We start from the raw sequence: 64,687 nt of genomic DNA, 5'->3' as shown, positions 1-64,687 counted from the left end.
AGAAAATGACTGCTTCAGGTTTAACAGTTGCTCAGTTCACTTTATTAGGTGGAATGTCTTTAAATATCTTAAGTAGCTGGAGAGGAGAGCTGAAATAAAGCTATAGAGACTTGGAGCAAGATAAACTGGAAGGCTGCAAAACTTGATAACTCATAGTAGGTAAATTAATCTGCTTTCCATTTTGTCTCAAAAATGTATTATCTTGAAATGACACTTGAAGGCCTAAGTCAGGCTCTGATCACACCTGAAAATTAGAGCAACGAAGGGTTTTCTGCTTCCTGGGAAATTAAATAAGCAAGGATTCAAAAGAATGGAAATGTATGAACAGGCGTGCAGGAACCTCTGGCCTTTTGTTCTTATAAATAAACCCAAATCTTTGTGGTACCAAGTCAGATAAGTCTGTCTGATTCACACTGAAAATGGAGTCTGAACTTGTAGGTGAGGAGATGGTGCTCCTTGCAGGTTTGTATTGGGAATGGTTGCTGCCTGGTGCCCAGAGGAGTTTGAATGTGTTGCATTTATTCAGGAGTGTGTATTTTTAAACTGCCCAGCCCTCCATGTTGTTTTAGCTTACACAGACAAGTTAGTAGGCAGTTTGGACATACTTGGTTGAAAAGGAAGCTAGATCTCACTTCTTTGCAAATGTAGTCAAACAAAAGGGCACTTTGCAAGCGCTCTGTTGCCATAGGAGAGGCTTCCCTAGCATTGGGTTTGTTGGGATCTGCATATGTAGCTTCTCCTACCACTTTGGAGACTACCAGGCTTTTGAGGCAGCCTTGAAGTAAACTTAATTTCTACAAAAGGATATTATAGTGCATCCTGGTTTCCTGCTTCAATGTAAGTATCTGGAGTTCTCTGGATTTTTATTCTGTTATTTGCTTCTCTGTTGAGCTGGAGGAGTGTGGACAAACGGTGCTTCTGACTCTTGGGTCTTGGTCTTCTGGCTTAATAGCAGCGATAGAGTCCTCAGACTTACACAGCAGAGATGTCTAACCAAGTCAGGAAGAAGAGACTGGAAGAGCAGCAGGTGGGGATAAAGGGAGTGGGATGGATTTTCCTTCTATAAGAGCAGAAAGTGAAGCTGTGTCTGAAAGAACCATCTGAAATAGAGTGCCATGCAGCTTTCATTGCTATCACACTTGTGCAGCTTTGGAGCGGTGAGCTGATAATTCATCCTGCAGCTACATCAGTAGCTGGAGTGCAGGGGAGGTAACGACAGTATAGCTTTGGGTGGGTGAAACCACCCCATTTGGAAACGTCAGTCTTAGATTTGCTTGTGCCAAGCATGACACTGCACCTTTAGATACCCCAGTGAAGAAAGTGTGGTGCCTGCTCAGATTGTAGGAATTGGAAGGGTTGGGAGAAAAAGCAGTAGGTCTCTGTAGTTAGGAACGTTCTAACAGTTTATGTTTAAAAAATAAGTCTGTCCTTACTTCCTGGGCCTTTATTTGCAACTCTGCAGTCTGCATAGAACTCCATGGTGGTGGAGATTCCTGCTAGGCTTTGGAAGGAGCCACCTGAGGTTCTCTTGCTGTGGAATTAGGGCTCCCTCCAGTACAGGCAGGCTGGTGAATGAAACCTGTGTTGGAAAACTCAGGTGAAATCGCAGAGTATCTGTCATCCCCTTTGAAACTATTCTGTCTACATTTGAAGAGGGACAGGCACTGTCTTCTGCATGTGGCAGTGAAAACAAGCTGCTAAAAACCTGCTCTAAGGTACAAGTTGAAATCCTTGACTCTGCTTTAGCTCGTATCATCTTTCTGCTTCGTGGTCTTGAGGCAAAGGCGCAGCGCTTAGATCTCGTAGTTGCTGGATTACTTGGGCTGCGTGTTTGAAGTAGGAGGGTATGTGTCTCCTGTGTTCTACAGAAGAAGCTTCTAGCAGTGTTTCCTGTAGTCCTGAACACTTATCAGTCAGCAGCGATGGTTTGCATATGATTCAAACTTGAGTAAGGCTTTAGAGTTGCCTTCTTGGCTCCTCTTTAAAGACAGGGCAATTCAAAGTTAAGCATCCTAACTACTGTTAAAGTGAAAGGCTCCTACAATGTGTTTGTTGGTTTTTGGGCACCGTTACTGCACTCTGAGAAAAATATTGCAAATCCAATGAAAAATGGCAGAAGAGAATTGGCTATTCAGGTTTTTCCTTGAATTAATGCTGAAAGTGGCATCCTTCCAGAGAAAGTGTTGCAAGGGGAATAGCATTGGGCATGTTCTGAACAAAGGAAGGAAATGTTGGCTCTGCAAAGCTGGTGGCAACTGGTTTTAATGTTTCAAATCGGTAATAAGTAGTTACAAAACAAATGAGGGTTTACTGTTGAAACCCTGAAGCTGAAACCTCAGTTTACTTTGGACCATGCTGAACTTGAAGAAAGCTTGCAGTGTGCAGCATGAGCACCTTTGGTACATAATGCCAATGGGTTTTGTAGCGTTTGAACTGCAGAGTTGCACTTAAATCATGTATTTGTCCTCTTTGCCATTAGTAGCTCAAAACATGTTTGCGAAAACAAGCGTGTGAAACACTGAATTTAATTAAACCTGGACTCCTAATTGCTCTATTCTGGCATTTTTTTCCTTTAACTCATTTAATAGCAGATACTTGAAGAATTTGCCCAAGCTGAGTTTTTCTCAGAACGTGTATATTTAATTTGCCTTTACTTAATGTGGATTTCTCTTGTGTAGAATTATCCTTGGGATATTTTTCTGCTTAGCAGGCTTTAGAAGCAAGGTCTTTGATATCAAACTCCTTTGCTTAGGAGATGTCACATTAAGCAGGTACAGAGGCAGTAGTGGTTAATTGAGTGTTACAGCTCAAGCTCTTTGTTTGACCAGTTTTCATTTGATCTTTAACTTGGGTTTTACCATGTAGAAAAGGAATTGATTAAAAAATTTGGCCATGTCAAGGTGTCATGTGAATTGCTCATTCAGGAGCTCGGAGATATGCGGCACCAGATAAGGGGGAGGCTGAGTATCTTCTCTGGTACTACTCTGCCAGTCGGCACTTGTAGCAGCACTTCAGGTTTTAGCTTCTAATTTACGCCTAGTCTTAAAAGCAGTGTTTTTGGTTTGGAAACAATTACTTGTAGAATTTCTCTTTTACATCTATTCTCATTAATTTTGGTTAAGTCTTGTTTGACTTGCCACATTTTTAATCTTGGTGTCCCATGTGCCTGCCTAGCTGTTTGTTCCAGGAAAATAGCGATCTCTGCCTTGAGGTGCCATTCTGAGGCATTTAAACTTTGCTTGGATGCTCCTGAGACCATATTGTCTAACTAGAAGCCTGCTTTTGTAGCTTGAATTTCTTAACTCTGGATTTTCTTTGAGTTACAGAGGTTAGACTGATGTTGCCATCTCGCTGTGACTTTCGGTCTGAAGCGAGAGAGAAATGAAGAGCGGTGAAGCTTCCTGTGCCCCACAATATACAGGATTCTATTGGGAAACTCAGCACTGACTGCACACATCTTACTCAGATCTGTAGCATTCGTTAGTGTGTGGAGTTTTTGTTTTGACTTGGGTTTTTTCCCCCCTCCCAGTTCCTCTCTATCATTACAACTTTTAACAGCACTCTGCTGAATGTTTATGTGCCTTTTTAAATAAGAAAATTAGTGGGTTGAGCAGATGACTCTTGTTAAGCTAGCATTTTGGTCACAGCATCCAATATACAGCAGTCGTGTATGGAGTTTGTTGGAAGTAATTTAATAGAAATTAAGGAAACACCCTCCTAAAATACAGAAGATTACATCCATCGGGCACTGTCGTCAGTCCTAACTTGTAGTTAGTGAATCTCATTGGAGAAGACTTCCCTCTACTCCCACTGAAATAGCGTAGAAGCAAATTTTGCAGTTTCCTAAGTGACATAAGCAGCCTCCAGCTTGCACTGGGTGTAAAATGTCCGATCTGAGAGATGAGACGTGAACCATTGACTTAATGATGTTGGGCACAGGAGCAGCACCAGTCTGGCTGGGTTACAGCAGTGTTAAACTCCAGGGTATGGGGTAAGGTAAACGTAGAGTTTGCAAACACAAGCAAGTGAATTTTACCTCCCTGTTAAATGTGCACTTTAGTTACTACTTAACTGTGGATTGAGGTACTGCTGTGTTACTGTGTAGTTTCAGCTAACATTTCAACGTATCTTTGTTATAGTATATTTTAAAACTGTGCATGTGAAGGGAAAGGGAGAAAGGTTTTCTTTCAAGTTGGTACCCCTTAGAGATCTGTAGGCTGTTTAGGGGTGAAGCGATATGGGGAAACACATGAGGTTGTTAAAAGGTGGGAACGTTGCTGAGGTTTTACTATGGAAATGGTCTTTGTAAGGTGGGAGATGTATAACCAGTTTGAATATGGCTTTGAGAGGCTGAAAGATTATAGCTTTGCCTGAATTCAGCTGTATAATGTGAAAAAATCCACCTGTATTTGTTTGGTGTCTTCCAATTTTTTCTTTCTTTGTATCTGTTGTAGTTCCTTCCGAAACAGGTAACTTTTTTGGCAGTCACTCCATGTCTCTGCATCTTGCCTTCCATAATGCTTTCCTTATTGTAATATATAATGGAATCTTAGTGTTTTTGCTCACACGTTCATGGCACTGTAAAACATGCATGTGTAAATTCACAGAATCATTTAGAATTTCTTGCAGTTAGTTGGTGACTTCTATTCTCACCCTTGATTTTTACCTATTCTGAAGGGTTAAAAACGCAACAATTGACATTTTACAACAGTATGTAGGTACTACAGTGATACAACGCCTCTGTTTCAGAACAGTTTCCATGTAATCCCAGAGTGTGCCTGCTGAAGGCATTGTGTTTAGTGACGAGCTAAAATCCAATCCCACTTGGAAGTGTAAAACCTCCAGCTGTGTAGGTACCGTCACGGCTTTGGTTGGGTGACATCTCGCAGGGGGATTGATGCAGGTTTTTGCAGTTTCACAAGCCCTAACAGTGGTGTGCCTCGTTAGGTGTCTTTCTTTGATTTGGCTTTCTTATTTTACTGATTCTTTTGTATTTGAAATGAATGTTTAGCTAATAAGCTCTGATTTGTTTTTCATACATCTTCTGTAGCATTTTTTTTTCATAGGAGCTTATTAACAGTGCTTAATTGCTTACCCATAGTTCTTTTGGTCTTTGTGTATGAGCTGAGCGAGCATTTCATGAGATAGTGCTGGATGTTATTAGACAGGCTGAGCACAGTTAACTTTTATGACAGATCATACGGATGTGTGTGCAGAACTTCACCATGAAATTGGGTAAAACAGGAATAATAATAGGCTGTGTCAGTAGTCTTCCTTTTTAAAAAACCTCTTCAGTGATTGCTTAAAAACTGGGGCCAGCTTCATGTGTTGTGATTTCTTTTCATGATGGCTTTAAAGTTCGTTTTTCTTAGTAAGATTTCAAATCTTGCCAAATGTTAATTTAAACCACCTTCTTCCATATCTGGCACTGCCTGGTGGTTTGAAACAAATCTTTTCTAACGGTCTGAAACGCTGGCTCCTTATTTTATCAGTTGGACGATAATAGGAAATTCTAGGTTGGAGGCTTATTTATTTGTTTATAAAGTTCATAACAAGCTTATATTTTAAAAAGTTCGTTCTTTTTAAGTAATTCAAGGATTTGCAGGCAGCTCTGAGGTTTAATTGCTCACAAGCAAAAAAGCTTGGCTTCCTTAATGAATGGGTTTTTTTTGAATACAGCACTTTAATATTCTAGTATTATTCCTTCTTGAGTCTGGCTTGAATGAAACATGAACAACTGAAAATAAAAGCTTGTGATCTTTATTTTTGTGTATATGTTTTTATAGTTTCTATAAACAATAGCAGGCCCCTATTGCTTAGTGCACCTAATGGCAGATTTATTTGCATATGTTGTTGAGAGCAAGGGGTAGAGAGTTTCTGAATCTTCCTGTGTGACTTGGGTGAGATGCTTCTTCAAAAAGCTCTCTCAGGAAAGAGGACACCTCTGTTCCTGTCACAGTGAATGGGTGCACCCAGCTAATGGATAATTGAGTTATACCTCATGCTGGTGTGTTGAGGAGTTGTGGGAATAGAAGAAGCTCTGGTATTTCAAGGGGAATTTGTATTTTGCCCATTTAGGGAATGGAATTGGGTTGCATTTATGTTTTGTTTTTTTTTTTTTAATATTTGTGTAGCATGTTAGACTGCAGTTTTGTGTGGGTTTAGGAAAAAGTGTATTATACAAGTCTTGGGTTTTCTGGAGGAATGGGGATTCTTGGGTAAGTTTTGGGTTTGTTTTGGGTTTTTTTTAAGTAAAACTGTAAGTGTGTAGTTTGTATAAAATGTTTTGGAATAACTGAAAGTGATTACTGCTGTTTGGTGATACATTAGAGGTTAGTCTGCACAGGTATGGAGTAGCCACCTTTCTAATGTAACCCTGTTGAGTGCAGCAAGTAGAAGAGAAGGTGAACAATGTTTAATGTGCCTGCGATTCAGCTGCATTTGGTCGCTTCTCAGATAAACTCATGTGTACAATGTCTTCCTGTACTGAAGCAAACTGATTTCACCCTCATCCCTCCCCACTCCATTGTAGATGCTTTTACTGATTCAGCCATCAGTGCTAAAGTAAATGGTGAACACAAGGAAAAGGATCTGGAACCGTGGGATGGAGGAGAGACCACAGCCACCGAGGAGCTTGAGGCACTAGAGACAGATGTTGTAAGTAATGCTTTTTTATCATCTGTGACAGTCTGTAGAAAATAAGCTATTTTTCTGGGCAACAATTCCTTAATTTGAATCTAGTAATGAACTCTTGACTAAAATTGCTGGCCTGCATTGTATGGGTGGATGTTCAGTCTTTGCTAGCAGCTGCCACAGTACCTTTTTACGATTTGAATAAGAATAGCTGGATTTCAAATGCCACTTTTGGCAAATATTGACAAATGGCAGCTGCTGTGGTGAGGGCCATGTTTGACTCATGGACTAGCTGAAAGAGGAGCTTTTATTAAGGGCTCCAAATTCAGCAATACACTGAAGTGATTTATGTTTAATCAGACTGTTCCTGTCTGACTATCATTGCATTTGGAAATTATGGCGAAATTGTGCTTAGCTAACTGTCTCTGAGCTAAGAGGAGGGAAATTGATGGAAGCCTGACCCATGACTTAATAAGCACAGATACAATCTCAGTAGATTATGAATCGTTAGATGAAGAGTATGGTCTCAAACGACATTTCTTTATATATCATAGCAGCCAGCTTTTTCTCATCCATGTGTTCTTTTTAGTAAGGTATTCAAACCACAGGATGTTAAAGAAAGAAGATGTTACTGATTAGAGGAGAATCTAGTCATGATACCATGCAGCGTATTAACTTTGTCTGGGTAGAACAGTTAACCTGTCAAATTTAGTGTACATATTGTACAGCAGAGATTTATTAGAATACTTAATCCTGTCAGTGCTTTTATAAAACATTCAAAACATTTATCCTTGCGTTTGAGTGCTGCAATAGCAATTTTGCTAAAGTGGGGAACTTGTGCAGATCAACAGGGGTCTTCTGCCTGTGGCGTGTGTCTCAGGTAGTTGCATTAGTAGTGCATCTGAAAAGGTTCAGCACTCACCACAGCAAGGGATGTTTCTAATATTCAGAAGTGTTCTTTTTCACTTTCTAGAAAAGGCATTTGGCTATTTATTTCTTGCCAGCCAGTAATTGTCTAGTGTGGGGTGGGCATGGTACTTAAAAGAAACCCAAACTAAACAGCAAACCCAAAAGAGAGAAAAACCCAGCAACAACCAACCACAACAAACAAACAAACAAACTGAAGGTAAAATCTGTGCATCTGATGAGCAAAGTTCCTGGAAATGAATTGTGGCTTTAGTAACTTTGTTATCTGGACAGTGAATTCATAGGCCCAGGTAGCAGGGCAAAAGGTTTAACTTCTGCCATCAGCCCTTAACTTTAAGGGAATGTTGTTTCCAATGTCATGTTGAAAAATGAGCATCGTTTTCTTCTAGTCTAATGGATGGGATCCCAATGACATGTTTCGTTACAATGAAGAAAATTATGGTGTAGTATCAACTTATGACAGCAGTTTATCTTCTTATACGTAAGTTCCAAAATATTTTGTTATTAGATTTGTATTTAATGTTCTCCCTGGTTTGACAAACTTTATATTCTGACAATAATTTTACACGCTTTCTAAGTTGTGAAATTGAGTAACTGAAAAAGCAATGAATGAATAGTGCTTAAGAAACCTTGCCAGCCCTCTGTGAATAGTGAGATGTAGTAATCTTTATATATTCCCTTAAATGGGCACAGTTCATCCCATTGCAACATTTTCTGAATTTGAACATGCAACAACGCTTATTTCTTAGAAAAAACCTTAAAAAAGCTTGTGAATAGGATGGAGAATGCTGAATTGTGAAGCTATAATCTGTCTTTACATAGCTATACCTGTAGTTTGCATTTCATTTAAGCTAACGGAACAGTTTGAACCCTAATTTTAATGAGATGATTGATCTGTTTGGTATTGGAATGTTGAAACGTTGCTAATACTTATGAGGTGTCTTGTGTGCTCTGGATAACTTGTTTAGTAGACTTGTCCAGATCTAAACTGAATTTTTAGTTACAATATAGTAGTGACTTGAACATGGAAGCAGTATAAAGCCTGCTCTGGCTATTTTGGCAGTAGGGACCTGTTCCCAATAGCCTGCAGCTATAATGTTAACTGCAACTGCAAAACAAATCGATTGCAGATGTTCACCAGCCATTGCAAAGCGTTTTTTTCATGTTTTCCCACTCTTTTAAACCCCAAAGCTTAACCTTGCTCTTGAATGTCCAGGAATTGCAGTGAATATTTTGATTTTTATGTAGAATCAGAGGACTTGTGTACAGGTCTCTGGTTCAGCTATTTTATTTCTACTATTTTGTTAAAATAGACCTGTAACGCGGTGATAATCAAAGCGTCTTAATCGGCTTACGTTTGAATCCTGGGGAAGCTGTTCTTTCGTATACTTCACTGCCCTAAGTACTTTTTGTACTTTTGAACTTTAGTCTTCCATCATTCTGCTTTATGGATATTAATGGAAACAGATTAACAACATGAAGGTGGCTTTAAACTGCCAGAGACAAATTCCTTTCTTTCCTAGTCAGACATCTTGCTTTGCGTATCGGTCTGCTAAACTGGGGAGCTCTTTTTTCCTGATTCTCCCAAGTGTGGGATGAGCATCAGTGTAGCTAAACACTGATTCCTGTAACTGAAGGATTGTGAAGGATTTCTTGTTTGATTGTTTTCTTTTCCTAGAGCTAGGCATTAGCAGGTATAGCTTGTCAAACAGCATAAAGGTACAAGTTTGTATTCCAGCAAACATACTGCATTAGTATGTTGATCAGCTGCTGCACATGCTTCCCTCATCACTGGGGTTCTGAACAACGTCATCTTGCCCATCCCCTTTGTTTCATCTTTAATGGCCCTTTCCCTGCTAAAAAATGTGAAGTCTACCTTCCTCTTGTTTAGTGTGCATCCCTTCATTTTTTTCCCCAATCACTTAAAATAAATGAGGATGTATTGGGTGTTCTCCTTTCTTGTCTGTATGCTTGATACAGGGTAAGCAAGGCCCGTGACTGGGTCTGTATGTATTATGTTCATGCATAACTTATTTGAGCCAAAGCTTTATGCTGAAGGGTAAGGTTTATATTTAATATTCTTGCAGTTACCTTTGATAAGGCCAGTAGGTGTCCTGGCTGGCTAAAACTGGGGCGGGGGGTGTGGGAAAAACTTGATGCAGTAGCTGAGTGCTGGCTTAGAATTTGGCAAAGCTGCTTGTTTTCCTAGTTCCACGACCAACACTGGAGTAATCTTGCATATATTATTTCATACTTGGCTTGTATCTCACCTACTTTCTTTGTTCTTTTTTATATTATTCAAAATATGTGCAGTAGTGACTATATAACACCCAGTGTAGCAGCATGGTGCGAGCCTCAGCTGTGTTTTTCATGTAGTTTATTCTAAAGTAGGGTTGGATGAAACAACTTTTGGAACTCAGAATCAAAGACAAAGCACAAAGTTGTTTAATAAAACCTGATACTTTACCAAAAATTAGGACAGGTGAAAAGCCAAACCCATGGGTGGGTGCCAAGTATGATGTCCATACCTAATTATCCCTTCCAGCATTTCATTGCTTATGTGTTGAGTTCTTGGTGGCTTTCTGAAGGGAGCTACCTCTGCTTTTTGCAATATGCTGTCAGCTAATACAGATACACAGGATGAACAGTTTTGAGGTTCTAGGACGTGGTAAATGAGTTGTGGGTTTCTGTTCCCATGCTCTACTGTATTGCATTCATATTTTCTGCAGTTACTCGTAACAGGAAGAGCTGAAATTCTATGGCTGGAATTATCAAAGGATTAAGCATGTCACACACTAATTTCAGCAGGATTGGGGACTCTTGTGTCTGTTGGGAACGTGTGAATAGCTAAAGAAATTCAAATGTGCTCTCTTACAGTAGCTTCCTATCTAAACAACAGACTAAGGCTTTTTATTACTAAACACACTCAACTGTGTTAAAAGTTGGAGCCTTTGCATAGCTTTAGGGACTGGGGATTTTGCAAGATATAGGCAAAGCTGTGCACCCTGACCTCAGCTCTCTAGGCAGGTAAATGACACTGAATTTGTGTGGAGTATCATACCAGTCTGGGAGTACTGACATACTGAAAAAGACAGCAAGTTTACTGGCTTAAAAGCAAGGTTCCTTGTTTACTCGGTCTTGGTTAGGATTAACACAGTGTAATGTTTGTAGCTCCTTTGTGCTTTTGAATGCATTTCAGAGATTCTTTTCCTTTCCATTGTCTTTTAGGGTGCCATTAGAAAGAGATAATTCAGAAGAGTTTTTAAAACGGGAAGCCAGAGCAACTCAATTAGCAGAGGAAATTGAATCAAGTGCCCAATACAAAGCTCGGGTTGCCTTGGAAAATGATGAAAGAACAGAAGAAGAAAAATATACTGCTGTTCAGAGAAATGCTAATGAACGAGAAGGACATGGTGTGAACACTAGGTACTTGCAGACATTATGAATAGTATTTTTATTTAAATCATCTATATATTTTGGTACAGTAGCAATTTACTCATTGAATCCATACTTTTTCAGCAGGGCTGATTAGGTTAGGAGCCTTGGGTAAACAATCGCGTGCTGTTTTTGGCACTCACACTAATTTGTACACCTCTGCCTGGCCCTGTATTATCTCTGTAGCGAAACAGACTTCCCCATTCTGATATGTCACTGTGGTGAATTCATACCAAATTACAGGAAAGGGCAGTGGTTTTGGTATGTCATGGAGAATTTCAGGCATTAGTACTAAATCATTCAGTGTCTGTGGGCTCATAGAAAGTGGACTGTGTGGTCAGTATCAAAAGCCAATTCATGAGGTGAAGGTTAGGTCAACATCTGTTAGCATTTCAAATTTTCCTTTAGCTTGATTTGAGAAAGATAGAAAGTATCTGCAGAGCATTTGAACAGGTACAGTACTTTTCATTGTCTTTCAGTTCTGTCTGACAGAAATTTGCTGTGTTTCAGAGAAAATAAATACATTCCACCTGGACAGAGGAATAGAGATGTCCTGTCCTGGGGAAGTGGAAGACAAAACTCACCAAGGATGGGCCAGTCTGGATCAGGCCCACCGATTTCAAGGTCTGGATCCCATACTTCAGAATTCAGTTCTAACTCTGGAGCAGATCAAAGAGTAGTTAACGGAGGCAAGTATCTGATACCTGAAATGAATGTGTCTTATAAAACTGAAGCTAATTATCCAGTTATGTTGAAAACTGCATCTGGTGTGGTCATAGGATGTGCATTTAGTAAGCTAGGTTAGCATTCATCATTTAACACAGTGGTTGAGACTTCAATTTGGGTTTAACTTACTCAAAATGGAAACACGCGTTTGACTGCACTGTGCGTGGCTTTGTGAAGTGGAAACGTCCCTTGTTTTCCTTCTCAGTCACCTTTGTCTTAGATGATGGTGCATTATGTGGGTTTAAAGGTGAAAAATTGCTTGGTGTATTGCTTCTCTGTGTGGAGGAGTAGCAATGCTGACACCTAGTGAAAGGGAGGTGGCAGCTGAGGAAGCATCATTCTTCCTTTCTGGATCAACTCCTGTGCAAGAGAGTAAAGCAGCACTCTGATGTTACAATGGTGGGGGGCAAAAAAAAACCAACCCACCATTGCTGGGAAAGGAAGAGACATGTGGGGAAAAGGAAGCCCCTTCTCTCCAAATAGCTATTTCAGTATTTTCTGCTATACCCATGGGTAATATTTACAGACAGACAGCACTAGGTGCTGTATAGCAGGAATTGGTGTTTTGTAAACCAAACACCACTTTTTTGAGATGGATTTCAGCAGTAGCCTATCCTTGAGGCATTCTAAGTTAAAAATGCTATTGTGTGAGATTGCTGCGAATAAATGAAAAATGTATAATACTCAAGTGCCTCTATCTGGAGAGGAAGTCTGGGAACCATCGAAAGGTAAGTGAGACTTCCTTTTCAAACACAGAGTCAGCTGGATGAAGGGTGTGCAACTGAGTCTTGCCCAAACAATGCTAACGTTGAAATTTGTTCATAGTAGTTGTGGTTTCTGTCATCCTGTTACTCTCCTGAATGAACATCACATACCTAAAAGATTCAGAATGGCTTGTGAATTCAATTTCTTTGTTTTGGAAACAGTGAACCCTATATCCTAGATTAAAATACTACATTAATACTTAGCTAAGTGATAGGCATAAATGTCAGGATTCAGACACTGAACACCGCTGTTTTTTGTAAAGATACAGTTCCTAGAATTGATATTGCTCATCATTTGGTTTGAAAGTAGCAGTTTGTGTAGTCGATACTATATGTGAACCACTGTTTGAGAACCTCTGGGAGCTATTTAAGGACCTTGTCAAGAGTGGTGCGTGCTATAGAACATATATATAATAGGCTAACAGATCAAACTTTACTGTCTATTCCTTAGTAGTATTTGTAGATCCTACTTAACCCTTTGGGGAGTTTGTGACGTTTAGATATTAAATTCGACCCGAAGTGGAGGAAATAACCTTGCAGAGACTATGATACTGTTGCAGAAATAAACTAATCTATCCCCAAAGGGTTAAACATGAAAAATCATTTTGTCATATTTTACTTTTTTTTTTCTGTTGACCTTTTTCCCCATAATTTTTCTTTAGTTTTTATACTTTCCTTCATATCATTTGTTCTGTCAGGTGTTCCCTGGCCATCGCCTTGCCCATCTCCTTCCTCTCGCCCACCTTCTCGCTACCAGTCAGGTCCCAACTCTCTTCCACCTCGGGCAGCCACCCCTACACGGCCGCCCTCCAGGCCCCCCTCGCGGCCCTCCAGGCCCCCGTCTCACCCCTCTGCTCATGGTTCTCCAGCTCCTGTCTCTACTATGCCTAAACGCATGTCTTCAGAAGGTACAATACCACGATTTGTTCATGTTTTTGTTTGTCTTTGTTTAACTCCTTTGTGAGTTTAATTACAAAATTGTTTTTCCTCTTCATTACTTAACCTATAATTTGTGTTTAACTTTAGTTTATCAGACTATTTCTATTAACCTTTTTATTTGAAGAACTTTACAAAAACAAAATAAAGCTGTGAAATTTCCCAAGTTGGTATGAAATAAACTCAGCTTTGTAAACGCTGCTCAGTGTCTTAACCAACAGCAACATGCAGGAGCTGATAACTTTGGAGGGCATGTTTAGGAATAGAAACCTCTATTGTTCCACAATAAAAGCAGTTTCAAATTTAACTAAATAATTTGATTACCTTTTGTAAACTAATAATAATAATAGTAATAATGATAATAGTGAGAATAGTAGTAACAACAATAATAATAATTTTGTATTCAGAGAAGTGCACTGTGGAATGAGATAGGATAGCTGCTGCAAAGGTGAATCTGTAGAAGACTAGATCTGGTTGTGTTGAGGCAGAGAAGTAAATCAGTTCCCTGGCAGTCAGTAATATGCAGAGAAAGGCTGACCCACGAGTCTTCAGTAACTGGATGCAGAAGTATCTGAATTTAAATTTATTTGTCCTCCAAGGGTACAGTAAGGAACACATGTTTATTTTATGTAAGTGCACTTAAAAACTACCTGGCACAACACTGCCAACCAAGCCTGGAAAAAATGCAAAGCGGTTACACTAAACTCACTGGAAATTTGCAATCTCTGCTGTAGCTGGCTCCACTGGAGCCATGGGAGAGCGAGCAGTCATCCCACTAATTGAATCAGTAACACTGTTCTGCAGCTTGCCTGATAAATGCTTGAGAAGGGCCATAACCAGAGAGCGGATGGTAGTAGGCATGTCTGTACAGCGCGCTACTCTCAGTTCATCACTGTTGAGCTTTTTATGTAGTAAGATACCCAGAGTCCACATGCAAATGCAGTTACTTTTTAGTGATTGATATGTCAGGCATGCAGTGAACTGCTGCAGTGTTTAATTCCTGCTGCTAGAAGAGGATAGCTGGAAAGTGTGTATTCTTTAAAATACTTGCCTGTATATAATTCCAAGTGTACTTTAGATTCATGGTTAAAATAGAGGCTGACATTTAAAGACTCATGTAACCAGAAGAGGTACTTGATATTTTGGAATCCTACCTGAAACCAGAAAGCCATTATCTGAACTTCTCTCTATTACTTACCTACGTTACAAATGAACTGTAATCAGCCAGCTTGTCTTCTGGTGATACACAATTAGTTTTCCTTTTGAGGTCTCAACATTTGAGTCTGATCTCTTAAAGAAAATGTCTTGTTAGGATGTAGAAACTGTACTTCTACTTAGGCTTGAGCATAACTGTTCTGTGGCAGCTGTATAAGCTGTTCAGAATTACTGTGTTCACTTATGACTTTAGCTTCTGGCGTTAAACATGCATGACTTGAACCTTGGGATAACAAAAACTCGTTTAGTTCAGTTTTGCTGACTTGTAAATGCGTTGTGACCTGCTGTAGGCAATTTAGCCTCAGTGCAGAATGCTCTGCTGAAATTCCCCATGAGCATTGGTCAGCCAGTGGTGACTGCTCTGGAAATCAAAGTTCGGTGTCACTGACCACATGGCAAAAGCAATGGACATTTTTTGTTTTTCTTTTCTGGACAATGTTTGGTAATCTGGAACTGTGCTTGATACTTGGGTTCAACTGTTTTGAATCCAGGATTTGTGTGCCTGTTTCAGTTCTGATAAAGCTTCTAAATAGCAAAGGACATGAACTGTCCTAGCAAGGTGATGAGTGTGTTGGTAGTCTGGCTGGACCAATGCCTTGGGCTTTTTAGTCTCATGTATCCCTGGTTCTAGTCGATGTCAGTCTAAATATCTTGACTGTATTACTGCATTATTGAGAGTTATTAGATTAAATTCAGTTTTAAAGCAGAGTTTTTGAGTACTCTTGGTGATGGGCGTTACGTTACTTATTGTGTGGGGTTGTTTTCTTTTCCTCAGGGCCTCCACGGATGTCTCCTAAGGCACAACGGCACCCTCGAGGTCACAGAGTCTCTACTGGTAGGGGTACAATTTCAAGTGGCTTAGAATTTGTATCTCATAATGCACCAGGGGAAGCATCTACTACTGCAGTGGCCCGAGGCAGCCCTTCAGGTGGGACGTGGTCATCAGTTGTCAGTGGGGGTAGGTAAAGCTTGGCTTATTGCAGATGGCTTCCCAGGGGTACTTAGAGTGTGAATGCTAAGCAGAACGCTGCATTTCTAGGCAATTCAGGCTCTGAATAAACACTGGTCTGCTAACTTAGCTTGCTCAGATGAAGGGGGAGAAGGATGTTCCCAGTTAGCTTAGTAAAATAGTTGGCAAGTCAGTCTGTCAAGTGCAGCACCTGCAGAGAGGTTAAGTCAGGTACTGTATGAAGAAAAAGGAAAGAAAAATGTGGGAATTGGTTGTTGTAAGAAGTAATGTTCAGGAAAGTTACTGAAGGAGATGAGAAAACCTCTATACATTCAGTTGCATTGCTGAATTTGGGTAATGGCTGTGTAACTGGGTTGTGGTTTACAAATGAAGCAGGTGTTTGGACAGAGAAAGGTTGGTGTCAAGATAAAATGAAATTATATTTAAGTTCAGCTGGATATACTTTTCCTTTAAAAATGATGCAAGTTTAAGTGGTCATTTTGTGTTTGTCTAAGTACTGTAGTGGCAGAACAGTCAGTGTCTCTTCTTTTTGAATCAGTTAACATTTTTAAAAAATACTTGACTTCAAATTTCAAGCTCAGTGGTGTGACACAGGCTCCTATAGTCTTGAGCTTTTGTGGTTGGAACTGTGTTCTAGTGAGTTGTCAGCAGCTGCTTTCTTGAATCAAAGGGCAAGGAGGCGACAGTTTGGAGCCTGGTACTTTTTAGCAGTTCTAGGATTCTGGAGGAGTGCAGTGGGAAAGGTTTTTTTAGAAAGAAGGTATAAATTAGACCCCCATAGACTTGTTGCCTTGTGGGAAAGATTGAAATTCTTCTGTTTTGGCATTATCTCTGATTCATCTTCCCCCTCTATATATTATTAACATGCAAGTAGGACTGTTAAACGACTTGGCTCTCTTGCTCCTCACTCACTTGAAGCTTATATACGATGTAAAGCAACTAACTAGCCACAGTGGGGTGCTCAGGAAGCAGGAGGTACAACTTACCATTCAAAGAATTTAAACTTTCCTTGCTGCTTTAACACAGGGACAAAAATAAACATCAAGAAATATTCTTTCAGTAGGATATGTTGGGTTTTTTCCAGCTGGCAAACCTCCAAAAGAGTACACTGTAAATGGATGTGTTTTTTCAGCCCTTTTAAAAATGTTATACATCTGTTTGTATGGAGACCTGACCACCTTTTCTGTTCTGCCTGAAACTGTGTTAATGTGAGCTATTGTAGTTGGGCTACAGGGGGGCTGGGGACCGTATTGCAGGTTTGTGGTGGGACTCCAGGGCAGTGATGTGTATTAGGGGACAATCTGCAGAAAAAATGGCACCACTTAGCAGAAATGCTGCGTTGTAAGGAACTAGGAGATGTACCTGAAAGGTAAACAGGTTTTCAATTACTATCTAATGTTCCACTAAGTATATTAAAGCATGTTTTAAGTAATTTAAAAATAAGCAAACTGCTGAGCAGATGAGGAGACTTATCCTATAACTATTTTTTCCTGTTTGTTTCTAGTTCCAAGATTATCCCCTAAAACACACAGGCCTAGGTCTCCAAGGCAGAGCAGCACTCCCACGGGACCAGCTCTGCCTTCTCCACAGCCTGGTACTATTCCCACTGAATCTGTTGCCATGCCTGTTCCAGCTGCCTCTCCTACTCCTGCCAGCCCTGCATCCAACAGAGCAGTTACCCCTTCCAGTGAAGGTGAGTTACCCTTGCTAGCTTGCAGATTCTCCCTTTCACTAATCCTTGACAAGGAATATGTCAATCGAAGAGCAAAGCTGCTTTGTGAATGATTGGAAAACTTCCAATGGGTTTAGTTTTACTGTGTAGTGAGGTCCTCTTTTCTCATGATGCTAGCTTTAAAGCAAGGCTGGAGAGAGGGCTTTTGATAAGTCCATATGCTTGATTTCTTCTGCCTTTTAAGAAGTATGGGCTTGTAGGTGTTTGACTTAGTTTGAAAAAAATCCTCCATTGAGTTCCTGGCTGTTTTCTAATTTAAACAGGCCACAGCTTTCAAAGGATATTTTCAGTATAGTGAAAGGAAGGGGAAAAATACCCCCACATTCAAGAGCTCAGTCAAATGTCTGTTGTCTAAGACATCTCAAATCTTTGTAGCATTCTGCATGAAGAGTTTGGACTACTGAAAGTAATTAGTTCTCAGTTTATAGTTTTTTCAGCCTAGTTACAGTTCTGTGTATGATGAGAGATGTGTTTGCTTGGGACTGTTTCATTTGGCTTAAAGACAGAAAGTAGGGTAGGGTAGGGAAGGGGTTGAGAGTACTTGTCAGCAGAAAATGTGTAACTTAAGGCTTCTCTTCTGTAAGCTAAACATGGTTAAATCTCTCAGTTTCTGTCTTGGTGAGTTTGACTTCAGTATAAGAATAACTCTGGCAATTTCTTTTGTAGCTAAAGATACTAGGCTTCAGGACCAGAGGCAAAATTCTGCAACTGGAAACAAGGAGAATATAAAGCCAAGTGAGACATCTCCTAGTTTTCCTAAACCTGAAAACAAAGGTTTGTATCAAAAGCTTTAATATGTACTTGAGTAGTGTGGGAATTCCAAGCACTAAACCTGCTATCTTGACTGCTATTAGCATTTAATGGAAGATTTGAAAGCAGCCTGACTTGGATATTCTGTAGGCAAATTTGGTCATGCAGTTACAGGTGACAGACGTACAACTTTAAATGTTGGTCTTGACTCATTTCATCAACACAAAGTGTCGAGACGCTCCTGTGGAAGATGTGATATCTGTTCACTTGGTTTTTCCTTATATTTTTTCTGATTTTCCCCACCCTTCTTTCTTTTTCCTACTTAAAAAGTTAGTTTTTGGTCAGAACTAACTTCTTCAGACTGAAAGAGTGTTTCTACTTAGGAGCTGTGCTCACAATACTTTTGAACATGGTGGTCAGCATAGGTTTTTTAACTGTGCTTCTTCCCATTATGCCTTAAATTTGGGGTTCTCTGCAGTGTTGATTGTTCACACAGTTCCCAAAACAATCATTTCATGTTGTTGAGCTTAGAATCATGGAGTCATTGAGATTAGAAAAGACCTTTAAGGTCATCAAGTCCAACCATAGAATGACCTGGGTGTTTCATGTCTCGAATCATAGAATGGCATGGGGTTGGAAGGGACCCCAAGGGTCACAGAGTTCCAACCCCCCTGGCACAGGCAGGGCCACCAACCTTCAGGCCTGGAGCTACACAAGGTTGCCCAGGGCAAACGCTGGTGTGTTGTGTTTTGAGGGCTTTATTGCTCTCTGCGTTCCGCCAAGTTGTGCAGTCCCTGCACCTCAGGGCTTGTCTCTTGGTGTGATGCTTTAGAGCTGTAGATGTATCAGTTATGTAATGCTGTGGTTCACAGAGGGATTTTGTGTGTTCATACATGTAGTTCAGGGAATTCTCCCAAATTACAGATTAAATGATGTCACCGTTTCATTGCTCGATATGCGAATGTCGCCTTGTTTTGCAGACTTGGTAATGTGTATAAAAGTTGTGCTGGAAATGCTTGGACAATGTTGGTCTTGTGTTTGGCAGGTGTATCTCCAATTGTTTCAGAACATAGAAAACAGATTGATGATTTAAAGAAATTTAAGAATGACTTTAGGGTAAGTTTCTCTGTATTTTAATGGCATCAGAGTTCTCCTGTGCGTCCGGGTTACCTTAACAAATTGAATACACTGCATGTGTTAACAGGAGAACAGGTCCTTACCCCTCCTGCTTAATTTATGAAAATATCTATAAGAATTTGTGCTGGGTATTACAAAATCAATGCTGACTCTTGCTAGCACAATTGCCTAATACATGTAAATGTGTGTATTGACTGTCCACTGAAAATAGCACTTGGGACCCTTTTGATCATTAGGTACAAATAATTATTGCAGTTCCACTCCTTATGGAGGAGTTCTTTCAGAATTAAATAAAGGGTTTTGCTGAGGAAAAATGAATTCATATTACTTATTTGCTGGTTATGGTGGTTTATTAAATCAGGTTAGCATTGCAAGTTGTACCGTTAAATCATGCAGGGGAATGAGTCCAGAGAGTTGTCTTAAGCTTTCCTGTCACTTCCTAATCAGCATATAGGTCAGTTGAGTCACTGCACAGCTTCTTTCACAGTTTAGGCTTAAAACATTGTCGATTCTCATAGATTTCTTTTCTAGTAGGGAAGGAAATGTGTGTTTTAATAGGTCATTTCCAGGGGGTTGAGGCCTACAGGACTGTGTTTTGCTCTGTGGCTGTGATAGCACTAGATTGCTTTTCCCTACTTCCATATATCAGTTTACTGACTATATTCCTTTGGTTTCTTTCAGTTACAGTCAAGTTCCTCTTCAGATGCAGTGGATCAGCTGCTAAACAAAACCCGAGAAGGTGAAAAATCAAGAGATGTAGTTAAAGAAAAGACAGAATCAACCCCTAAAGAATCTATCATAGAACCTGGCAGTAATACCAACTCTAATGGTGGCAGTAGCAAACCTAATAGTCCAAGTATTTCTCCTTCTATAAGTAATAGTTCTGAGCAGAAGCGAGGGCCTGAGGTAACTTCACAAGGTGTACAGACATCCGGGCCTGGAAGTAAACAAGAGAAAGAGGACAAAGAGGAGAAGAAGGATACATCTGAGTGAGTAATTAAGCCTTTTGGAATAAGCACATGTTACTAACATTTAGCCATTTGTAGGAAAAGCTGTTAGACGTGTAATATCTTACTGTTTATATGGCCGATAGAAGTTCTCTGTATCATGCAGAGAAGACAATAGGTGAAGTGACTGTACTGAAAGTCATGTCATGAGTCAGTGGCAGAGCTGCATAAAGAACTCTGCTCCTGCTGATGCCTGATCCATATCTAATGCTTACTTAAATATTTTCTTGGCTCATGTGAACTGTAGTATCAACAGCAGGAAAACTTTTTTATGGACAAGTATAATACGTCAGTAAGAATGGCTTTGTGCATGTTGTCAGAGTTCTTAAAAAATCTGACTCACAGATGGGAGTGAGGTGTTTGATCTCTTTACATTTGGAATTGTTATGGAATTTCTGCAGATAGGCTTGTAAAAGAATCATGCTGGACATAATTTTTTGTTCTTTATATTTAGGCAAGTTAGAAAATCAACACTTAATCCCAATGCAAAGGAGTTCAACCCTCGCTCTTTTGCTCAAGTAAGTTATTTGATTCTGCCTACTGCTGTCTTTGAATAGATCTCTATAAGCAAACCTTTAACTTGGAGGATGATCAAGCTAATTTTGTATATGCATTGCTGAACTCTCTTTGTAGCCAAAACCTTCTACTACACCAACCTCCCCTCGTCCGCAAGCTCAGCCTAGCCCCTCCATGGTGGGTCATCAGCAGCCAACTCCAGTGTACACTCAGCCTGTTTGTTTTGCACCAAATATGATGTACCCGGTTCCAGTGAGTCCAGGCGTGCAGGTAAAGTGCAGCATATGCTGCAAACTTGTTAATGCTTTTCAGATGCTTCTCAGCCAGTTGAGACATGGATGAGGGAAATTAAAACCCTGAAATGATACAGCTGGTATTATCATTGTAAATACAGGCACAGTTATGCTGTTGTTAAGTTTTAGCTATGTAAATACTGATGTTTCCCAGTGTAACCTCAACCTAGATGTACTAATCATCTCAAAACTCTTGTAAATTCCAGCCACTCTTCCTCATTGTTAATCTGCACAGATTTCTTCCTCAGTCCTCCACGCATAGACTTACTCTCTTAAGTTTTAAGCAACTGTTTCTTCGTCTTTAGCTTCCAGCTGGGTCCACTAATTTCTGGTCATTGTAGGGATTACTAGGATTTCAAATCTGTTAAAGCTGTCTGATTTATTTCATTGCTTGAAGTAGCAGTAGTATTGTTACTTGGCTGGTTGCTGCAAACCATATGGTCTTAGTTGTTTGTATGTGCAGACTTAATCACAGCCATCCAAGAAAATACCACAGGTGGGGCAGACTAAACCACGCTACTAAACCACGGAACGTAATTGAGTAAAACAGATCAAAGCTGAGGGAGGCCCCCACCCAGACATGTGCTCAGTTTTTAAAGGAATATCACAGCTTCAACTCCTTCTCTTCCAGCCTTTGTATCCTATTCCCATGACGCCCATGCCAGTGAACCAAGCCAAGACATATAGAGCAGGTAAAGGTGAGAATAATACTGCCTGTTTGGTTCTTAGTCTGCATGCAGCATGAATAAATTATGAATATTGGTGTATTTCCTAATCTGTGTTAATCTGGTTTGATTCGTATTTTAAATGCTACTTTTAATAAAGGGAAGTAGGTGGAAATAATACATTTCTAGAGAAACAAATTCAGCCACAACGTGCTAAGTTTGAGTAATGGGGAGTTGCTTGGTTTGACAGACAGGAAAGCATCTCCATTACTCAGAATGTTAGGGTGAGCTGATCGTCTCCTGTATACAGTAAATGTTATGAGTTCACTTAAAGGGAACTTTCTGTATGGGTTTACGGCAGCGCCCTGGATGCTGCTTGAATAGAGGGGTTCTGTCAACGAGTGAAATTGCTGTTTGTTCAGAAGGGGTATGCGATGCTGTTCTTCTGGAAAGAACTTACTGCTGGTTCCAGTTTGTTCTTTTGCATTCCTTTTTGCAACAGTAACCAAACAGCTGGACTAACAATACTGTGTTTTTAACAAGTGGCTCCTGTGCCTCTGGGGACGAGAACATGTGTGGCGAGACGCACGCTGCTGTGCGGTGCGGTGAAGGCCCAGAAAAATGAATTTCTTGTTTTTATCCTCATGTTTCAGCTAGTGCTCTTCACTCTGCACAGTGCATGCTTTCTTGCAGTTTTATATGGTGGTTCATGATGACAGGTTCCAGTGCTGCAGCTCCAGTCACTGGGGGAGGAAATTGTTTAAAAGAGCCGTTCTGCTGCTCAGAAATAAACAAGCAGCCTTTATGAATGCAGGGAAGACAAAACCCAGCAATGTCTTTCTCTTTTAAAACACACTAACTTTACTGTGGCCTGACCCGTGAAGTCTTTTGGTTGGTAACACTGATTGTTTTAATCAGAAATACATTGCTACCCACGCCCTGGCTGTATGAGGCCGCTCTCCTCCTCTGAATTCTTTTTTGAGGTTTCATTATTTTCCTCTTAGCCATTCCGTGCGTGGCATAGGCTGTGCTGCAGGAGTTAACCTTCGAGTTGCATCCTGTATTGACTTTTTTCTATTGTTGATTTGCAGTGTAAATGCAATCATCATTGGCATGTTCAACGTTTTCCTCCTTTCCTCTCTCTAAGGGGTCTGTCTACATTGCACACTGCAGTGGAGTTTACAGGTGCTTGAGTTAGCGTAGTTTTTAGTCGCGGTCTCACTGCAGCAAGCTGGAGCTCACCTTGAACTCTCACACCCTGTTGCTTAGTAGGCTGAATTAGTTTGTTCCGAGTGCCTTGCTGCTGTGGTTCGGTTGGTCGCCTTACCAGGGTAGCTCAGGTAGTCCCCACACTACAGTGCTCTGCTCTGTTAATCTTTCTTCCCCCTAATTATTCCTACTCCTCCTTTTCTTAGGGGTTGACTTGTCCCCTTCAGTGTTGACTGTGACCTAAAAGCTGCTTTCTGCTATCCTGAGGGGTAGCACAGAGCTTTAAAATAAGTGAACACCTCAAATCACAGCTTTGTGGAGACCTTTCTTCTGCTCTCCTCAGCTATAAGCACAAGGAATTTTAACAGACTCGGCTTTCCACTTGATGGAACAGTTGCTGAGTAGTTCCCACAGAGGGTGAATTAAGCCTCTTGAAGGGGACAGGATCAAATTTGATTAATGTAGGTATCCTGAAACGACCTTTCTTTTCCGGTACTGATTCTTCTCAGTCTTTCTCTCCCTCCATCTTCCTTCCTTCCTTGATAAAAAAAAAAAAAGCAGACCCTGGGTTTGTGGCCATATGCATGGCTCAAAGGCAGTGATGAAAATCAAATGTTTCTCAGAGGAACTCCTTCTCATGCTGTTCCTTTTTGATAGCTAGAGCTCTATTATGTGGTTAAAGGCGAGGGGTGAGGATATTGTACTTGGTCACAGTGACAATGTAACGTAAAACCTTTCAGGAAGATGGGTCGTTCTTCGTCCTGTGTTTCTAATGTGAGGCACTCTTTGCTTTGTAGTACCAAATATGCCACAGCAACGGCAAGACCAACACCATCAGAGCACCATGATGCATCCTGCCTCTGCAGCAGGCCCTCCAATTGTAGCTACGCCACCTGCTTACTCAACACAATATGTTGCATATAGTCCCCAACAGTTTCCTAATCAGCCTCTTGTGCAGCATGTGCCACACTACCAATCTCAGGTAAGGGTCTTTCTTGTGTACATGGTAAGTTCCCCCCAACCCCCCAGTTGTCTCCAGTCACTGTGAACAGTTTCTGTGTTCTGGAGCATACTTGGTGGTGTAGTACTGTGCTTCAAAGCCCTAACAAATGTTAAGGCCAGTTTAGAAGTTATTATTGATCCTGCCTTTTTAGCTCTTTGAAGAATTCCTTACAGGTCATGGCCAGGGTATTTCCTAGTTCTGTATTCTAAAAATAAACTATTTGATGTACTCCTCTTACTTCAAAGGCTTTTAAATATACATATGTAACTGGATAAATATGTAATTACTTACATAAGCTTACTACATTATTGGAGTGGCCAAAACGTGATATGCCAATGGTTCATGCCAGTTCCTAGCCCACTGCAGAGTATGTCCTCGTGGTTGTAAAACAATTGAGAGAACTCTTAATAGGAAACCTTCCGTTTGCTCTGCATTTTAGTAAGGCTGAGCTACTACTTTTTCTAAGTACATAATTACTGTTTAGATGATGCTTGTTTCTTTGTAGGTAGTCCTCGAAGTAACTCTCTGTTTTCTTCTTTCTGTTGAATGCAGCATCCTCATGTTTATAGCCCTGTAATACAGGGCAACGCTAGAATGATGGCACCACCAACACACGCACAGCCTGGTTTAGTATCTTCTTCTGCAACACAGTATGGTGCGCATGAACAGACGCATGCTATGTATGGTAGGAAACGTTTTGTGTTATATGTAACTTTTTAAGCTCTTACGTTGTGCAGGGATGTATTTAATCTCAAGCTCCAAACCTTGGGTATCATTCAAATTACACCAGTAGATGTGGTTTATATTTCATAAGATGATGAGCAGAGCATTGAAAACTGAGCCACCTGGTTCAAATGAAAACTCAAGTATGCTGATTTCAGTAGGATGCCAGTGACCAAGATGAAATTTCAACCTGGGAGCTGCAAAAGAATATCTGCTGAAGCAAGTTTGTTCAAGTTCTCTTGATGCTCTTGACACAACATCCCTTGATTGTTTCTTGATTATAATTAGGACTTGTTTTATTGGAAGGCTATGACCTCAGTTTCAAAACTTGACTTCAGTTCTGACAACTAGTGAAATGCTGTCTTTATAATACTACTAGCATTATTAACAGTATGAACACTGCTGTTTAAGCAAAATAAAACATGTGTTGCTTACCTTTCTTTTTTGGTAAGTCAAGAATTAAGTATATGCAACAGCTCATGTATTGCTCTGACTTTGACAATTAATCTCCAGCATTATCAGATGGGCATATTTCACTTACAGTGAAGTGCTGAAAAATGTGGGTTACCTTGTTACAAAGTGAAATGTGAAAGAACTTCTAAAGCATTATAAATGTATGATAAATTGATGCCCAACTCCAAGGATAAATCTCACTGCAAAACATGCTATTGCAAGAGGTAGAGTCAAGAGTTGCTAGAAGGCTTGGAAATTGTCATAAAATGTCAAAACAGCAGATGGTCTCTTGAAAACGTGGCATTTCAATACTTGTTATAGCATCTGAGGAAGACTTTTATTGGGTCACGTATATTATTGACTTAGATTCTAATAAAAGATTTTCTGTACCTTTAGACATCTTTGTATGTTTTCCGGTGCTTAGTTTTACACTGCTGTTCAATGGAAGTCCATGATGTGTCATGAAAAACTTACAAGGCTAAAAATCTGAAGTTTAGTGTGAAATTAATTCTGATTTTAAAAAGACTGTGTCTTACCCATCTGAAAACATCCTGTCAGATCTCCTCAGTGGTGTGGTAACGTAGCTAAGAAAAATAATAGAGAGAAACCTTTTTTGACACTTGGAGGAAGAACATTTCGGCTCATTTGTGCTGAAGCTGAAATGAAAGTTACTTGTAGAGATTAAGTCTTGCTCTCACAGGTCCTTGCTAATTGTATTACTTTAATCTTTTCAACTCTTGTGCTTGAGGTGTCCATGTAAACAGATCTTCTGTTTGCTTTTTCAGTAGATTAAATAGAAGTCCGATAAAGTGAATGATCAAAGGCTTTCAGACCTTTATTGGTGAAAACTCTCATCTCAAATCCTAATTAAAATAAAACCGAACATGAGATAATCTGAGATTTGATTCAGAATGGTTGCATGTGACTTCCTAGCAATTTCCCATTGTGCACCATCCTTATCTTCTGTAACCAGTGGGTTCTACAAGCCCATTCCCTTGGTTGGCTCTGATCAGATGTCTGTATAGGTTTTTTTTCACTGATTTTCTAACTTACAACTGTTAGATGTCACTTTGTGTTGGTTTTGCAGCTTGTCTGTTGTAGGCACGTGACTACCTACCAGTGCAAACAACTAAGTTGGGTCAAACTTGAGAATTCTTTGGTATTCCCCACCACGTAATTAAGTAATACTTTCCCAAGAGCACCAAATTTAACAGAAACTGCATGTCCTTCTGTGTTCTTTCAAGTAGCTACTTGGTGACTCTTCCAAATATTTCCCACCTTCCCAGTAAATGATCAAGTGCTTGAAATTCTTGTTACTGAAACCATTCAACCCAGCTGGATCACAAACTCCGTATGAGATGCTTTTTTTAAGGGTATGTTCTTGCCACGTGCAGATGTGTTTATTGCCTAGTGAACATGAAATGGCTCAAACATACCCTTAACCTACAGAGTTTGCAGTTAGCTGCACATGAAATGACTTCTCATGCAGTGCAGCACTGTTTCAGTTCAGATTTTTGCAAGTCTTCCATGTGCCAAGTACTTGAAGACGGACTGTTTTACCTCAGAACGTGTCCATCTGTAACGTATTCACTTCAGCTTCCGCTTACCGATATGTGAACACTTGGAAAAACAAATGCAAAAGTGCCTTAAGGGGATAAATATAAGCTGCTTATGGAGTACATTGCAAAAGAACAACGTGCTGGAATTGTTCACATCTGATTGAGTGACTATAACAAAGTATCCATAACTTATGTTCTGTGTTTTGGGAATCTGAAGTTTGCCCACAATATCCTTGAGGTAAATACACCAATGCACTTTGACTCCGGTCTTCTCTTAAGGCTAACTGGAAGGTAGAGAATAACAACTTCCTGAGAAACAACCACCACTGCTGCTTTTGATTTCTGGAGCACTTGCTCGAACAAGTTCTCAGATTTTCTTTTGGCTCTTTAAAATTGCTATCTGTTTAAAAAAAAAAATCAGAAAAAGTTCCTATTTAGTGTTCAATTAATCCCCTGCCCTGATACCAGGATTCAGTGGGCTATACTGCTCTTTTATTCTTCAAGGTTCTAGTGCTTTTTTGGAGATAATTCTTGCAAAATTCATTTCATTTTTTTCCCCTGCATATGTGGTAGAGTGAAGATGTCTGCAAGGACAGCCACACTGAGACGTGGGGGTTGGGGGGCACTGTGTATGAAGTATTCTTAAGGTGTGAAATGTTTTCTGGTGAGATCTGAAACTCTATCTTCGCTAATGGTTTGGGATAAGTTGAAAGTCGGTGGCAAGTAGTAACTGGCTGCCAGTGAAGAGAAATCCCTGTTGATCCATTAAGTAAACAGCCCTCACTGCCACAAGTTAGGGTTTTGTATTCCTTCCTGTCTAGCAGAGAGATAGCTGAATCCAAAACACATACAGTGACCTACACTTGTTGATAAGCATTCTTCCATTTTAAAGGAAAGTTATTTTTGTCTGATGCTGTTTAATGGGATATTTCTGCACTTCTGGGATTTCCTTGCCAGTCCTCACAGCGTCCTGCTTCTGTTTCCCAACCCGCTGTTGACGAGAGCTCAAGAGAAGCAGAGCAGCTGAGCTGCGTGGTCACCACTAGACCCATCTCAGCGTATGCCAGTGGAGTGTTTAAATCGCTGGGTTTCCCCCCTCAAAACACATTTGGGAAGGACAGAGTTCAAGCAACTATCTTTCTTCCCATCTACCAGCCAGACGATAAAAACGTCTGTTACACACATCAGCTCATAACTTCTGGAGCCGTGAGCCACTTAGATGTCCTTCTCAGAAGGCTGAAATGCAGGCACTGCTGCAGCAGAGCAATACATGCACCTTTAACTGCCACACGCACATCCCTGAATGCAGAGTTGTCACTCTTACCCTGCTGAAGGTGCCATCTGTCCTGGAGGCGCTGGCTCTGTGTGATCTCCCTCCTACCAGTACCACTGGGCTGGTGGTAGAGTGTGCTGGCCATGGTTTGCAGTGTGAGTGCTTGGGCTATGGTGCACAAAGTCTTAAACTCCTCTTGTGCTGGTAGTAGGACGTTTGGTTCTCGAAGCTGAAGGTGGATATATTCATTCCTGTGCCGATGAACTTGTGTTAGTGTTCCCATGCAGCTGAACTGCCTGTGTTTTCCGGTAACTGGAGTCCTCTGAAAAACTTGACTTTTGTGTTTAAAACTGAACTTGTGTAAAACCAGACCTTGGTTTTATACAGATGCATTTCCTGTTTTTTGTGCTCTCATTCCTGTCCCCATTCTCCCTTCCCTTTTCCCCTTCTGCATATGTTTTACTGGTCTGGTGTTGTCTCTAACTTTATCTGGTTTCTGTCTCAGCAGTAGAGTAAATTCTATTTCCCTGATAGTACAATGGTGGATATAATATAAACCTCAGAGGATTCTCCAGGGACTAAGAGGGAACCAGTCACCAAAGGTGTCTTGGAACTGTTAAGAATGACAGTGATATAGCTGAAAAAGCAAGGGGGCAATTTCTGTTTTAATGTAATTACATTTTAACCTTCTTCTTATTACGGTGGACTGTAATAGACCATTAATTGACATGAAGTTTATTTTTGTGTTAAGAACTGAAGACCTCAGTGTCACAGTTTAGAAGGAAGGCTTACCTGAGACTTCTGTTGTTTCATCTCCACTCCTTTGTAAAACTAAATATCCAGCTCTAATAGCACCTAAGTAAATAAAAATATCTGCATGGTTCTACAATCTTTTAAAAAAAAAAAAATTGATGCTGACCTTTCCAGAAGACGGGAAGTATGCACGTGGCAAGAGGCTAATTTACCTTTCTATTTCCCAAATTCAGCATGTCCCAAAATACCATACAGCAAGGAGACAGGCCCTTCTTTCTACTTTGCCAGTGAGTTGGGTTTTTTGTACTAATTTTGATTGTACAGAAAAGTACTTTCTAAAGAACAGATGTTAAAGGAATGGGACGTGTTGAGGGAACAAGTTTCCTTGCACCAAACCAGTATGTGGAAAACGCAGGAAGGTTCCTGTCCATGGACAGGGGAATGAAGCTGTTAAACAGATTTATGTGATCACAGGAAGCTGATATGTCACTCCTTTAAAATCTGTTTTGCATGCTGAATGATGTCTAACTTTACTACCCCATCTTTTCTTCTGCGACCAGAAGCAGATGCTGCATGTGGATAGGCTCTGCTCAAAACCTAGGTGAAGTGCCTCGCTCCCTTTCTTTCCTGGCCCAAGAGTGATTTTAGAACTTGGCGAGGTACTCTGCTTCTAAAGAGGAGAAGTATCTTGTGCCCTATGTCTTTAAAAAGCTCTGGCTCAGTTTCTGAACCCCTGGGAGGAAATAACTCAAGTTAGAGCTGAGGTGAAGGAAGCTTTCTGTAGGCACTTCGGTGGCACTGAAGGAGTGTGGGGTGTTATTATAGTAACCAGAGTGACTAGCCCAGGGCTCCTTGCTGGTGTGTAGCATCAGATGCTTCCTCTTTAGAACATTATCAGTTACAATATCTGGCTTTGGTGCTCCTGGGTGACCTACATCAGTGTAGGGGATAGGAGAAGGGCTGATGTTCTCCATACTCTCAGTATGCAACAGCTAACACAGAACTCAGTTGAGTGCACATACAGGGAAAAGCGGTGCTGTGGTTTAACCTGGCAGGGAGCTGAGGCAACCCCGCAGCTGTTTGCTCACTCCCCTCATGCAGTGGGAGTGGGGAGAGAATTGGGGAAAAAAGGTAAAAAGTCGTGGGTTTAGATAAAGACAGTTTAATAGGAGTGTAAAGGAAGAAAGTAATACTAATGATTATAAAAGAGTGCCCAAAACAAGCGATGCATGGTGGAATTGCTCACCACCCACAGACCACTGATGCTCAGTTAGTTCCCGAGACGCAGTCCAGCCCCTGGCCAGTTTCCCCCAGTTCTATACAGAGCTTGACATGGTATGGTATAGAATGAGCCATATGGTCTGGGTCAGCTGTCCTGGCTGTGCCCCCTCCCAGCCCCTCAGGCACCCTCAGCCCCAGATGGGAGGCTGAAAAATACTTGGCTTGCTGTAATCATTGCCCAGCAAGAACCAAACTCTCAGTGTATTATTAATGTTATTCTTGCCCTCCATCCAAATCCCAGCGTTATACCAGCTCCTGGAAAGAAAACTCACTCTACACCAGTCAAAAGCAGGACAGGGATAACTGAAAAAGACCACCTTCTGTGTTGGTGTTCACAGCACTGTGAGGAAGCCGGTTTTGGGGGGGGAAGTGTGGTGGTTGCAGGATGAACTGTACTCGTCACCCAAGACATGGGAAAGGATTGCAGTTTCAGGGTAGTTTCAAACATCCTCCTGTCCTGCACTGAGACTTGTTGCTGTTCCTGTCTGCAAGTCAGTGCAGCTTATGCTAGGCTCTCTAGGGGTTTTTTTTGAGTTACCTGTTGCAAGAGGACTGTGCAAAATCCCTCTGGTTCTCCAAAAACCTCTTCTGGAACAGACTTCCTGTGTTTCTCATACAGAAATGGTTCTGTCTGAACTAGTGTTGTAGAATGCTGACCTGTCCTGTCCTGTTTTCATGCATCTTGGTTTGGTGCACTGAAATAACTTTAATAAGCTCGTTCCTTTCGTGGATAACCTTTTAAGTGAAGTCCACTCTACCTGTGTAAAATGACTTCTTTAAATGTTTGTATTACGAAAGAAACATTTGCTATTTCTTTGCTTCCTACCATTCAGGTCTTTTAAATGTAGTTATCCTCACCATCTTACTGGGTCTGGCAATAGTTTTGAAGTTTGTTCACTGGTCAGTTCTTGAAAAATAGGCTCTTCTGTGCATCTTTGGATGATGAACAACGATGACCACCATTGGCAGCACTGAAATTCCTACCAGGGAAAATAAGAAATGACATTCTGTGGGGTTTGCATATACCCTCGTAGCTGGGAGTTCTGCTTGATTTCTGCTGCTCTGACCTCTTTTGATTTCAGCTCCTTCTGTGGGTTTGGTGGCTGACCACTACTTGTTTGCCTCTCAGAAAAATGGGTTATACCTTTGTAGAGTTGAATTCAGTAATTCATCTGGTATTTTTGCTTGCTTCATTATTTATCTTCACGCTGTATCACCACAAGGTTAGTGCAGTTAAATATCACACGTTAGGAAACCCAGTGCAAGAGATGAAGGGAAGCAGGTTAGCCCAGGGAGTGTTTCTTGGGGAGAGGCAGGTAAGGCATAAAAGGGTGAGAAACCCCCTGTATTTTTGCTGGAATGAGCTGAGGTTACTTGCAGCAGGGAGATACATGGAGCTGTTTTGTCCTTTCCTAGAGCTTTCTCAGCACTTTCTTGGATACTACTAGGTGGCCATTTGGAAAAATGTCCAAAGCCCTGACAGTGGGGGAAAATGTTGGATAACTGGTAATTTTAATTCCTTTTTTTCCCTGCCTCCTGTCTCACCTTGTTTGCTGTTTGATACGTGTAGCAAGCTGTTTCGATGAACAGGCAAAAAGTCTTGAAAATAGTTGCAGTGAAAGTGCTGTAATTACAGCCAAGCTGACGGACTTCTCCTGACTGTTTTGCAAGACTTCTTTCATAGGCTTGCTGTTCTCAGAGAGTCCATTGGTTTATCAGGAACTATTAATTGCACTAGCTAAGCACGGAAAACCTTTTACATTTCTGGAGTTGAGGTTTGAACTAGCAGAGGTCTGTGCATGTATTTCAGACTTGCTGCCACTCATCCTGAACCTTTCTTGACTTGTATGCAGTATCTGCACAGGGTTTAGATAAGTGTCCCCATAACAGCTTTTGAAAGGCACTTTTAATATTACTATTAAAACATAACTTGCAGCAGCATCTGAACTAGTGCTAACGCGTAGGGCTTGTTGGAGTCATTTGTTAAAGACAAAATGGGGGAGAGGAGAAGCTAGGCATATAAAAATTCTTCAATATAAAAAAATCTGGTACTTTAAATGCAAAGCTACAGATGAAAGATGTTAGGTGGTTATTGAAGAGCTGCTACTATGACAAAAACTTGATCCTCCCCCTGCTTCTGTATGTGTTCTTTAGGGTGCTATTCCTCCGTTTAACTGGTTTCTTAAGAGAGAAATTCCTCATAGTGAAGCTTTATCGTGTAATGTATCTGCTTCAGAGTAACTTTATTATTCTCTTGGCCATAAAGAAATGAAAGATGAATTGCACAAATGGTTTAAGGGAGTACCACGTTGTTTCGGGGGCTCTTAACAAGTAATGTGGCAGGATGTGGGAAGCCTTGAATATCTTACAACTTGGAATTAATTTTCATATAGATTTTAAAGCCTCTTGAATGGAGTTGAAGTTCATTTGTAGTCAGGCGTGCCAGCTCTGTGGCTGAGGCTGTGGGATGAGAACCAAGGAAGATTTCTGGTAGCATGCCCTTTGGCAAACAAGTCAATCCCTCTGTGCATTTATTTCTGTTTCTTTGACAGAGGTAATAATTCTGGTCTTCTTCAGAGTGTTTTATAATAATGAGGCTAAGAAATTTTCCTACTGTTGGAAAGAGTAAAAAGAATGCTTGCTGTTTCCACTGATAGTTTATATGTAGTGCTTGAAAGAAGGAGCAGGGGTTGAGAGTCAGATGGAAGCATGGTCGAGATGCTGCTGCAAAATATATTTTAGTAGTGATATGAGAAAAAAAAAATACAAAATTCCTTGCATTTGAAAGTGTAGCAGACTTTTATGGCAGGAGATACTCGTAGTTTGGCCAGTGTGCATCGAAAATACTGATGTGTTTTCAAAACCCCTCTCAGTTGGAAACATTCGTAGTGCACGAGTCTGTTTGCACACTTGTGCTTAGCTACACGTACATGCTTAGGCAGGAGTATGTTAGGATCAACTCAAAGCTCAGGGGTACAAATGCTGATGAAGTTCATCTGCATTACTAGTCTGAGCTGCAGTGCATGTCGCAGCTGGACCGAGGTTTAACAGAGCTTTGAAGGCAGCAGGATGGGATTGAGGTAACTGGTAGGCAGTTGTTTTATAAAGGAGAGACCTTCATAAGTGGCCTGTACAGGGGTGAAAAATCTCAGGGCAAAAGGCACTGTCTGTATTCTGGTGAGACGGAGTATTTTAGAACTAGTATTTGTAAGCTTTGTAGTAAACCAAACTGGAGGAGAACAAATACTTGCATAGGGCTTATTAAGAGTGTCAGGGCTTGTTAATGGAGCACGGTGGGGTTGCTGTTCTTCTGAGACTTGCTTTTGCCCAACAGCATTGTTGTGCTTTCAGATGCAGCTATGTTTTTGTCCGTTTTCTTCCATCTTGTCTTTCCATCCTTTACATCCACTCAAGCAGTTGTGTGTATTCATGAGCTTAGAGCCCAGCACAGCTAATCTCTCCAGAAGCTGCGGCACAGCAGGGACCACCCCTCGCTCGCCATGAACACTCCGGGCAGGCAGTTGCGGCCAAACAGTCGTACTCCTGGTTTCTCCCCATGACCTACCTTTCAGGTTTGTTTACTGGGTCAAGAAACCTCCACCAGAAAACCCCTCACTTCTAAAGATATGCTGCAGGCAGGCGAGTTCTCCTGTAATACAAACCCTGTTTAAAAAAAGCCGTAACCCGATAGCGTGCGGTACTTCACTTCGGTCAGAAGGACCAAGAGGTACCAGAACAAATACGGAACAGTTGCAGAGACGATTCAGGAGCAGGTTGATGAGTTTGCTTTGACTGTTTGTCTTTTAGCAGTATTGTCAACAGAACTAGCCTTGGTCTTGGCAAGCTGTGATCTTGGAGATAGCACATGTTGTCACATGCAGAAATATAGTTGCCAACTGCGGGCTGGGTGTTGCGCAAGATCTACAAGGAGTAGGGGGGAATAGGCTGAGGCATCTTCGTTTTCGTAGGGTCTTGCTTTCCAGTTGCATGCTTTGTGTATAAGGGAAGATTTGCTGTCATTACGACTTGTACTTTCTTAGATTCCCTCAAAAGTTCAAAATAAACTAAGGATTTAGTGTGGCCTGTTTTGAAGCAGACAGAGCAGGACTCCCCAAAGAGGGGCTCGATGTTAGGCTGTTGATGGGAGACTGGTACAGCTGTAGCAAGAGATGTGATGTCACTGTTTGTGAAAGTTTTATGTTGTTAGAGTGTTGGGGTTTTTTATCCTTTTTAAATTTTTTTTTTTACCTGCTGTTTCAAGGATCTAAGAATTCCATGGCAGTGTTGAGAAGCTCACAGAATGGTGGTGATCCAGAACAGACTCTGTAATTGGCCTTGAGGGGAAAGACGTTATTTTAGTACCAGAGACTCTCTTCAACAGAGATTTGATGCTAAAGCAGCCTCCGTTTTTTCAGCTGTTACTTATACACCATGTATCCCAGTAGCTCTTAAGTATACACACAGTGTGTATACTTTACACTGACTGTACTGTGAGCAATTTCCAGAAGAGTAGCATGGTGAGGTTAGCCAGGTATAAGGCCAAAGAATTTTTTGGATGGTGGAAATAAAAATGGCTTGTAACACCTTTGAAAAGTATATTTCAGGAAAAACTAAATTGTATGAAAATGATAAATTTGGTATTTTAACCTGGTCTGACAAAACAAAAGAAATACTGCTTTTTTCTATGTAGTGTCTGTTACGTTGTCAAACTAGGCAAGATGAACTGTCTAATTATGGTTATTTATAGACTTTGCCTGCAAAACCAAACTACACAAAAGCAAGGTAAGATATTCAGCTATTTGCCAGATATATATATATATATATTTTTAGAAGGGGGAGGGAATATATTAACAGTATGTCTGAGATATAGCGAAATCTTCAAGTGCACATGGTGACTTGATGAGAAGTGTATTCTGTATCTGTTGTTAAATATTCTTCTTTTTCATCCTAGTTTCCACTGGCTCACTTGCTCAGCAGTATGCCCACCCTAATGCTACCCTGCATCCGCATCCTCCGCATCCTCAGCCTTCTGCTACACCAACTGGCCAGCAGCAAAGCCAACATGCTGGAAGCCACCCTGCTCCAAGCCCCGTGCAGGTAACATCACTCAAGGGAGCTGGGTGTCTTTAAACTCCATGTAACATGCTCTACCAGAAGGTATTGCATCTGTCTGATGCCTGATTTATTTGAGGGGGAGAAAGTAGTAGGATGGAGCAGTTGCCCAAAGGAACTGTAGATGATAGATCTCGTGCAGGAGGTGCCTAGATTCCTCTGTGTTCTCTGGAAGGAAGGAAGTGGAGTTATAGAATTGAATTTGCCTCTGTTTGCAGTGGCTAGGAGTCGGAGGTGGTAGGCTCATGACGTAGATAAGCTAACAGGGAAACTTGTGGCAGTCCCTTTCCCTTATCGGCCCTCTGGCCAGTATCAGAGTCCAACCGCTCGTTTCTTCCTCTTCGCAGGAAGATTGTTTCTTTTATTAAAGAAGGAAAGATTTTAAACTTTGTTAGAGCTTTAATATGAGTGGAGTTACAACTGGAAATAGCAGATAAATGCTGAGAAGCATTTGTCTTTCATCAAAGACAAGTAGCTGAAAACAAAATAGGCCTTGTGATAGTGCTGCATGCCTTGGTTACCTACTGGTAATATCTTCAGGCTGCTGACAGCAGCTGTGAGGTGTGTCCAGCCCATGATTGCAGGTTCACCTTGGTTTTATCTATCAGTCTAGGTTCTGTTTTCCAGGCTCCTGCTCACGTGAAGATGAGCCTGGTGGAACTGAAATAAGTTTCCTTGTGACCACAGGTGTTGCCATGCTTAGATTTGCCACTTAGAAGGTTCACAGTTGTGGGCAGTTTTGCAAACCTTTCTTAGACTAGTTTGTAGAACAAAGTTGTCTCACTTCCAGACCGTAACCTAAATCTTACCAGTCTTCTATCTTTTTGATTTCTGCAGCATCATCAGCACCAGGCTGCTCAGGCACTCCACCTGGCAAACCCACAACAGCAGTCGGCGATTTACCACGCAGGTCTAGCTCCAACCCCTCCTTCCATGACGCCAGGCTCCAATACGCAGTCTCCACAAAATAGTTTTCCTACAGCACAACAAACAGTCTTCACCATTCATCCCTCCCATGTTCAACCTGCATATACCAATCCGCCACACATGGCCCATGTCCCCCAGGTAAACACAGTTTAACAACCTTCAAGACTAAATGTCTTAATGCCACAAAGTTAGGACAGTCGGGCCTGCTGAAGTGATTTCCATTCTGTCACCTCTCAGCACAGACTACCTGTTGTGTTATTTAGGTTTCTGTCTGTACATTGCCTTTATTTAGAATTTTACAAGATATTTGGACCTCAGCTTCCAACACCCAGTGCATCTACAACTGTAGTTTAATGAAGACATCTTAAGCTGGCACTGCTACTGAAAGAAATTGAGCTCTCTTCCCAGTTTCCCGGCTCCCATTCTTGTCCTGCCCCACCATTCTGCTCACAGAACTGTTTGGCCATGCAGCAAACCAGACTGGGGACATGATTCAGCTGAAGTGGGCCTCCCCTCCCCCCCGCCCCTCCCCGGTTTAGGCTGTGTCTCAGAGAAATCAGTTCACTACTCGGGTTCACTGCATGATCACAGGGAGAGCTGGCATACAGAAAGGTTGGAGGCGAGAGCTGAGTGGAGGAAGGCTGAATTGCTGCTTTCGGTGGCAGTTTCAGGCTCTGCATCGTAGTCAAATTTATGCAAGGATATTACACAGGATTACTGGGGACTAGCAAGGCACTGCAATGGGAGATAGGCGAGATCCAGACTGCAAGACAATCCTGGCTGAAAGAGAAAAAACTCCATGTGTGTGTGTGCGTGGGGGGAGGCGGGGAGGGGGGGGGAAGTGTGTGTGTGTCCATGTATGGTTCTAAACGAACTGCTTACGCAGAAGATCCCCGGTGATTGTTGGGCAACTTTAACAACAGTCCTTGCTTCAGGATCAGAAACCCACTTCTCTAACTGCTCTCTTGTGGTCAGCTCACTGAGAAAAAAAAAAAAAAAAAAAAGGATTTGGGGAAGGGAAGCACATGATTGATTAATCAAGAGCTCTGCGTAAAGCAGTGTGTTACAAAGTTTTTTCTGATGTTTACTAAATCTCACAGATTCAGTGTGCTTTGTGAAGGAACAGACAATTGGTAATTTGCCTGCACCATTTCTTCTGCAAATCAAGTAACTGGGTATCTGGCTTACGCCCTCTCATACAGGTTAGCAGTAGTTTGGGATATTAGGACTAACCAAAGTTAGGGAGGTTAGTCTGCTAGCTGCCCACTTCCTTGCAGAATTCTGGTAAGATCTTACTTTGGTCCCTGGGACAGCCAGTTAAGCCACTGAATGAATAGTTAGTTAGGAATTGTTTTACTGATGTTGAATTTTTGGCTTTTTAATTCCATTAGGCTTGTAATTTCTCTGCTTTTTTGTACTGAGGGAGGATAAGGAGAGGATATCCAAACTTGACTATTGCTGTGGCGTCTTGCCATGTCCTCCCAGGCTCTGGCTTCTGCCAGAAACAAGAGACTTGCTCCGCTCTGGTTGCGATGGCACCGATGCGCAAGCCTAGTTTGTAGAGCTTCTCGAGGTTTCTTGCACACGCAGCCCTTCAGAGTTGCTGGAAGCTCCAGGGTCAGTGGCACACTCAGTGGCGTGCCTCGAAACGCAAAACATGTTTGTTTTGAGGGCAGCTTAAAGGTGAAAGTACATGATCTGTGCTGTACACGTCACGGCCAGGCCCGTGCCCGCGTGGCAGGGTGCGAGCATTGCCCTCCTTTCGGTGTGCCAAGCACTTCATGCGCAAACCTCGCTAAAGAAAATCAGGTGCAACTCTGGAGTCAGAACTGACTGCTTGGTCAGGGTTTTTTGGCCATCGTAGGCAAAGTCTGCTTTACCCTCGAGTTTTGACTTAACGCAGTCTCTTCTGCTGTAATGATTTTAGGATGAAAACTACAATCCATGCTCCATGGTATTTATACCAAACTAACTGACTTTTCAAAATGAAGTAGTTCCCTCAAAAATCTCTAATGAAGGAATAACTACAGTTCTGTAAGAAATTTTAAATGCATGTAATTATTCCGTTGTGGGGAAACTAATCGTTAGATTTAATAGTTTCTTAGCAGCCTCGTTTTCCAACTTCTGAACGCAATTCTGAAGTCCCTCCTCGTAGCAATTCCAGTTAGGCTAACCCAGCAGATCAGTTGAATTTCCCTCTAGGATACCAGATGAATCTCGAGCTGTCAGATCTCTTGCTTGAGAAACAGTACTTTAAAATTCAGTGCAGGGTACAGTCAGCTGCCAATTTGCGAAGTGTTTGAGCCACGACAGAAACTTTTATCCATGGTGTGTATTGAGTGCAGCTGCTGTTTGGAAATAGCTGCTTTAGAATTACGGCTGCTGTAAGAGCGTGTTTGTCAAAAGTAAAACTGGTGCTGACCCTGAAAGGTATTTCTGTTTCACAGCCTTATCTTCTAAACCTTTTTTAGGGCAAGAGTGAGATCTGAATTGCAGTTCCTGCCTTTAAAGGCTTCTCGAGTGCTACTAATACAGTGCAAGGCTGATAAAGACTTTGAGGAATGTCTGTGATGAGTCAAGTAACCCTTTTGTCTTTAAGAAATAAACTTGTAGCCACTACCTGCTATTTGTCTTTCCTGGCATGTGAAACTTGTGGGGCTGCGATCACTGCACCGTAGTGCTCTGCTAATGGGGTATGGTAGAAGGACAGAACAAACCTTAAAAAACAAATGCTTTTTTTACCTTGTCTTCCCCCCTCCCCCCCCCCAAGAGAAGCCCACTGAGAGCTCTACGAGTTCCTTTATGTTCTGTGCTTTTAAGAAAATAGTTCACCACCTTTTTAAACCCAAAAAATTGATGACCTCTAGAGCCATGAACCGCTCTGAGCTAAAGAAACCAACTGACAAGTTACTGAAGTCGTTTGCCAGAAGGTGATCAGCCATCACAAAGATTAATCTGTTTCCGCTGAGACTTTAACCATGATTACTTAGATTACACAAGGACCTTAACTGTGATGAGCTTAACTGGAAACAGAACAAAGCTGACCCAACAGTATAAAGGGGTGAAATCACTCATCTTCGAATGACTGTGTAGATGAACGATAATGTGGGCACAGGTCACTGGAGAGAGGGTGGTTTCCAAGGCAGGGAGCCATGAAAGAATGCGGAGTTGTGTAAAGAAGAGGAAGGGATGATACCAGGCTCCCGCTGGAATTCCTGCCTGTACCCGGGGCACTCTCTGCACAGGAGGTGCTTTGATCTAGGTTACTGACAGTCCCCTCATGAAAGATTTGTTGCTGAGGTGGTTTTGTTTTGTTTGGAAATAATCCCGCTGTCTAACGCTGGCAGTTCCCCCCAGCATTCACCCTCCAAATGTCTAAAAATGAGAAACTGAGAATGTGACTCAGAGCCAGCAGTCAGGATTCGAGCTTTTTTTTAATTATTATTATTTTTATTTTCATTTTTTTTCTGACAATATTATTTTTTTGTGTTAAGATCTCTACCTTAATCCCTATAATAGCTAATCTAGTTAAAATAGAGTAAATCTCTGGATTTACTGGTACAGCTGGAGAAAACTTTGACAAAGTCACGTGGCCGGGAGTGATGCCTCCTTGTGACCATTATACTAAAGAGCTCTTTGTTTCAGGCTCATGTACAGTCAGGAATGGTTCCTTCTCACCCAACTGCCCATGCTCCAATGATGCTAATGACGACACAGCCACCTGGTGGTCCCCAAGCCGCCATCGCTCAAAGTGCACTACAGCCCATTCCAGTCTCGACAACAACACATTTCCCCTATATGACGCACCCTTCAGGTGAGGAGTGTGTGCCCGGGAGACCTGCACCTTAACTGAGCCAGGTCGTAGGAGCGAGGAGAACTGTTAATTGAACCAGATGCGGGGAAAAAAAAAGAGATGAATTTTTTAACAAGAAAACCAAAATAAAAAACCAAAACCACAAAACCGAACCGCTAAGATGTCCTCATAGAGTGGCAGGCTGCTGCTGAAGGCAGCCCCTCTCTGCCTTTCACATTTATACCGTGCCAGCCCGAAGGCGAGCCTAGCTAAGCGCACGAGATGGAGCTAATTCAGCAAAGGCTTTGCTTCTCTCTAGCTCAAGCAGAGAAATGGCTGACTGGGCAGGCGCTGGCACTGCGGGACTGTGTTCTTCCAGGGTTTTGCCGTGGTTTTGCCGTGGGGGATGGACTTGTGTAGCCTGTTTTATCATGATCCTGGGGGTTTATTAAATTTAAAGGGATCGGTCCTGAGGATAGGAGTGAAAATGTGGCTTGGGGGTAGGGCTGTTAGACTTCTAATGACTTAAGGAAAGCGACAGACGAAGTCTAATCTTTTAATTCGGAGTAACATTCTGCAGCTTTACTTTTGGGGGAAAAAGTAGTTGCTGTATGGCTTTTGTCTGCTTTGAATTGAACCTTATCTAGGTTTCTTTATTACTCGTTTCCACACAGCCTCTAAATTTTTATAGCGAACTAGATAACTTGATTTTGTTTCTCGGGGAATGTGTGAGCAGAACAAGGCTGCTTTCTGAGGGTTTAGGTAGGGAAAAAAAAAACCCCATCCGAAGGACATCTTGATATGCAGGGTTTTGTTTTGTTCATTAAAAAAAAAAATCAAAAAAAAGAGAAAAACTAAAAAAAAGAAAGAAAAAAAAGAGGAAAAGTTCAGCTCAGTAGTTGTCCTGTGACCACTTTACTAGCAAACTGTTGTGTGGCTTGCCAATTTATTATTTACATTTGAACTTTTTTTTTACAGTACAAGCCCACCACCAACAGCAGTTGTAAGGCTCATCTGGAATAACTGAAAGGCTGGATACCTTTTGTAGGCCAAATACCCTCCTTCTACTGCTTCTGCCAACTGGAAGCACAGAAAACTAGAATTTCATTTTATTTTGTTTAAAAAAAAAAATTGATTTCTTGTAACATCCACTAGGAATGCTAACAGTTCATCTTGCAGTGGGAGAGATTCGGACTGAGTAGAGGCATTTAGGAACTTGTGGGCTATTCCATAATTCCATGCACTGTATCTGAGTCCTGCAAGTGCCCCAACTCTGCTTGCTGAAAACTGGAAGTTATTTATTTTTTAATGACCCTTCAAAGTTATGAACTCATCAGCTAGCAAAAGAAGTAACAAGAGTGATTCTTGCTGCTATTATCACTAAAAATCAAGACTCGGAGATCCCTTTTACTTCTAACTAAACTTGAAACAGGTTCAGTAAAAAGAAAAAGAAAAAAAAAATTCTAATCGTCAAACTGATGAATTATTATTTATAAATCACGTTTGATGAGATAATCACTATCGTGAGACAGTGATGTAACTTTTAAGTTAAAAAACTTTTACTTTGTAGATAATATAAAATAAAAACTTAAAAAAAAAATTAAAAAATAAAAAAAGTTTTAAAAACTGACCTAAGTTTGTGGCAGTGTCTTGTGTTAACGGTACCTGACGGTGAGGTCAGCCCCAGCTTTCCATCCCAACCCGAATGACTGGTTTCTCTTGCTGCCCGGTAAGCTCTGCGGTGGGCCTGGCCTCTGCTGCCACAGGGCTGGGTTCATGTTCTCTCCCCACCACAAAACCGAATCGGTCGTGTTTGACTTGTAAAAAGAAGCCAAAGTTTTCAAGGTCACCAGATCTTAAACCGTTCCTTGTGCTCGAAGCTCTTATCCCTACACTATCCTGCTGTGGCTGGTGTCGTGGGCATCACCCCCAGGGCCTTGAGGTGATGAAATGCTGTGCGGGTCCGTGACCGAGAAGGCCGATGGGACCGGGGGGTGTTGAGTGTGGCTGGCAGGTCCAGGGAGGTTCTGTTCTCCTCTCTCTCTTTTATGCCCTGCTGAGGCCACAGCTGGAGTTGGGTGTCTGTTGCTGGGCTCCCCAGTTCAAGACAAGGAGATGCTGGAGAGAGAGTTCAGCTGAGGGTATAAGGATGATGAGGGGCCTGGAACTTCTCTGGTGGGAGGAAAAGCTGAGAGAGCTGGGACTGTTTGGTCTGGAGAGGAGACTGAGAAGTAGACATCATCAATGCTTATCAATATCTAAAGGGGGGTGTCAAGGGAATAGGGCCAAACTTCTCAGCAGTGCCCAGCAACAGGATAAGGGGCAATGGGGACAAACTGGAGTGTCCATCCCCACGGGAGGAAAAGCTCCATCACTCTGCAGGTTCCTGAGCCCTGGGACAGGCTGCCCAGAGAGGTTGGGGGGATCTCCTGGGGACATTCCCAAGCCTGTGATCCTGGACACTGTATGACCTGCTTGAGGTGACCCGGCTTTAGCAGGAGGTTGGACTGGGTGATCTCCAGAGGTCCTTCCAATCCCCACTAGTCTGCAATTGTGTGAACCCATTGGTGCTGGAGGAGCAGGAAAGGAAGAAGCAGGAGTGTGCATTCCCTACCAACGTGACCCTTGAAAGGATGGAGAAAAAGACAGGAGCCTCTGCACGGCACCATGACCTTCAATGTGTGGAAGCCACACGTACGGGCTTTCACCGACACCAGTGACCTCAGATTGCACCTTGGTGAAAAACTCATCATAGGTTCTGAGGTTACGCAGCATCAATTCATGCTCAAGTGGGAAATGGGGGTGGCAGCAAGGCCCCATCACTCAGGGCAGGCCTCTCCTGAGGAGTCTGCTGAGAAGGAGCAGCCAGGGTATCAGCTTTGACTCTCTAACTCCAAGAGCTGGTTTGAGTCTTTCAGCTGATGGGAATTAGTGAGCTGTTAGAACAGTAGCCAGGCTCCTAGAGAGAGTCAGCCTAAAGACCAGAAGTGAGAAACAAGTTCTAAAAACAGTTTATTAAGAGCAGATTTATTATTTTTTTTATATTATGGTAAAATTGCATTATTTGAGAATAAGTTACTTGTACAGTACATACAGAAACAATATATAGAAAAACCTACTATACAAGAATATGTCTGTGCAGGTGAAAAGTAGAACTTTCTGGATCAATCGTCCTGCTAAAGGCTGAGTTAGAGAACAAGCAGTTGCCTCCCCACCTCTGATCATTGCTGGCAAAGGTTAAAGGCTGTTCAGATTGATTGAGCTTCAATTACAATTTGGAATATTGTACTCAACCTGTTAGTTGAGGTTTGAAGGCTTCCTACGCTCATTAGGAGTAAAGCAGTTGGTCTGTGGGCTGGAGACTCGAGAAGCTTTGGCCCTCACTCTTCCTAGATTTGCCCCCAAATAGTTTTGCTGAAATAAAAAGAAAACCCAACCCAAAACCCTCAAACCCTGGGCAAGGCGATGGGGGTGTCAGTGTCTGGTAACCTGCTCCGGATGCCTGGTGCCAGAGGGAGGGATAGGCCAAGAGATTATAAATGAGGCTTCATGTCATGAGCTGCTTCGGGACCTGTCCCCCAACGATCAGGAGGGTTTGTGGGCAAAGAGCCTGATGGTTCAAAAGAGAGATGGGGGTGAGGGGGAGCAGTTCTGTCCAGACTCGTGTTGGCTGGGTCATGGCTTTGTTACAATGGATCCAAACTGGTGGTCATCTCCAGGGACCAGCCAAGGCTGGGGCCTTCACATCAGTTGCTGCTTCAGCTCTAGGATAAAATGCTCTTTCTGCTCTGGGGAGGTGGCTGGACCTGCAGCACCCAGCTGTGGAGGCTCGTCTCTTCCTCCCAAAGCTCATGGTTCTTCATTAAATACCAACAAAAGCCCACGTCATCCGGGAAACTAAACCTGCCAAGTCCTGGGCCTTCTTCCTGAGATTAGAACATAAAATTTCCTCCGAGCTGCTTACATTCCTAGCAGCCGGGTGGCTTAGTGCTCCGTGCCCGCTGCTGCAGTAATGAGACGTACCTTAACGGGATGGATTAATGTCTGCTGGCAGGAGCACACGTAGGGCTAACCCATGTCTCCAGCCAGATGCTTTCGAGGAGAAATGGGATTTCAAACTTTGCCCTTCAGGAACCTGGAAAATATCCCCCCCCCGACCAAACAAAAAACCCCACCCACCCACTCCCTCATGTCCCAACGCAGCCAGGGGGCAGGACCACAGTGGGAAGGGAGGGGATAGAGGGGTTGGACAGCCCTTAGCTACCCTGTTATTGAGGTTTGAGCTGGAAATAACCCTATTAAATAATGAGAGTGACTTTCCCACTGCTCATGAGCAGGGAGAACAGGAAGTTCCCATCCACCGGAGTTCGTTTGACTGGGGAAGTGGCTGACGGGGTGATAATGAACTCGATGGATATTTTGCTAATCAAGCACAGCGACTGCCATTTAAACTATGGAGAAACCCCCCTTTTGCAATTAAACTGCAGGTTAAAAATACCACAAGCACCTGCATGTTTAGCTGTTGGTGCTCGAACAATATCCCTCGGCCTGCCAAAATAACCCAGCCCAGCAGCATCTGATTTATCTGGCAATAGCAACCCCTCTTCCCAGCCCGTTCTTCGGCGCAGATGCTCCGAGTGTAGGGTGAGTTGGGTGCAACTGCCTCGTCCTTTGAGGAAAAGACACACACCCCCCCACACCCCCCCACTTTTGAACATGGCTGCCTGGAGCTCAGTGCAACTCAAACCGGTTCATTGAACCTCAGTGAGATTATTTGCACGTGCGAGTGTTTTCTGAGGCTCCAGGAACCACGTGCCAAGCAAGGAAAGGAGCTGAAATCTTGCGCTATGCTGCCTTCCCTTCCCCAGCCCTCTAAACACCAGACTGTGGGGAGTTATTTATCAGTGAGGAAGGGAGCTGACTCGCCTGGCCTGAACCAGCCCCAGCTATACACTGCCATTCGCTGCAGCCTTTGGGGGGGAGGGGGGGAAAATGGGATGTGGATACACAGCTGAGGACAGGGCTGCCTTTGTTTCCCCAGCAGCCTCCATGGGTTTGGCAGCACTGGAGGTGTGACCGACCAGTGCAAGTTGCTCTTAATGCTCCAATTTCAAGACCGAGTGTGTAGCGGTGCTGGGAAATGCTGGTGCCCGGTGAAATACAGGATTTGTCCCCGTGCACCCGCTTCCAAGTTGTTTTAAACAGAAAAAGGGAGCAGAGAGGGGAGATTTTGCCTGCTCTAGCTCATGGAGACAGCGTGGGGGGCAAGAGGTGGGGGAGGCACAAAATGCAAATCCCACGTGGTTTCTTCAACTGATGGTATCCCGTTTCTCCCAGTCCTTGTCTTTCTGCTACCACTTCCAAAGTAAAAAAATAACTTTTAAAAGCAGATTTGCTCTTGGAGCTGCTCCCTGGCCAGTGTTTGGTCCCCAGCTGTTTTAGCCCTGCCTGGTCCTGGCTCCTGCCTGCGCTCCATCGGCCCAGCCCAGCCACGCTGTGACCTTCAGCTCCTGACCTTGAGCAGAGCTCAGCTCTGTGGGCTTTGGCTTAACAGCAAAGCCCAGCCTAAAAGCTGGTTTATTCGTGGGGGTTTTTTTGTTTTCCTTTTCTTTGGCAAACTCCCTGCCTTGGCCCCAATGAGGTTTTTTTTTGTTTGCTTTGCTTTCCTATCAGTCCCTAGCTGCTAACGCTGCCGGGGGCTCCCCACCCCAGGGGGGAAGTAAAGAGAAAAAGGTTTTCTTGTAAGGCAATTTCAAGGCAAGTTTGGCATCTGAAAGGGCAGGGAGCACCGTGCAGGCTGCGCTGAGAAATCTGGAAGTTGAATGCTGTGAACATCCCCCCCGCCACGTCCTGCATGTCGCAACAGCTCCGTCCCCTTCCTTATTCTTAAAATAACGTCAGCTTCTAAGAAACGGTTCTTCTCTCGGCACGGCCACGCCGGCTGCCCCAGGTAAAGCAGCACCGTGGGCTTGGTGGTACCAACGGCTGCAGAACCAGAAACCTGCAGCAGAGGTTGGGATACGGCTGCGCTCCTGGATCCGGGGCCGCTCGACAAGGTGCCTTCACTGGGGACGGGGACATCCAAGCCCAAGGATGTGTAGGGGGTTCCCATGTTAAGTTTGCATGTGGCCCTCGAGCTGCCGACCCACCGGGCTCCTCTGCCTAAGGCACATTGCAGGGGAGGGTGCTGCCCCTCTGAAGGCTTTGCAGGGGGGGGAGGCTGGAAGAGGCTTTTCCTCCCCCCCTCCTTGCGAGAGGTTGTTGCATAGCTTTAAATACCACCAAACCCTCAGTTACACAGTGTTGGAGGGAGGAGAAAGGTTTAAAAATGAGGCAAGTGAGAGCAGGCTGTGCAGTCACCTGCCCTGGCGAGGTAAAAGAGATGTTTGGGGGGGGGCGGAAGAAAACAAATGCACTTTAGATTTGTGCCTAAAATGTTTCAATCACCGGGATAAAAATGCCTCCATCGCTGGGATAAAAACACCTCCATCACCGGGATAAAATACCTCCAGTGTCAGGATAAAAACACCTCCATCACCCGGATAAAAACACCTCCATCACTGGGATAAAACACCTCCGGCACAGGAGTTACCTGCTGTCAGTCTCAGCATTAGTTTGGCTAGTGACATTATTAAGGCTGGAGCGGTTAGTGTTCACGTCTTAATTAGCAGGGCTCTGGCTGGCACAGGGAGGGGCTGCAAGGGTGTTAGTTAAAAAAAAAAAAATTAAAAAAATAAAAAAGAGATAAGCCAGTCTTTTTGCTATATCTAAAAATAAACCCCAAACTCTGGTCACCCTCATCATTTTCACCTGACATGGGAGCTCAGCTCTGGCAGGTCAGGGTTTGCTGGAGGGTTTGGCAGGTGCTGGGGCAGGAAAGATGGGATGGGGCTCGCCTTCTCCTGCACACAGCCCAGAGCAGCAATGGTTGGATGAATTTATAATCTGCTTTTTTTGTCCTTTTCTCCTTTTCTTTCCCCCCTTTTTTCCCCCTTTCTCCAATTAACACGGGTGTAACGAACGCCAAGACCTCCGGTTCCTTCGCTGGGCGCTGTCGCGTCAGGGACAGGCGGGAGACCGAGCCCGAGGGAGTGATGCAGGGACACGGGCAGGAGCGGTGTGTGTAAACAGTAACAAAAGAGCTTTGATAATAACAACAAAAAATTAAAATAAAAGGCCCTTTAACAGGCCAAAGAGAGGGAGCACACCCGTACTGGAGTGAAAAATTACCCCCTTCCTTGCAAAAATACAATAATCATCCCTAACCAGAAGGAAGAAACTAGGTACATTCTTTCCCTCCATGGGATACTCAGAAAGTGTCTAGGGTTCCTCCACCTGAAAGTGCATCCCAGTGCCGGCGCGGCGCCCGTCAGAGCGGTGTGTACTGGTTGTCGATGGCGCGGACGTGGCCCCGGCCTGGTGCCTCCGCCTCGTAGTCCGAATCGCGGTGCCGGGGGCTGGGGACCACAGCCGCCCCACTCGGGCGCAGGGTCTGGGCCAGCTCAGCCGGCGACGGCACCAGGTGGAAGATCTGTTCCGGTGGGGGACCCGGGGGTGTCTCGTCGGGACCACGGGGACAGGAGGAGCCGGCAGGGGTGAAGCTGAATTCAGGGCTCCAGCTGGGAACAGGCAGGGGAAGAGGGACCGTGCTGCCAGAGCCGGGAGCTGTGGGCAAAGGGGAGAGAGGTTGGGCAGGTGGGTGAGATGCTCCCGCACCCCCGTTGTCCCTGCTGCGGGTGTTGGGGTTGGGGTGTGGGGCGCATCCCGTGCCCTCGCTGGCTGGGAGCAGCCAGCGGTTTGGGGCAGCTTCTCCTTTCTCAAAAGAGGAAGCTGGGAGCTCGGGAGTCACCTTTTGTGCCACTGCCTGGGCACTTCCACTTCCCCCCACCCCACGTGCAGGGCTCAGCCCAGCCTCGGGACATCCGCATCCACCCTGGGGACCCTCTTGCCAGGACAGGGACCCCTTCCTCATCCTTGCATCCCACGGGAATGCCCCTGTCCTTCCATGCCTACGTACCTTGTGGCTGGGGCAGGACAACGACGTAGCTGGACAGACGGACATCGCAGGCTGTCCCACACTCCAGCGGGATGGGGTAGCGATGGAAGTGGTGCAGCATCTCGATGATGGAGGAGAAGCGAAGGTGCTGGACGCGGCACTGGCCCCGCTCCGTCAGCGCCAGCCGCAGGTGCTGTGGGGGGAGTGCAGCCCAGTTTGAACCTTCTGCCCTCCCACTTGCTGGGTGAGAGGACAGGGGGACATGGGGAAGTGTTTTGGCAGGGTGGGGGGGGGCACATAGACACAAATGGCTGCATTCCCAGCCCGCAATGTGCTGCTCGTTGCACGGGGGGGGTTTGTCCCCCTCCCAACCAAGACCAGGGCTGGGGCTGCCGCCCCGCTGCAAGCACTGGGACAGGGGCCAGGCAAGGAGAGCATCTCTCTGGGGTGGGATGCAACAGGACAGGGACTCTGCCATGGTGGGGGTGCTGCCCAAGGGGCTCCCATGAGATTATCCTCCCCCTCACCCCAGCCCCTCTCCCGCCTGTACCTTTGCTCTGCCCTGGAAGTTGAAGGTGAGCACGTACTCGCCGCGGCGGGTCTCGCTCTGCCGCACCAGGAAGACGCCGTGTCCCTCCAGCCCCCCCAGCTGCACCAGCTGAGCCGCCTTCACACGGGAGATGGGCCCGTGGAACCAGGGGCAGGAGGAGAGGAACTGCTCCATCTTCGGCCCTGCCGCCTCCCCCGGGCCCCCCGGCGTCGCCCCTGATAGCGCACAGGGATGAGTGTCCCAGGGACATGGGGACCCCTGCCCATCACCCCTTGTCCCCCTCCCCTCTAGCTCTGCTCCCCTGCCATGTGATTTGGGGATGCTCAATCAGCCTGCCCACCCATGTCGGGGACCCCACCCCCTTCCAGCAATGCCCCCCCAACATCCCTGCCCTGTCCCCAGGGTCCCCCGGGCATCATTGCTGCTCACCTTGGCTGCCGCCATCAGTGCTGGTGGTGGGGCTGGTGGCCGCAGGGTCAGGGTGCCGGCACGCCAGGAGCTCGGGGTCACTCACATCGGACCTGCCAGGGATGGGAGAAGCCAGGCTGAGCACCAGTGGTGGGGGATGGGAACAATGCAGGGGGACATGGAGCAGCTCTCCCCATCCCCAGGCTCAGGGACACCAGCCAGGCACTCACCCTCTGCGTGTACATTCCCGGATCTCAGCTGTCCAGGAGCTGAGCTGCTGCTCGTCCCCCGCCTCAAACAGGACATCGGTGGCGTCGGTGACCTGGGGGACAGAGAGGAGGGGGACAAGGAGACTTCAGAGAGGGACATGTGCATCCCCCACTTCCCACTCACCCACCCTCAAGGACTGACCCTGACCCCAACTGGGGCAGAGCACCCCCACCCCCACATCCCCCCCCCCCGAATGCCGCATCCGTCTGTGCACCCCCTTCCCTGGCAAGGAAGAGGAACCGAAATTTGGCGCCAGAGCTTTTGGCAGCCACGTGCAGCCCGGAGGGTGGGAAAGGCCTTGGGGCTGGTTGTGGATCTCCCTGGGCTGGGCCCTACCTTGAGGACAAAGGTGTGGAGGTTATCGGGCATCTCGAGGCGCGTGCACCTCCGCACCTCCTGGATGGCGGAGCAGGCAGCGTGCAGCTTCGGCTTGGAGCCCTGCAGAGGGGAGTACAGCAGCTGAGTCCCAGCAACACCCCCCACATCCCAAAACACCGCCCCATATCCCACTGCTCTGCCAGGATGCAGGGGAGCCCGCCTGGAGGCACCAGCAAGGAAATACCCTGCTTTGCAGGGAAATGCCCCCCTGGCGAGGAAATACCCTGTGTGGCAAGGAAATACCCCACATGGCACTGTCGGGATGTGCTGGGTAGGGGGCCAAGCAGCACCCGAAGTGGGGAACCATCTCAGTGACCACCCCCAAGGACCCAGCAGGAGAGGGATGGGTGAAGGAGAGGAGAGCAATAGGGGTTCCCAGCACAGCACTACATGCTGGGGAGACTGTGGGGGAGATAGATGGGGAAACTGGGGTGCAGGTAAGGCATGGGTTACCCGGGGGGGAGTCCACACAGTAGCCGGTGGCGGCATGCCAAAGAGCTGCCCCCGCAGCCACCCGCCCGCTTTGGCGCTGATGCAGGCACATGACAAAACGCTGAGCAAACACTTCCAGAAAAGCTAATAATACCCCTCCCTGCAGCTTTTGGTTCCTCTGTCGCACAGCGAGCTGCTGGCTGCGGCACACGGCGCCCACCCCATCGGCACCACAACCGGGGTTGCATCCGGGCCACTGTGGGATCCTTCAGTGTGCACAGCACCCCACTGGAACCCCACCGTACCGGTGCTGGGTGATGCAGCAGACCCCCCCTCCCCCCTCCCTGCTCAATCCCTGTGGGTAGAGTCGCTCTTCACCACCGGGCAAGACCGGTGTGTGCCAAGCACGCTCGTCCCCCACCCACGCTTTGTGACAACATTTTGGCTGCATCCCCATCCACTCCCCAAAGAAGTCCCCACCAAGAGTTTGGGGACACACACACACGCTCCACACCACACTGATCACCCAACCAAACCATGTTTAATTGGGGTTTGGTGTCTTTTTTTCCATCACTCCCCCCACCCTTTTCCTCCCTCCCTCCCTTCGACGCTCTCGACCGAAGACACGGTGTACTTTGGGGCCGGAAACGCAGCGTGAGAGGGATCAGCCCTTATCAGCGCTGAGCTGTGCCGAAAAGAAAGTTCTTAGAAGTCGCTCACCCCAACACCATCGTGCAACAGGGGGTTGACGTCGCTGCTGCTGCTGCTGCCGGCGCGGCTCGCAGCACCCTCCCCAGCTCTGTCGGCGACAGTGATTGCAGCTGTAATCACTGTCGCCAACGGAGCCGGGGGGGGGTGCTGCGAGCCGTGGGAGAGGTTATCCCAAAGGAATTTTCTTTATTTAACCATTTTTAACCATCCTTGGGAGGAAAACCCAAATCACAACCCTGCAAGGATGGGTTGCAGCCCATCCCGGCTGCTTTCTCTCGCACGTGGGTTGTGACGTCCGGCACGTTTCCCTGCCGATGAGAAGGGTGTTATCGGCACGCATCCTGATCATGGTGTTGGGTTGGGGGGGGGTGTAGGGGGGCTGGGTCGGCATCCTGCTTTTCCTGGGAAAGCGGGAAATTCCAGGAAAAGGGAGTTCGGCGAAGCCCCTGGCGAGAACGTAGATGGGGAGCACAAAGGGACGAGGAAATGATGCAGCAGAGAGATATGGAGCCCGAAAAACCAGACTGGCTTCGGAGAAGTGCCTACCGCAGGCACGGTGCCCCCACCCCCGAACCGCCGCACCTGACCGCAAGATGCCCTACTCGATGGCGGCTGGTACCGAGAAAGGGATTTCTCGGTAACCAAAACTGCACACTCAACACACCATGTGGTTGCCCAGCACCCGTGGGCTCCTTCTCAGCAAGAGAGATGGCAGAGCAGCACCGGGGGGCTGGGTACCCCCCTGCTGCTGACTGGGCTTGAGATGCTCAGGATGGGATAGGATGCTTGGGGTACTGAGGCTAGAGTGGGATGCTGAGGCTAGAGTGGGATGCTCAGGGTGTTGCAGCTAGGATGGGATGCTTGGGGTACTGAGGCTAGGGTGGGATGCTGAGGCTAGGATGAGATGCTCAGGGTGCCGTGGATACAATGGGATGCTCAGGATGTTGCCCCAGCTCAGCCCTCCCAGCCCAATCGGCATCAGCTCCCACCCTGGAGACTTCACCCCACTACTCCTCAAAGGATCCTGTGCTCATGGAGGAAACCCCAGCACAAGGTTAAGCACCTCACAGAAATCAGCCAGGGACATGAGGCTGCACTCCCGAGTCCCCAGAACACGGCTGACACCACACCGCCACTGCGGCATCCCCAGTCCTGACACCTGGCACGTGACGTGTCCTGAAGTGTGACACAGATGATGCCTGGCTCACAGGGCTGACAGCAGCAGGGTCCAGCCCTGCTTCCCAAAACTCCCCTTCCCTGCAGGGGCTGACAGCAGCCGGGCACTGCTGGGGACATCAGACTGTCACTGGGGATGGAGAAGACAAGCCAGCTCTTGGTGCCTGCTTAAATTTAGGGCTTGAGAGTGGCAGCCCCCCCATCCACAGTCTGCCATCCCCCAGCATCTGCAATTTGAGTCTTTGCAAAGGACTGTTCTAGAGTTTAAAAATATGAAGCTTCAGCCAAGCCAGAGCTGTGCCCAGTGTCAGGGCACACGGGACGAACCAGAAGATGGAGGAAAATGCCCCCTAGTCCCACTCCCTGGGGTGAGACTCCCTCCTGCTCCTTACCCAGCACATCCTGCTGGAGCACAAGGCTCAGCCCAGGGAGGGGGGGGGAAACACCCCATGGCACCCACCACCCAACACAGGTGTGGGGTATCCCTAAGGTGTGTCACGGGCGAGCATCACCATGGCACAGGGAGCTGTGTCCCTAAGGGGTGCCATGGGGGAGCATCATCTCAGCACAGAGAGCCATGTCCCCAAGGGGTGTCACAGGGGAGCATCATCACAGCACAGGGAGTTGTGTTTCTAAGGGATGTCACAGGGGACCATGATCACAGCACAGCAAGTTGTGTCCCTAGGGAGCATCATCACAGCACAGGGACCACGGGCATGGCACCCATGGGCACCGCACACCTGGGGAGCACGGGGCAAGCGGGAGAAAGTGGGGTTTGGCAGCATCTGCCAAATATAGGAAGGAGACTGACGCCAGCTCGGTGCTGTGGTCGTGCTGGGAGTGCGAGCTGAAGGTCAGGCCAAGGTCACAGCTGCGCTCGGGCGTTGCATGCGCGGAGCGGAGCTGCTGCGTTTCCTCCTTGCAAACCCCCGGTAACAGCTCTCACTGCTGCTCCTTCGCCCACCACTTTCCTCCCTACCTGTGTTTACGTGAGGCCAGGGCGCGGGTGGCTGCAGACCCGGTGGTGGGGCTGCCCGTGCTGATGAGAACCACCAGCTCCTTTCAGGGTGACCCTCGCCCCGGCAGCCCCCGCAGCCCACCTTCCCCACATGGTCTTTTCGTTCTTTCGTAGGTGTGCGGCGGCGGGGGAATCACCACTCCTCACGGCGGGTCCCCCCTTCCAAACTCCTCTCCAAGGATATTTTTGGATTTCAAGGGGTTGGCTTCAGAAGCAGAACTCCTCCCAGTGTGCCCACACGTGCCAGGAAAGCTCCAGCTGCAACACTTGGAGCTGCTGCTGTAAGGAACGCAGTGCCCTGACAGATGCACTGGGGGCCACTCCAAATGCTGGCAGAGCTTTTTGTTTTCCTTCTGGAGAACAGGAAGGTAGCCAGCTCTCCAGGAGAGCTGCGGGCATTCCCAGGTTTGCCTGGCACTGCTCACGCCTCAGCAGGGTGCTGGCACCCATCGCCCACCCAGACATCCCCAGGCTCAGCTGATTTCTCCCCAAAACACAGCACTGGCTTGCATGGGAAGGAGCCGGAACCAATCTGCCCTTCCCAGCAGATCTAGGCAGTGCCCAGTTCCCAGCTGGGAAAGGCAAGCGGTGGCACAGCAATGATGGCAGTGGCAGGGGTATGATGGCAGTGGCATGGCGATGCCGGTGGTGGCTGGGGGATGACGGCAGTGGCACAGTGATGACGGTGATGGCACAGCAATGACAGCAGCGGGGCCGGCGGGCTGAGGCTGCACAGGGCAGGAGAACGAATCCTTCGAGAGCGGTGGGTGCTGCCGCCGGCCTCTCCACGCGCCGGGGATTCCCCACGCCAGCTCTTTCGCTTCCACTCTGAGTCACGCGGCAGGAGGCGGGGAAGCGCCGCGAGCCCTTGTGCGAGGTCCCCGACAGATACGGGCCAGATTTGTCACCTCCTGTAAATCACAGAGCCCTCTGCGTGCCCCGCACACGAGGAACGAACCTCCACCCGTGCCGCAGCGTACCCAGGTGCAGCTCTAGCCCGCTGGTCCGCCGGTAGACGGACAGACGGACAGGCACTGCAGCAGTGCGAGCACTGGGTTATGCCAGCATAAAAACCCCTCTCCACACATCCCACACCCACAGCCCCGGGGAGTTTTGAGAAGTTTCCCAGGAGCGTGGGGGCACGTCGGCCTGTCCCAGGGGATGCCAGGCAAACTGGAGGGGAAACACATCCCAGTGTCCTGGCACAGGGTAGGAGGACAGCAACAGGGGCATCCCGTGGGGATGAGGAGGGGCACCAAGGGTCATGCTGGAGGGTGCAAGGTGTCTGCTGCACCAGCAGCCATCCTGGGGGGCTTGCACCATGGGTATCCCAGCATACCTCCTTGAGGATTTTGCATTGGATAATCCCAGCATTTCCCCTTGGGAGTTTGCACTCTGGCTAAAGCCAGTGCTCATCCTTGAGGCCTTGGCTTTATGGATAATCCCACCACGTTGGGCGTCTGCAATCTCGGTGTTGATCCTCAGGGATTTGCACCACACTTATCCCAGCACTCAGCCTTGCTGGGCTGGGCTCAACTAATCCCAGCCTGTCCCCATCAGCAGCTCATCCCAGCACTCTGGGATTTGGGAACCCAAATGTTCCCCTCGCATGTCTGCACCACCGCTGATCCCAAGGGGATGGGTCCACCCTGGGCAGCCCCCTGACTCTGGGATCCCACCGATTCAGGCCATTTCCCTGCACACCCTCGGCCTCTCACATGCCTCCTGCACCCCATGTCCACTGCAGGACCCCCCGACCCAGCCCAGCTCACCCTCTCACAACTCGCTCAGCAGGACCCTAGGGTGACATGCCCTGGCCTCTGTGCCCGCATGCAGAGGCTGTTCACTCTGAAACCTACTGACAGCAGCAGTGAGAACCATCACTTCTCTATTCTGGGCATGGGATGCTGGGCGGGGGTTTCCTGCCTCTCTCAAGCAGAGAAACTGGAGAGGCTGTCCACCCTGTGAGCTGGAGCCCCCCCACAGCCCCTGGCCATTACCTCCCCAAAAAGCCCTCTCTGTCCACCCCAACCCCCAGCCAGCACCCTCAACCCAGCAACACCAGAGGGACAAAGGGGTTTCCAAGACCCTCCGTCCCTGAGCATCCCCAGAGCTCACGGAAGGGATGGAGCCATCCCCGAGGGGACCAGGCTCAGCAGTGACAAGAGGCACCGTTGTGCCGGCCTGAAGCGCTGGCTCAGGGGTGGCCAGGGCACAAAGCTCCTTCTGTTCCCATCCCCAGCAAACAGCGACATGAGAAAACACAGCCTGGACCCCCACCACCCCCCTGGATTTTATTAAATTAAACTCACGTTGCTGCAAAACACAACCCCAAGAGCTGCCAGGTAAATCCATCCCCATGGGAAAGATTTGGGGGGGGGGGGAGGGGGTTCTGGCTACAAACACACACCCCCCACACCCCCCTGCCATGCTCAGGGCTGACTGCCCCTCTTTGTGCATTGATAAACCACGGCAGCAACCAGATCCACTGGAATGAAGCAATGTTCCCTCCCCAAAACCCCGCAAATCACCCCCCAAAAAACAGAGAGGCCGGGGGCTCCCGCTCACAGTGGGGTTTGGGAAGATGGGGGCTACAAGCAGGATCTGTAAAGTGGCCACAATCGCCCCCCACACCCCCCTCCCCCTTTTTCTTTCTTCATTTTAGGCCAAACTCCCTTCCCGCGTGGGCTGCTGTAATAATTTCCTGGAATAAACATAGAGCACGGAAAGTAAACAAGGTGTCTGTGTGCAAGGGGGAGCTGGCTGCAGTCAGGGACTGAGTCACCCAAAAGCCTGGCCCCAGAGCTGGGGTGGTGGGGGGTCCAGCACAGACCCCGTAGGGTCCCCACTGTCCCCAGGTTATCCTGGGATTTTACACCAGGCTGGGGTTTGGCATCCCGCAGGATGATGCGAGAGCTTCAAGGGCTCAAGGAGGAATGTTCAACATCCCCCTCCTGCCCCCCCCAGCCCCTGGGTGGGTATTTTGGTCCTGAAGCAGGATACGGCCCTTGCCCAGCTGAAGGAAGCAGAACTTGACCCTTGGCTTTGTTTTTAACATCATCTCAAGACAATGCTGAACATCACGATGCCCATCATGATATGCCAGTCACGGGCATGGGTTGGAGCTGGGAAGGGCTGCACAGGGGAGAGGAGGTGGGGGGGGTCTGCCCCCTCCCTTCCCCCACCACCACCACTGCCGCCGGGATGAATCCATCCAGCCCCTGTGCTGCCTGTACAGGCTCTCATAAATATTTACCTTTGAAAGAAGCAGCAACTGAGCCTTGCAACAACCACATCCTGGGCCATAAGAGAGAGAGAAAAAAAAAGAGAAATAGAAAAAAAAAGAAAGAGACACCCAAAAAAAACCCCACACAACCGGGCATCTCACACTGGCTGCCAGGGCGGAGTGGGACCCAGCACCCTCCTTGCACCCACCCATCCCATCGCAGCTGGAAGGGAAGCGACGCATCCCCTCGAGGTCTTTCCCAGTCCCTTTTCCTGCAATTCTGGTGGTATTTCCATTTCTTAATGCTTTCCTCACCCAAGCAGCTCAGCAGCATCCCAGCTGTGTGCTGGCAGAGGGGTCACAGTGCTGGGGAACAACCCCTCCCTCCTCCTCCAAAAAACCCCACCCAAATCCAGGGTGGATTTTAAAGGATGGGGTTATAAAGAAAGGAAAACCCTCCGAGCCCTTCTCCAAACCCCAACAAGCTCAGCACCCAGGGAAGTGGCAGGTCAGGGCTCCGTCCCGCACCCTTCCCCTCACAACCCAACATCAAGCCCTCGTGAGCTCCATCCCAGCAACACAGTTTCCAAAATAAGAAACTCTGCTCTTCAGCAATTAGCGCCGGGGCTGTGGTTACTCTGCTAAAAGTGTTTTTTCCGTACATGACCAAGGATGGAAAAAGTTGTGGTTAATAAATGACAAATAACCTTTTGTCTCGTTGCCCTCCCCACCCCCCCCTTGAGATACCAACAGGAAAAAAAAAAAAAAAAAAAAGAAAAGAAAAAAAAAAAAGTGGTGGGGGGAAAAAAAGTTACCACCAAAAACTCAAAAAGCTGAAAGGATGCCCAGCCCCACGCGCCTTCGAAGAACAACCAGCCGCACGGCGCCGAAAGCCAAGCGGAGAGGGGATGCGCCGCCCCCCCTGCTCGGTGGTGAAAGTCTGTGGGAGGGTTTCGGTGCAGCTCCAGGCACCTTTGGGTGCGGTTTTGCTTCTCCCAGGGGAATGGCTGTACACCTAAATCCCTGTGGCTCTTACCCGGCTGTGGGTTTCCCACCTCCTGCCCTGGGGATGCGGGAAGAGGGATGCGTGGAGAGGGATGTGGGGAGAGGGGGATGTGGTCCCTGGGGATGCAGAGAGAGAGATGCACATGGTCCCTGGGGATGTGTGGAGAGGGTCAGTCACAGTCCCTGGGGATGCAGGGAGAAGGATGCGCACAGTCCCTGGGGATGCCAAGAGGAGGGATGGAGCCCTCTGGCCATGTGCTGAGTGGACACCAAGGGATGATGCAACAGGGTCAGGCTTGGCTGGAGGATCAAGGCAGCCCCCCTCCACCCCTCAGCCTGGGATTGTTTACTGCAACAAAGAGAGGAAGAAAACGCAGCACAGGCGGTGGGGACAAGAGCAGGAGCACACTCTGTCCATCCTGCTCCCACTCACAGTTCGGAGGACACCAAATGGGATCCAGATTGACACCAACATGTCCCTCCCCAGGCCAGGGTGATGGCAGGACACTGAGATACTTCCCACGACTGGCAAACCCCTTCTCCAGGGGCACCCCCTGCCCGCAGGCTCCGGCAAGCCCCAGGGGGGTTGCCAGAGCCCGCAGGCAGAGGTTTCCTCCCACCATCAGCAGGGCAAAGACCATTTTGTATCTTGGGGTTTTTTTTGCAGGAACAGAGGAACTCAGAGGGCTGCAGCAGTGACAAGGGCATTTGTGCATCCAACTTGGCGGGTCCAGTTGTTAAACATACTTCCAGGTCACTACTAAGAGGAAACATGCTTTGGATTTGAAGCAAAGCATTGTACTGCAAAGGAGGGGGGGTGCTCCAGTCCCTGCCTGGGACAGAGATGCGAACGCTGGGGGGATGGCAAGGCTTCCCAAAATGTGACCTCTCCATCAGGCAGGATGCAGCAGCAGCTCAGCCTCGCCATCCATCCTCAGTGGAGTCACTCAAGGTCTGATTACTCAAATTGGTAACAAAGCAGCTCCAGGAGGAGCCGGAATGGAGATGGGGAATAGGGACCAGAATGTGCCCACGTCCCTCACCCCAGATCTGGCTGACTGCCACGCAGAGCTCCATGCACTGAAGAGCAGAGGGCAGCTCCAGGACCTGCTTGCTCAGGAGGGTGGCAGTTCTCAGAAACCAGCTTCAGGTGAAAGGAAGGGGAAAAAGAAAGAAGAAAAAAAAAAAGAAAAAAAAAAGAAGAAAAAAAAAAGGAAGTCAAAGCAGTCTCACGCTGAGCAGAGATAAAAATACTGCTCCTCCTGCAGCCACAGCTGAAGACGTACGAGCCATGACAGAGGCACCGTGGGCTTTCAGCGGAAGGAGTCTTCCCGGCGTGTCTCGGCATGCCATCAATTTACGGGATGCGCTGGATTTCATTAAACCGCCAGAAAGAAACCAGCACAAATGCAAATCCCATTTCCCTTCCCCTTCCTGGAAAAACATCTGGTCAACAGAAAGAGCTCGGGACACTTCCGCTGCAAAGCGGAGTTTTCGGGGAGGTTTTGGCTTGGCTGTTGAAAAAGGGGGCTGGGGCTCAGCTGGTGAACAGGGCAGCCCCCTCCAAAAAATAAACACACACCCCCCCAGGACTGCCCTAACACATGCAAACCTGTCTTGGCAGCTTTGGCTTCAATTTCTGAAGGTGGAGAGGCCTCAGAGCTGCTCAGTCCCACAAGTTATCTGAGACTAATTGGCACAGTGGAACAGAAAGCCCTTAGTCCCCCTCGGAGAGCCAGGGAGACTGGAAACCATTGCCCCCATACTAGACATCAGAGAATCCACATGGGCTGCACACCTAGAACCAGGCCATGGGGTTCCCTGTTTTCCCTGTGCACATGTATTTACACGCCCATACGTACGAGCATTATTGACACCCCAATATCTCCCTGCTCCGGGCACTCTGTGAGTCAGGATGGGGCCACAGAGCATCATCACCTCACTCTGGCACTGGTCAGTGGTACCACATCCTCATACCCCTGCTCTGCCAAGCACACCAGCAACCTCTGCACATCCCCAGGGTGGGGATCTGGGTGCTCTGAGCCCACCCAGTGCCCCACAGCCAGGTTGTCACCTACTCCTGGGAGAGCTCTGTATCCCGTCACCCCTAAACCCTTCCTCCACATTTTTCCAGTACCCAAGGTGGGGAAGGAGCGATGCCAAAACCGATCCAGCAGCAGCTGCAAGCACAGGAAACCCTGTCTCACCCAACTGAAGCTCCCAAAACACCAGCACATCCCTAGAGAACGGGATGCCCACATAGGGCAGCACTGCAGGGACTGCCAGCAGCTCCAGCACCACTTGCCGGCACTCACCCCTTCATCCAGCCTGCCAGAGCCCCCCAACCCCTCCCCCGCCAGCAGTAAATGGGATTAGGGCTCTTTGAAGCATCCCGCTCCCCTGGATGCCGGGCACGGCACAGGATTAGGCTGAGAGGCCCCGCCAGAGCACACCGGGGCGGGGCGAATGGCTCAAGTGCTCAGGGACCAGCTGGGGACAAAACCCCCCAGGGACCATTTTTATAGTGACTTCTTTAAAAGCATTCATCTTTCACGATGATCAACAGCATCTTTAAATCAGGAACAGATCCACAACACCCAGGAAAAGGCATCGGGAAAGTCCTGTGAGCACCCCAGTGCCAGTGGATGGAAGAGAGGGGATTCCTCCACAGCCCCCACAGCCTTCTCAGGGAGTTACTGCTTATTATTTAGTTATTTAAAAGTAAAGAAGCCTCAGAACACCAACAAGCAGGTCTGTTCCCACTGCTCTAGGGTTTGTCCCCTTGCTGGGTTTGAGGAGTGGGACCCACCAGCATTATGGTGGGGCCACACAAAACTTTCCACCACCCCCGGAATCCAATCGCAGTTACTGGGAAAGCGTCTGGATTGATTCTGCTGTAAAGGAGACAGGATCTGGCCCTGGCCCAGTTAATTAGAAAGGAAGGACCCGCCCTGAGTATATTTGCACAGGAAGCAATTTACTCCGGAGACACAAAATCCAGCGAGGAACATCCCCCCCCTCCTCCTTCTACAGAATTGGCTGAGATACCCCCCAGGAGAGAGGGACACACACACACACACACACACACACACACACACACAGGGTCCCCAGCCCCACGGTGACAGGGACTCACCAGGAAATCTCTGCAGGCTGAAGATTTGCAGCAAAGAGCAGGGAATAACGTGGCAGAACTTGCTAAAGGTCTTGTTTTAAATGCCTCCCCCGTGGGTCAAAGCCGGTCAAGGGCTGTGGGGGGAGGAAGAATGTACCCACCCCCCGGGAGGGCATCGCTTTGCTTGGCTTTTTATTTTTGGCTCTTGCAAAGCCCTGAGGGCAGGTCCGGGCACAACCGATGAGGATGCAGAGGAGTGAAGCCAGCAGCACATTTGGCAGCGATGCCCAAAATAGCACCAACCCACCTCCTCCTCCCCACCAGCTCGACCAGTCCTTGGCACGGGGTCCGACATGCCCAGTGCCATCCGAAGGAGCCAGGACTGGACTGTGCCAGCACCCATGGGTGCTGCTTGGCTGCTGGGAGCACCCTCCAAGAGCCCCAGGGGGTTGCTGCTCAGAGCCAAACCTCCCTGTGCCCCGGGATGGGGAAACATGCTCCCACAGGGACAAACAGCTGCAATCCCTGACCCGACCAGAGCAAATCTGGCTTTTACTTCCAGATTTCACAATTCTGGTGGTGGTTCTTTTTTCTTTTGCTTTTTTTAAATAATAATTAATATTGGAATTGCTTGACAGAAATGGCAGGAACCCATCCAGCTGCTCCCTGACCCCACAACAGCGGTGAGCAGCAAACACAGCCTGAAGGGCTCCTCCAAAGCACAAGTTACTCATCAAAGTCAATCAAGCACAGTAAAAAGAGAAGTAAAAAAAGGAAAAAGGAGCAAACTCAGCCTGTGGTGCCTGCATTAAGACCTGCCATGGGGAGGAACTGTCTTTTTAAAGATTAAACCCCACGGCTCTCCTCCCGCATCACTCCCCGTTCACTCACATCCTGCATCATCTCCGCTCCAGCCAGCGTCTGAGCGCCACAGGAGCTCCCCGGGGCAGCCAAGATCTGAATTTCTAGCCACAAAAGTACTTAGAAAAACAAAATTCAACTCCTTTACAGGTCCCATGGGGAGCAGAGGAAGGCACGGAGCCCAATTTCTATTTTCCCTTCCCTTTCCCCTTGCCTGGGCAAGTAGCTGCCCTGGCTGCTGGAGCTACAGCGCAGCAGGTACAGGGTGAATTTGGGTTTCACCAGACCTGCTGACCCCTTGTCCTGCTGGGACGAGTCCACGGGGCTGGGAACAAGTGGCTGCCAGTCCCTACCCTCAGCTCTGCACTTGAGGGCAAGGCAGGAGCTCTGCTCCTAGCCAGAAAAGCCAGGCTTGGGGTGCCAGCAGGGAGAAACACCATTGCACCTCGGGCAATTGCAATAGCTGACATTTGCATCACTCTTGGCACGCAGTCACAGCATCTCTCACCCCAAAAACGTGAGCCCAAGGAGTCAGCTTGGCTCTCCTCAGAGGTCTCAAATAAACCAGGACCAGCCTCTGTGGGCACAGCAGACGGGAAGCAGTGGCAGCGACAGATCCCAGGCTTGTGCCCAGCCATCACCCATGGCAAGAGACCCTTGCGACCAGGGTGCACCACGGCCCCAAATCCTCCCTGGCATCACCCCACAGCATTGACTGGCCAAAACAGGGAAGAGCCCACAGGTTCTTACCTTGGGTGGGTCGAAGAGCTCCAGCACGTACTCCTCGCCGTCGCGTGTCCCACCTCGCCGCAGCACCAGGCGGCAGCGCTGCCACCGCGTCCCGCTGTCCAGGGAGGTCTCATCCAGCAGCCCGTACTTGAGGAACCCTTCCTTGCGCACCTCGGGGGGCTGCTCCCGTGACAGCCCCCACGGCAGGATGCGCTTGCCCAGTCCAGGCTTGAACGCCGCCTCCGCCTCTCCGTCCCCATCCCCGGGGAGAGCGTCTGAGGAACGGCGTCGGAAGAGGCTGCGCCAGCTCCTGCGCAGCTGGCTGAGCGAGAATGGCCGCCGTGATGGTCCCACCAGCTCCTCTGAGCTCCAGGACTTGTGCAGCCCCGTCGGGGCAGCCTCTGGAGCTCGGCCAGGCTGTTCAGGGCGGGTGTTCGGTTCCACCTCGGCTTTGGTGGCCACCGTGCCCAAGGATGCATCCGTGTGCCGCCGGTGGGTCTCCCGATAATCCCGTGCTGGGCCGGCGGGCAGGATGCGGAGCTGGTTCATGGCAAAGCCCTCCTTCACCTCATGGCAGAAGTATTGCTGGAAGAGGTCAGTGAACTGCACCGAGAAGTTCTCAGCGGCCAGGAGGTCATGGTGTGGGTGCTCGGTGGCGAAGCGCAGGTAGTGCCGCGCCAGCTCCTTGGCGGTGCTGATGGCGTGCAGCTCGCAGAACTCATGCCAGCCCCGGGGATGTGCTGGCGTGCCGGCTGGCAGAGCGTGCCCATTCATTGCCGTTGCTCCAGCGAGGTGGCCGCGCTGCAAGACAGAGCACACCAGGTGATGTCAGCACAGCCCCAAGACCCCGACACCTTCTCGTCCCTGTCCCGGCAGCCCCTGGTTGGTATGAGCACGCCACGCTGGATATACACCTGCAAGGTGAGCAGCATGGGGTGTGCTGCCATTAGCTTGGCCCCAGGTCAAAGCCACTTTGTTAAGCGGGGCAGAGTGCAAGGACAGCCCCAGTGAACAGCACAGCCATGTGAGCAACCATGATGGCTCATGACCCCATCTTGTGCCACATGCCCACCTTGCAGGGCCGTGCCTCAGTTTCCCCACCTGCAAGGTGAGGTGCGCGCGGGTCCCAGTGCAGGGCGTCTGCGCAGCTTCCTGCCAGCACAGCTGCCTGCAGCTGCCTGCCGTCCCATGGGGACGCGGCCGGGCCGCATCCGCTCGCCTCCTGCCAAGGCTTCGCAGCGCCAATGGGTTTCCCTCCAGGGACCTGTTTCAACGGAGCTGATAAAACTGGAGTGGGGGTGGGAGGGGGGAGGAAACGGCATGAAAAGCTACAGAAATCCAGGGATGGAGCTGCGTCTCCAGCCGGATCCAGCCAGCCCCACCAACGGGGGTGAGAACACATCTTGGGGGGTGGGATGCTCCACTGCCTGCCGGACTTGGGGCTCTGGCAAACCCTGCTGTTATCTCTGCCCGGAGCAGATTTTGCTGCCAGGCCAATCAGATGGCGCCCATGCAATCGCCCCAGCGTGCCCGGCTGAGCGCAGCGGCATCGTTCCCCACGGCTGGCCCAGCTGCATCGCGCTGCTTACCACCGAACCTCGTGCTCGCCCGCGGCACTTATCGGGGCCGTGCACTCTGTTCAGGCAGGAAACATTGGCCAAACCCACCCGGATCCTGCTGCGCCAGCCAGAGAGAGCCGCCAACTCCTTGAAACTCCGGCCACTCGGCAGCAGCTCCCCAGCTGCCAGGAGGGAACGAATAGGGATTGCATTTGTCATGAGGAGGGAAAACTAACACAAAAGTTAACATACCCCACACACACCCCAAAAACGAGACAAAAATCCCAATAACCAAAAAAGGGGGGGCTGGGAGGAAGCAAGTGGGGCTATGAGGCCCCCCGGGTCGTGTTTGCAGGCAGTGAAGCGATAACGCCGGGAAGCGGACCTCTATCTCTGCCCACCCGTTGCCCTTCCTAGTACGTCCCACAAAGTTTCTAGGCGAGGGGAGATGTTATCTGCCCCCCGCCAGCCTCACCCGGGGCCCAGCTTCTCAGAAGAGCCACTCGAGGCCGGCCGGCATTGCAGCAGTGCCGGGCGTGCTCCCCACCTGCGGCCTGGCTGAACTCCCCCATGGCAGGGCCCCCCCCCTCACCACGTCCGACCGTCTATCAGCTCCACCAGCCTGCCAATGACTCAGCATCCTCCCGCTTCCTCCCGGCACCCCGGGAATCGCCACCACGGCCGGTGGCACTGCCGGCACGCTCAGTGGGGTTCTCCCAAAAAATGCCAAGGGAAGCGGGGCAGCCGTGCGGATGGGCTCCTGAGGCAAGTGGGATATTCCTAGGACTTGGAATTCACCTTCCAAGCATTCAGGCTCACTCCACAACAGCTTCAGGAGAGGTTTGGAGCCTGGGAAAAAGCGGGCTTCACCTGTGCCACACAGCGGGAAGCAGCCAAATACCGTCTCCGGTAGCAACGTGCTTTTTCCGACTGGTCGATGATGGGAAATACACCCTCAGCGCTTCCTCCTGCTGGCACCGGCACAAACAACGATGCTGTCCTCCCCACTCCTGCCTGGCACCCTTCTCCTGGAAAGAGCTGTCATCCACACCTGAGCCATCGCAGCAGCATCCTGCTCTTCCACCCAGCCTCAGGTTTCGGCAGGGACACGCCTCAGGGATGCAAGTGCCTGCTGATGGGTAGGCTTCTCCCCACTCCAGCCCCCCATCATGGTCCATGATGCCGGAATTCATCAGCCAGTGGCTTCAAGGCAGGCGTTCCACCTGCGCCCCTCACACCCCACACATCCCTACAAGGGGCTTGCAGCTGTTCTGCAGATTGAGCTGAGGGACTCGTCGCATCTGCTCACCGCGCTGACCGGCAAACCCTCGGACACACCGCAGGCTGGTCAGGATGGGGGTGCTACGGATCCCATCTCGGGGCTGGTTTTGGGTGCTGTGGTTGTTTTGGGGCGCTGGGCCAGAAGCTCGAGGAAGAAAGAGATGGGACGGAGCGGCTGTGGGC

At 47.1% G+C, this 64,687-nt stretch overlaps 2 protein-coding genes across 2 annotated transcripts; one reads left to right on the top strand and one right to left on the bottom strand.

Moving 5' to 3' along the window:
* Positions 1-6,411: 6,411 nt before the first annotated feature.
* On the top strand, positions 6,412-41,422 carry ATXN2 (ataxin 2; the record flags this gene model as incomplete). The annotated part of the gene is made up of 19 exons (XM_084272051.1): positions 6,412-6,657; positions 7,950-8,041; positions 10,789-10,986; positions 11,506-11,684; positions 13,184-13,393; positions 15,412-15,594; positions 17,111-17,299; positions 18,005-18,112; positions 19,134-19,204; positions 19,907-20,214; positions 20,687-20,750; positions 20,866-21,018; positions 21,673-21,739; positions 23,713-23,897; positions 24,471-24,603; positions 34,912-35,057; positions 35,910-36,137; positions 39,645-39,813; positions 40,771-41,422. 19 exons carry the CDS (start codon positions 6,412-6,414, stop codon positions 40,797-40,799), a joined length of 2,958 nt encoding a protein of 985 aa, XP_084128177.1. The 3' UTR covers positions 40,800-41,422.
* A 5,214-nt stretch (positions 41,423-46,636) lies between these two features.
* Positions 46,637-62,453, bottom strand: SH2B3 (SH2B adaptor protein 3). The gene is made up of 7 exons (XM_084272234.1): positions 61,686-62,453; positions 49,353-49,454; positions 48,977-49,068; positions 48,768-48,859; positions 48,339-48,553; positions 47,810-47,981; positions 46,637-47,457 (listed from the first exon to the last, which is right to left on the bottom strand). Exons 1-7 carry the CDS (start codon positions 62,436-62,438, stop codon positions 47,162-47,164), a joined length of 1,722 nt encoding a protein of 573 aa, XP_084128360.1. The 5' UTR covers positions 62,439-62,453; the 3' UTR covers positions 46,637-47,161.
* Positions 62,454-64,687: the final 2,234 nt, after the last annotated feature.

Source organism: Gallinula chloropus (assembly GCF_964237585.1).
Source record: "Gallinula chloropus genome assembly, chromosome: 17".
NCBI lineage: Eukaryota > Metazoa > Chordata > Aves > Gruiformes > Rallidae > Gallinula > Gallinula chloropus.
Note: the sequence above shows the minus strand (reverse complement) of the source record. Positions and strands in the feature narration are given on the sequence as shown.

Bases quoted from the DNA above. Each gene is read 5' to 3' on its own strand.
- SH2B3 (XM_084272234.1), bottom strand. From the start codon at position 62,438: ATGAATGGGCACGCTCTGCCAGCCGGCACGCCAGCACATCCCCGGGGC. The intron at 49,455-61,685 runs GTAAGAACCTGT...TCCCCTCTGCAG, and splicing joins AGCTCTTCGACCCACCCAAG to GGCTCCAAGCCGAAGCTGCA. The intron at 47,982-48,338 runs GTACAGGCGGGA...CTCCCCCCACAG, and splicing joins ACTTCCAGGGCAGAGCAAAG to CACCTGCGGCTGGCGCTGAC.